At 31.8% G+C, this 56990-nt stretch overlaps 6 protein-coding genes and 1 long non-coding RNA gene across 10 annotated transcripts in view; 3 read left to right on the top strand and 4 right to left on the bottom strand.

The window, feature by feature from the left end:
• The window catches only part of LOC102598279 (uncharacterized), a 4649-nt gene extending 2661 nt beyond the window's left edge, over positions 1-1988 (top strand). Inside the window, exon 5 of the mRNA XM_006348883.2 lies at positions 1644-1988. Within this exon, the coding sequence (XP_006348945.1) occupies positions 1644-1757 (114 nt within the window). The 3' untranslated portion in view covers positions 1758-1988. The remainder of the gene's footprint in view (positions 1-1643) is intronic.
• A 643-nt stretch (positions 1989-2631) lies between these two features.
• LOC102588032 (taxadiene 5-alpha hydroxylase) lies at positions 2632-4329 on the bottom strand. The gene is made up of 3 exons (XM_006348926.1): positions 3330-4329; positions 3064-3251; positions 2632-2925 (listed from the first exon to the last, which is right to left on the bottom strand). Exons 1-3 carry the CDS (start codon positions 4327-4329, stop codon positions 2632-2634), a joined length of 1482 nt encoding a protein of 493 aa, XP_006348988.1.
• A 2707-nt stretch (positions 4330-7036) lies between these two features.
• LOC107060890 (uncharacterized) lies at positions 7037-10796 on the bottom strand. Its single transcript, XR_001473598.1, has 2 exons — positions 10457-10796; positions 7037-7086 (listed from the first exon to the last, which is right to left on the bottom strand). It is a non-coding gene; the product is annotated as an uncharacterized lncRNA (long non-coding RNA).
• Positions 10797-11228: 432 nt separating this feature from the next.
• LOC102597956 (protodermal factor 1) lies at positions 11229-13160 on the top strand. Its single transcript, XM_006348882.2, has 3 exons — positions 11229-11525; positions 11923-12193; positions 12621-13160. Exons 1-3 carry the CDS (start codon positions 11366-11368, stop codon positions 12949-12951), a joined length of 762 nt encoding a protein of 253 aa, XP_006348944.1. The 5' UTR covers positions 11229-11365; the 3' UTR covers positions 12952-13160.
• Positions 13161-17059: 3899 nt separating this feature from the next.
• LOC102597637 (uncharacterized) lies at positions 17060-19029 on the bottom strand. Its single transcript, XM_006348881.2, has 2 exons — positions 18851-19029; positions 17060-18523 (listed from the first exon to the last, which is right to left on the bottom strand). Exon 2 carries the CDS (start codon positions 18519-18521, stop codon positions 17475-17477), a length of 1047 nt encoding a protein of 348 aa, XP_006348943.1. The 5' UTR covers positions 18522-18523; positions 18851-19029; the 3' UTR covers positions 17060-17474.
• Positions 19030-24835: 5806 nt separating this feature from the next.
• On the top strand, positions 24836-31747 carry LOC102597313 (probable galacturonosyltransferase 15). 3 transcript variants are annotated; one of them, XM_015309413.1, is made up of 7 exons: positions 24836-25025; positions 25374-25754; positions 25864-25907; positions 27545-27709; positions 29586-30167; positions 30271-30573; positions 30671-31072. In XM_015309413.1, exons 2-7 carry the CDS (start codon positions 25496-25498, stop codon positions 30791-30793), a joined length of 1476 nt encoding a protein of 491 aa, XP_015164899.1. In that variant the 5' UTR covers positions 24836-25025; positions 25374-25495; the 3' UTR covers positions 30794-31072. The 3 variants fall into 3 exon arrangements, with proteins under 3 accessions (XP_015164899.1, XP_006348942.1, XP_015164900.1); XM_006348880.2 differs by lacking the exon at positions 30671-31072 and adding an exon at positions 31173-31747 and having other exon boundaries at positions 24839-25025; XM_015309414.1 differs by lacking the exons at positions 24836-25025; positions 30671-31072 and adding an exon at positions 31173-31747 and having other exon boundaries at positions 25724-25754; positions 27550-27709.
• A 652-nt stretch (positions 31748-32399) lies between these two features.
• Positions 32400-43468, bottom strand: LOC102596767 (floral homeotic protein AGAMOUS-like). 2 transcript variants are annotated; one of them, XM_006348879.2, is made up of 9 exons: positions 43403-43468; positions 42904-43178; positions 37950-38031; positions 36425-36486; positions 36128-36227; positions 35995-36036; positions 35582-35623; positions 34463-34662; positions 32400-32654 (listed from the first exon to the last, which is right to left on the bottom strand). In XM_006348879.2, exons 2-9 carry the CDS (start codon positions 43158-43160, stop codon positions 32651-32653), a joined length of 789 nt encoding a protein of 262 aa, XP_006348941.1. In that variant the 5' UTR covers positions 43161-43178; positions 43403-43468; the 3' UTR covers positions 32400-32650. The 2 variants fall into 2 exon arrangements, with proteins under 2 accessions (XP_006348941.1, XP_006348940.1); XM_006348878.1 differs by lacking the exon at positions 43403-43468 and having other exon boundaries at positions 42904-43231.
• Between the last annotated feature and the right edge of the window lie 13522 nt (positions 43469-56990).

The raw sequence follows: 56990 nt of genomic DNA, 5'->3' as shown, positions 1-56990 counted from the left end.
CAAAATCTAATTTTAAAAATTGAAAGGCGGCGTTTTTGTTGGGGTTTTTTTTTTTTTTTTTTGATGGGTTACTCTACTCAAATTCTTAGTGCAGAGATAAGTAATAACTTCTTCAATTGACAAGTTGTCTCTCATCACGATTGATCTTATATGGATGCTGAAAGAAGTAAATGGCTAAATGGCATCTTGACACTTTCTTTGTATACCATGTGTTTTGTTAGGCGATGTTGAGTATGTAGGGTGCTGACTGACAGTAAAAAAGTTAGGCTGAATACATAGACACACACTTGAGCTTGTCCGAATTTTTCATTTAGCCATTTAAACTAAGCCTATGACCTATTAACACCTGACCTATATTCATAGAGATGTTGACCTTTGATGAAGATAAATTGATATACTGGCGTTTTCTTCCAACTCTGTATCCTAACTATGGACAAACTATCTCTAGACGGCCAAGTAAAAAGTAGTATTGATACTTAAATTGTGCCTATTAGGCACATGCTGCTGAGGTGGCATATAGCATGGGTATCTCATGTATTGAGCGTGTGAATATCAGAATATGTTGAAAATGAGATTGCATGTAACTTCTCTTCCTCATTTAATGGTTTCTCATCTCTCTTCTCTCTCAATGAAACAAGACCCATCTCTTTACATTTTCCCCTAAAACTCCACCAATGAACGACCACAACAACCCCCTTTTCCATGACAAAAACCAAAAACACTCATGCAAGCGATCTACTTCTTTAGATAAATATTGTCCATTGTTTCCATTGCAACACCCTGAAATGACGAAGTCAAATCAGCTACCACGAACCAGATTTTTTTTTTAATACATGGCTGAGTATTACAACAAAAAAAACACCTCAATTGACTTCAAAATTAGATTAGCTTAAATCTCAAGTTAGTGCACCAAAATGCAGCAAAAGAAATGAAAGAGTGTGCAAAGTGAAAGACAATCCAAGCTATGTAGCAATGACCATGAGAACTGTAGTGACGGACACAACACCTCATCGATCCCTCTCTCTAAACTCTTTAACAACCTATCAACATGTGAGTGATGGTTGATAAGAAAGAATTCATTGGTAACCATTAGGTCTTTCCAGGAAGTTCCTCTTTTCGTTGAAGGTTGGCCTTCTACAGCGATAATGGAGAAAAGATCGAGAGCAAAGATGGGAGGAAGATGAATGTTTGAGTGTTTTTTATTAGCTTTCGAATCTTAGTTTGGTTTCAATGGTGGAAAGAGTTGTTTTTCTGGGGGAGAAGAAGGAACGGCAGGAAGTTGAGTGCCACGTGTCTTTCTTTCATCAGCTTCTTTGCCAAGTCAGCTGCATGACTCACATCTCATATCCTTTACTGTTTCGGTTGCATGTCTAATATATACATTTTGAACATAAATTTGTTGTATAAACGTCATGAGCGTAGTTTAGGTAGCTAAATGAAAATTCGGACAAGTTCATGGTGTTTGTCTATGTATTCAACCAAAAAGTAAATATCTGTGAAGTTTAGGATAAGAAATATTTGGATATCGCATATGGATATTTAAGTAACTTGTTTTGGATGAAATATCTCCCTCCTTCCAATTTATCTTGCAATTTACCTAGTTTCATTGGAATGTTTTGATTGTAAGAACAAAATATCTGCAGGTCAGGGTACTTGAGGTGGCCCTTGTGAACAGATGGTCTAGGCAGGGGATGAAGCCAACCACTCACACACTTCTTCCTGATTGCCAGCAGTGTGTAAAAGACGATCCACTTTAGTTTTTTTTCTTTAGATGAAGAAGTGAGAAAAAGTCATCTCCTCCCCACCCCCACCCTCTCAAGGAAAAGAAAACAGCCCCACCATGAACAACAATTTTTGTTACAGACACAAATAATTATACAGGAATATTTCCATGGGTTTGCTTCTTGTGTCTGGAATCTAATAACAATGCTATATCAATCATTTCGTCATTTGTTTGACTGAATTATAGAAGAACTTTCCCTCTTGAACTGAGGATGTTTGTGCTTGAATCTGAAAGGCATAATACATAAATATACATTCAAACTTGGCCACAGTTGTCAAGTAAGCACTCCAACTTTGAGAGTGCACATCTAGACACCTCAACCTGGTCTCAGTTGACAACTGAACACTTCAACTCATCCCCACTATGTCTTGTGGACACGCAATGCTTACATGACACATAAATATTGGAGGTGTCTAGATGATCATTTTGTAAAATTGGAGTGTTTGCTTGATAGTTGCGGCCAAGTTAAATTGTCTATTTATGTATTATGCCAATCTGAATAGCTAATCGAAGAGATGATGACACAATCATTGGTTGTCAACGAGTTCATTCTGGTAGTAATAATTTGGTTGATTTAAACGCAACTGTCACTTTATTTCCAATTGTTGCAAGCCATTAGCCATATAGAATTGTGTTCTATGACTCTGGGCTAATCATAATGACATTCTCTTGTCAGATTGTCCAAATTGTTCTAAACTCCAACAACTTGATGGATAGAAAATTAATGGTGAAATCTTATGTGCACCTGTGAATTGGTATAAACACTCGATGCAGGTGATAAGTACCGCGTAACATTCAAGAGAGCCAAGACTAAAGTGACAACAAAGTTGCAAAAGTTATATATTTCATTAAAATTTGGAAGAAATTTTAATGGGCATCCCTTTGGAAGGGAAAGGAAGGGGATCCATGACAATTGGTTCATCATGATCTACCAAAGACCAGTTATATTTTGTCACAACATAATGAACAAATATAAGAATATTTAACTTTGCCAATTGGTACCCAGCACACAATCTTGGACCTCCTCCAAATGGTATAAATGCATATGGTTGAACAGGCTCTTCAAATCTACTTGGATCAAAATTTTGAGGCTCTTTAAAATACTCTGCACTATTATGTGTACCATATGTTGTCCACAATACCTGCATAAAACAACAAAAATTAACATCCTTTTTCGTACTGAGTCTGATATATCCCGTCTTGTTTGGGATTGAGGCATAGTAATTGTTGTTCTAGTGATCGTGAGTCGTAACAATAGTAACTTTATAGAATATTCTTACCTTCCAACCTTTTGGAATAGTGAATCCATCAAATTCAATGTCAGCAATTGCTTTTCTAAATGAACCAAATATAGGAGGAAAAAGCCTCATACTTTCCCTAGCAACTTGCCATGTATATTTCATTTTTTTTGTGTCTTCCAAAGTTAGTCCCTCATCTGGTCCTTTGTTGCTCATTATATTAGCATGTTCTGTCACAAGTCCAAAATTTTCACATTAGAAAATTTCGATATAATTATGAAAATAATAACTAGTTTCTGTACACGTACCTTGAAGGAGGAGAGAATAGCAAGTCGGATGTTGAGCTAACATCCTAAATGTCATAGCAATAGCAAAAGAAGTTGTATCATGTGCAGCAAACACTAACAAAACTACATTATCAACAACTTCATCTTCACTAACTTCACCACGAATCATTGCTTTCACTAATCGCGAAAGCAATGACTCATCTAATTTCCCTTCTTCATTTTGAACCCGCCCAAATTCAATCTCATTTCTCTTCTCCCTAATAACCTCAACAAGAAATTTTTGTACTTTCATCCTTGCACTTGTAGCCCTCGAAAATTTTGACCCTGGAAACTTAAAAGGAGGCGAAAAAGCCCCTTCCAAGACTCCTTCAAACATTTCAAGTAATCCTGGTTTCACCACGATCCCTAAAAAACACTCGAATACTATTTTAAACGTCAAAGATTTAGTAAGATGATAAAGCTTAATCGTCCGGTCTACTTGACCTTGACTAGTACAATTTATGTACAAATGTGATTGAATTGTGTTACAAATTTTGGGTACCATTGTATCTAGACTAGTAGATGTAAGACTAGATGAAATTATGCCACGTAGGAATCGATGTATATCACCTTTTTTCTCCATAATTGAATTTTTTCCCATAAGTTCAACTGATGAAGTAGGCCAAGAACTTATTACCAATTTGAATTCATTAGACATGAAGAACATATTGGCTTTTGCTCCACATACAACTACAGTTGGTTCACCCATAAGTCTTGTTTTGAATGTTTTTCCATATTTTTCGATACGCGGTTCGACGAATTCTTCGAATAATTTGTTCTTTTTTTGAGATTTGTAAAATTCTATGGTTTCACCTAGCCATGGTAGCCCCATTTCTCCTGGTGGAAGTGTTTTTTTGGTAATATGATTTTTGTGGACATTTTTGTAATATTGTTTTAAGAAAAGGGAAAAGAAAATTATGAAAAAGATTGATGATAATAATAAGGTGAAATTAGAAAGAGGAAAGTTCATATCTATAGCCATTAACAATGAAAGGGAAACTAAAACAAAGCTAATTTTGGGTTTGTTAATAATTAGCTTTTAAGAACTATATGCTAAATTTATAGTACTCATTTGCATGGGAAAGATTACTTGTTTTAGAATAAAATGAAACACTTTAAAAAGTCAAAAGGTATTTGGTCGATTGAAAAGTCAACCAATTATGCAAAACCTAGCTAATTAATCACTCCTTTAACAATATTCCGTCATTGATTTAATTTATATACACTGACAGTATATATTAACTTATCATATGTTGTTTTTCTTATTTTTTTTCAAATTACTACATCACAAACGATTTTTTGATAGTTATTCTTAAAGTGATATAATATTATATAGTGTCAAAATTACACTATTATTAGTATATAGACGTTAGATCTATATATAATCATCCTTTTTCTTCAGATTTAATTATCGTAGGTAATGCATGTGAGGTTGGCGGTCCAAAAGCTAAGTTCTTCACCCTAGAAATTGAAAACCTTTGAATCATCAACAATTCATCATAATATATCTGGAAGATTTATATGGAAAGAAAAAGAAAATAAAAACTTACCGGCCACCACGATTCTATTAATATTTGTTAATTGATTTTTGAAATATTTAATAACCTTAGTATCCCTAGATATCTGGTGTGTCTAATATTTTAATTAAATATGGTTTAATTAATAGCTTCTAGTTGACGTGAAACTTGCAGAAGCATCTTCTCCACTTTCATCGTGTTGAAAAAAATAAAAATAATCACCAAAGAATGTGGTGTAAATAAAATTTCGCATTCGAATCCTTGGTATGAAAAAAATCCTTAGTGAATTAATCTCCTTTAATACGAATATCGAACCTGATAAAGAAATCCTTAACAGAAAGCATTTCCCCCCGAATGAAACCCTATACGATGCAAGTTTGGAAATATATACGTCATACCGCACCTTATAGGAAAGGTAAATATAATAGTGAATAATGAATTGATTTGCGGATCAGGTTCGCACTATGATTAACAATTATAATAAAGATAATACCCTTTTTATTTTTGAACAAGGAGCAAGTGCATAAATGATATTTGGTATAAAGTAAAAGTGGTTCTCATGGACAAGCTGAAGGAACGAGACTGAAATAGTTCAGACATGTGAAGATGAAATGTAGGTGCTCTAATGAGGAGGTGTAAGAAGGCGAGAAATACAGGTAGATCAAAGAAAATATTGATAAAAGATTATTAAACAGAACCTAACATATCTATAGCTTATCGAAAACGTAGCCTAAATTTAATTCTCAAAATTTATACTCGAATGATTAAAGAGGAATCTCATCTATTCCGCCACGTTCTTAAAGTAGGCGGTATTAATTATTTGGCCAACAGATTCGTTTTGGGCGGTCATTTTAAACTTGAATCTTACTGCACCTACATGGCGTGGTTTTTAATTTATTCTGCTAACTCTGTTTAGTACAGAATATGCTGTAACCACAATTTAAAAAACCAAAATATGTTGTAAGAACCTAAATAGATATGTTAAACCTCTACCATATTTTCTTTAAAGATGAGTCAAGATATGTAATATTGGATAAGGAATTCTCTCTTTTTCAATTGAATTTGTCGTACCGAGTTTACCTAATATATTCGTCTATGTATCTTAAGTGATTTGTAAGTTATTGCACTGGGTAATTAAACTTATTACTCTTGTCTTCTTTTATTTGTCTAGTTTATATTTTGTAATCTCGATACACAAATATTATTTAAGTGTTTATTTTATTTAGAAATATCATTACATGTGATTGCTGATAGATTAGTCATCTTCGTGATGATCAGTATTAGTAGTTAGAAATAATATTGGGAATTAGATACTAATCATTTCTTGCTAATTAATTGCTGGTGGTTGTAAATTAGTATACTTTATATATATATTCTGTTTCCCTGTACAAACACAGTATCTTCAGAATCAAAGAAATTTTAAAAGGATACACTAAAATTTTGTTCTTGATACACTTGACCAGTAAAAGATTTTGTTTTTTAGACCATTTAATTTTGGATTTGTCAGCACCGGGCTTGCCTAGTGCAGGTTATCTTTCTTGTGTAGTTTGTCACCTACCCGCATAAAAGCGGGGGTTTATAAAAAGTAATGCACTATATGCTCCTTCCGTTTTGTTTTTCTTTTATTTGATTCAGTATATTAGAAATAGATATTTTTTTTGTTCATTTTAAAAATATCCAACAGTTAATTAGTTACTTTTTTTAAAAAAAAAATATCCTTATGAGTAACCATTTGACAAACCTATTGTTGTACTAGTAGTTAAATTAAAAAGTTTCAAAGGATAGTTAATAAGGATAATATATCAATAAAATAAGGGAAAAGGGTCAAAAATACCCCTCAACTTTGGTTTATAGTTTGACCTTACCCTTGCCGTTAAAATGAAGTTAATTTTACCCCTCCCGTTACTAATTTCACCAAAATTACCTCTCATTTGACGGAATCCCCAAAATTGACCCAAATTAAAAAAAAAAAACCCTATTCCCTATTTTTAACCCAATTCCCCGACCTGCCCCGACCCCTCTAGAGGATAACCCGGTTCACTAGCATCTTTGTAAAATTTAAATTTAATCAAAAAGAACATTGAAGTAGAACCATTTTGAGATAGCCACCATGGAGTATTAGTTAGAGCTGAAATATGTTGTAGCATCTATGTGAACTTTGCTTTCTGTGTGCCTGCTAGCTCCAGTGAGAAATCAAATTTGTTAACTCAAATGGTTGTCCCCTACAAATTGAGCAGTTTAGGAATTAAATAAGACAATTCAGAAAAGCACATTGCCTCTTTTCATCAACTAGATAAATTAATTAACTTGAATCCAAATAAACAAAAATATTTACGAATTTCACTACTTGAATTACAGAGTTACCACAGAAAGACCAATATGGATCAGAGTTATTTTCCAGAAGATCAACCAAAATGTACCAAATAATTCGTATGGACTCTAATAAGCCACCAAATTCCTCGTAAATAAACTCATACACCAAATGAAACTACGAGACCAAATTTTAGAGCTAAGACAGTTTTGTACAAAATCGTCAGCTAGAGGGGTCGGGGCATTGGGTTAAAAATAGAGAATAGGGCTTTTTTTTAAAATTCGGATAATTTGGGTCAATTTTGGGGATTCTATCAAATGAGGGGTAATTTTGATGAAATTAGTAACGGGAGGGGTAAAATTAACTTCATTTTAACGGCAAGGGTAAGGTCAAACTATAAACCAAAGTTGAGGGGTATTTTTGACCCTTTTCCCTTATTTTATTGATATATTATCCTTATTAACTATCCTTTGAAACTTTTTAATTTAACTACTAGTACAACAATAGGTTTGTCAAATGGTTACTCATAAGGATATTTTTTTTTTAAAAAAAGTAACTAATTAACTGTTGGATATTTTTAAAATGAACAAAAAAAATATCTATTTCTAATATACTGAATCAAATAAAAGAAAAACAAAACGGAAGGAGCATATAGTGCATTACTTTTTATAAACCCCCGCTTTTATGCGGGTAGGTGACAAACTACACAAGAAAGATAACCTGCACTAGGCAAGCCCGGTGCTGACAAATCCAAAATTAAATGGTCTAAAAAACAAAATCTTTTACTGGTCAAGTGTATCAAGAACAAAATTTTAGTGTATCCTTTTAAAATTTCTTTGATTCTGAAGATACTGTGTTTGTACAGGGAAACAGAATATATATATAAAGTATACTAATTTACAACCACCAGCAATTAATTAGCAAGAAATGATTAGTATCTAATTCCCAATATTATTTCTAACTACTAATACTGATCATCACGAAGATGACTAATCTATCAGCAATCACATGTAATGATATTTCTAAATATATTAATTATATATGCATGATCTATTGGTCCATTTGTTATGATATATTTCTAGTTTACAATATACTACTATCCTTTCTATACCAAATAAATAAATAATTGCTCGAGTAGTAGACCACGAAGAAACTCTTAAAAGTTGTTACTTTATCTACCAAAAGGATATTGAATTGACCTTTCCCTAATTTCGATCCGAGAATATTACTGTTGATATTCTGACCAAAAAATTAGACATCTGATGCCCTCGATAGATCGTGTATACAAAATTCCAAGCATCTTCGAAAAGATAATAGTTGTGCACACTATTGGTGGAAAGGTATGAAGAGGGATGTCGCTGAGTATGTGGCTAAGTGCGTAGTGTACCAGGTGGTTAAGGCTGAGCACCAGAGACAATAATTTATGTAATGATATTCTAAAACATCAAGATGAAGAGCTAATATTGTATGGACCAATGATCCACGTATCAATACTTTAATTTAGTTGAGAAGTAATTTAATACTTAAAATCTTACTTCAAAATTATTGTTGTTGTTTTAATTTTGAGAATAAACTCCATCTACTACACTAGCTAGTTGGTACTGAGGATTATATATAGCCCCATTTACTTTTCTTCTGACTTACGTACCCTATAGTAGTAGCATTATAGACTTATAGTGCACCCCTATGAACCTTTTGCATTTGTGGACTTCACTCCCTCACACCAAACATTACATTTACTCAATAACGACAAATCTAGTGTAATCCCACGAGTGGAGTCTGAGGGGAATAAAGTGTAGGCAAACGATACTATTTCCGAGGGACCCTTAGTTCAAAGACATTGTAGCCTCTCCTCTTTTTTTTTACCACCAAAGAGTTTGAAATTGTAAGTTGTCCAAATGGAAAAGATAATCAAATGACATAAATGTAGAAGATCAGTTAAGCAACCACAAGGCCACAAAAGCAGAAGAGTGTAAATATGTATCATAGATGAGAAAACCTACCTCATTTGGTTATTTTTCAAAATGACAGCTCATGCCAATGAAAATGGTTCTTCTTATTTTAATTTTTGGTCTCATCTCTCTCTACATTTACTCCTAGAGGACATTGATGAGTACAGATAGATACCCATTACATAAATTAGTATTCAAAGGTGCATCCAATGGTATCACTCAACAGTCGATGAAATGAGTGAAAATCGCGAGAGATTAGAGTTCAAATCCCACCAGAAACAAAAAGCTAAGTGATTTCCTCTCATATGTCAAAACTCAAAACCTTGGTAGACAGAATTATCAAATATCTATGTTAAGTAAGAGATAACAAGTACTCGAAAGATTAGTTAAGGTACGCGTAAACTAGCTCAGTCACCCCTATTATCCAAAAAAATATAGTCAAAGTGACTTTAACACAGAGAACAGACATACACAACCTACCAATCCTCAAAGGAGGGACAATGCTTTTGCTGTCTCATTTATTGCTGCAATTCAATGTCCTGCCATCACCTACTTGTCTGTCAGGACCATTAAGGTTTCATATATTTTGTTTAATAGGTCATTAAGTTTCATATTTATGGCACCTCTAATCTTATTTAGTCATTGTTTTTTCAAGTATCTTTTTGTAATCTATCTCTATCATTGGACATAATCTTCTGTTAACAATCAAATCATAGTTAGGATGGCCTAGTTGAGTGTAATAAACTGGCATAATTCAAGAAAGGGTCCCTACCTGGATTCAGCTGGACCTTGCTGCTGTTTCTACAGTACTAAATTAAGAGGAAAGGGTCAGAAAATACCCTTCTACTTTCGTTTATTAGTTAAGTTTGTCCCTCGTTATACTACAGGGTCAATTTTACCCTTTCCGTTAGTAAACTTAACAAACATGCCCCTCAATTGGACAGATTCCCCAAGTCGACTAAAATTACACGATTTCCCTTAAATAACCTGGACCCCTCTTTTAACCCAACCCAACCCACCTAATTAATACCTCGTTGGCCCGATAGTATAACGATTAACGAGAGACAAATTTAACTCACAAATAAAAGTAGAGGAGTATTTTTTACCCAATGAAAGTAGGCTTATTATTGTTATAGTCCCAATCAAATAACATATGTGAAATTCTTTAGATGTCCAAATAGAGTCTTTAGAAAGAGCATAAATGCTTACTAGTTTCTTGGTTTAATGTGAATACAAATGAAATGAAATCTTTTACATCACTTTTCACAGTAGGGAGCAAATAAAAAAACCTTAGGAAATAAGATGCAGCAGCCATGAACTGACACTGACCTCTTACGAACCAAACATTCTCTGATGATCAATTCCTCTTGTAAGTCTGGTCTCCCTTCAAGGGTTTCTTCGTCCAAGACATATCTAGGATTTGAAGTTTATTGGTTCCTACGATGAGTACCTCAAGTTAATATAGATAATAATTACTGCTTTTACAGTCAAATATTTATAAATATTTAAAGTAGTTGATTTGTTAATACATATACATGGTATTGACAAAAGATTTACGTGAACCCATAACTTATAAGCTAGGTCCGCTTCTGTCTTCATCTGTTCCGTTTACCCAATGAATTAATTGAACAAAGTTTAACAGAGAAGAAAATAGTAATGTAGACATCCTGACCTCTCTCACCATTTTTCAAGTGACTGTTTAACCAACTAGCCTCTCTCATATAATTGGAAAAAAGTTAACCTGATTCCGTCTCTACAACATTCCAACCTGCAAAATTTAGAAATATAAAATGTACTCAAGAAACAGAATGATCCTACCCCCTACAAGAAGATGATTTTTTTTTTGCATTGTGCACGCTATAATTTACAATTAAGCAGATATAGCGCAATTAACTTGTGCAATAATCCAGGCAATCTAAGATAAACGAACTTTTCTGCCCGAAAGTGTTTATACAGGATTCAATAACTAGGGCCATGGAACATATTTTTAAATATTTTGTTAAGTTTAGAGCGATGGTCTTTCTCAACATTTTGTAACATGAATTGAAGTGACTTTAAATGCGCCTGCAACATACACAGCTAACCACAAACATCTTCATCTGTTTATATTAATTTCTGTATCTCATCACTCTTTATATACTGCTACTCACTTGTATCACTTCCCATCACTGAGTTCTCCATCTCTCCCTTCATTCGTTCTCTTTTATCTCTGTCAGTCTCCCTGAGAAGCAAACCATCATGGCGAAACAGAGAAGCAACCAGAGTTCTCGAATTCTGTGGGCCGCATTTGCTGCACTGCTCTTGCAGAATTTGGTCATTCCCGTCGTGTCTTTTGCTTCTTTTGAAGAACAGAAGAACTACTACACTCCTGATCCACATACCGGAAGTCCACCAACAGGTCTCCTTACCCTCTCTCTATATATATATATATATTTTGCTATTTGCACTTCAAAAAAACAACTTAAGTGGCCATTTTTATAGATTACCTTAACAATTTCCTAAGCATTGTATTTGCTAATATACGGAAAGCACTATAGATTATAAAATCGTAAAGTATCAAAGACCTTGCCACCTTATATTGGTGTTCCTGTTGTTTTTTATAAATTTTGGAGGCAGCATTCACCCCCACATTATTTGTTAGGTTGGTTTCATAATGGGGTTGTTCAGTACAAACACCTTTCATTTTGCTAGTTACTAGTTTTCGCCTTTAGGTGGAAGCATTTAGTCCTAGACTATTTGGAAAGTGTCTCAAGTTATACTGACTTCACTCTTACAATTCATTATGTGGATAACAGGTTCAAGCACACCACCTTATCATGCAACTCCATCTCATGGCAGCAAACCACCAGCAAACTGTGGTAACCCTCCAAAAGGAGGGCAGCATCATGACCCTACCCCAGCTTCTCCTTCAGGTGGCTACTATCCCCACCCTCCAAGTACACCTACACCTACACCTAGTACCCCCTCCACACCCACTATTGTAACCCCACCAACTACTCCTATCATTGACCCTGGCACTCCAAGCACTCCTGCTACCCCAACACCATCACCTCCTTTTACATGCGAGTAAGTTTACAGCTTTTTTTTTTCTTTTTTCTGTAAGTACGAGTAATTTTACTAACATCGTCAACTTTATAACCTGTTTGGCCAACCTTTCTAAATCTGCTTATTTTAAAAAGTACTTTTGCAGAGTAGTAGTTTGCGTTTGGAAAATCAATTTGAGAAGTACTTTTGCAATATTAGAGTAGTAGTGTGTGCTTGGCCAATGTTCAAAAGTGTTTTTGGGGAAAAAACTATTTTTTTTAGCTTCTGAAAAACAGTGTTTGGTACTACTCAAAAGCACTTATTTTTTCCTAAAAGCTTGGCTAAACACGTCAACTTTCTAAATATAACCACTTTTGGCTTCCCAGAAGAGCTTGGTCAAAAAGGCTATTAGTTTGCATTCTTAACTTCAATATGCAGCGTCTTATAACACGTCATGATATGATTGCAGTTACTGGAGGACTCACCCGGGACTGATATGGGGTTTGTTTGGTTGGTGGGGAACTGTTGGTGGTGCATTTGGCGTGGCTAGTGCTCCAGGGCTCGGCTCAAACATGAACTTGTTGCAAGCACTTTCAAACCAACATACCGATGGACTTGGGCAACTCTACAGGGAAGGCACAGCTTCTTTGCTGAACTCCATGGTTAGCAAGAGGTTCAGTTACAGCACCACACAAGTCAAGAACAATTTTGCTACAGCACTCAGTTCAGACGAGGCTGCAGCATCTCAGGCTCAGTTGTTCAAGTTAGCCAACGAGGGTCAGCTCAAGCCCAGAGCTTGAAAAGTCATTTTCACAATTATCGTCAATATCTTGTTATTTCTAGTTCTTTATGATATTCAGTGTGTTTACTTTAGGATTAAGGATTAATGTTTTTCCGCTTGTCGTTATCAAAATTAATGTTTTTTCTGTTTGCTTTTGAATCTTACAAAATCAAGAGGATACCAACCTTCATTGTTTAATCAGTTATCAGTAAAACATTTCTTGTTGTATTACAAGTGTGAATGACTGTTCCCAATTTCAGATTATTCTTTTTTTTTTCTTCTTTAAGGTAAAGAAGGTATCTTTCCAAATAAAAATAAAGTGCTCTACTTTTGTTTATAAAACAAACTAACCTCAGTAATCAAGAACAAAAAGAGAAACACACACCCATTGTCCTACCTCCTTATTAGTTGAAATGCAACAGATGTGTCAAGGCTAATTGAGCTTCTTCAACAAACTTTACCGCAGCTTCAATTTCTCATGAGGGTGTTGATGACAAAGTGTGATTATTATTCAGCGCTGAGCAATTGATCTGAAAATAAAAGAAGGCATTCTTGTAAAGTATGAACACCATTCAATACAGAAAACATGACATGTTTATGAAGAAGTTCATGCCAAACATCAATGCTGCACCATACACTTAGCAGCTTCCCTGTCATGGATAATATCAGTGAGTTGACATAACTAAAACAAAATTGTTCCATCCATACAACTATTTGGAAAGTAGAAGGAAAGCACAATTACAAATACAGCTAGGAAAACATTGGTCTTATCAATCTTGATTCAGGCAATGCAGATAACAGGACTCATCAGCTGATATGTCCAGTTTGTTCTATTTCATTACTTTTTATATGGCAATATATTTTTATTAAATTGTGTGAACATCTCATCCAAAAATTTAAACTATTAGAGAGTGCAAATGGAAATCACTTTCGATAAAAAGTGATAATGAAACTCAAAGTCAAGACCTCTACTTTTCTACATGCTCCAATAACATACTATATTGTATGACTGCCTCATCTAAAAGTTATATTGTTAGAGATAATACACTTTTATTTAAATTAATAATCATGTCTTTAACACTCTCATTTCTTCCAAGAGATTCTTTCCTTCTTAACTGGAGAGATGTTCAGGTAGATAAGACATAGAAACAAATATCATAAAAGATATCTATATAATATAAAACACTATAATAAAATATTCCATTAATTGACTGATGGGCATCACAATTTTCATGTTGTCTGTATTTGATAGTTAGACATCATTTCCTATTGAACCTCCTGATAAAACAATATACCAGCTAAGATGCAAGGAAATACGTGCACCAGAGCCTTCAGGTGAAACAATTAATGCATCAGCCATCTTAGAGTAATTTAATGAATGGATTCAAAATTAACTCCATTTGATACAATGAGCTGCATCTTTCACTATTGGACCCATAAAACTGCAGTTAATGGCTAAAATACACTAGAGGTAACAGGTTTGAGCTTACAGCAGCAATACAAATAATACAACATGAAGAAACACATATCTAACTACAGCAGAAGTAACAGGTCCGTAACTACGCTCAACAATAAAATAAATATAACATGAAAGAAAAGCATATCCCGCTCAGAATTTCGTGTATACTGACAAGATTGCTAAATTAAAGACTTGTAACTGATTTCTCTTATCAGAATCTCTTCGACAAAACATACTAAAGATTTTCTTCTAGGATGTCACATTCCATGTATGTTTACTAATGATTACCCAAGAAAATCCCCTTTAGATAAGCTGTTAAAACTCGTTGAGAAACCCCAGATAGAGTTAAGAAATAAAAATTATTTGAGATAGGAGAATAACAGACATGCTCTCCCACTATCCTCTATAAAGTTACATTTCAGATTTCAGAGAAATCTAACAATTTGAACTACCAAAGTTCCTGAAAAGTCATTGGTCTGCATCTATCTAGTCAATGAGGAGTATTTACACGAAAAGTTCCCTCATAAGTCATAACGGACTTGCACGATAAATTAATACATCTACAAGCATGTGTATCTCCCAAAAGAACAAGGAATGGAAATTATTGATAAAGAATGCATATTAACTTCATATTACTTTTCGAATGTAAACTTCATAGTTAGGATGTTAATTTTGTTTGTTCAAGTGCATCTATGGCTTAAAACAGAATAATAAAATAAAATGTAAAGGTTCTGAAGGAACAACATATTCAGTAGTGTACCTACAGAAGAAAAAAAAAGACAGCTCAATGACAGAGAGGTGGATGGTTTTGGTTATGCACAGCTGGGCAATAAGCAGTAACACTGTCAGACCTTTGGCTCACAGCATAGTATGCTTTAAAAGAGCAGGTGTATTTATGTACCACCACAATGAATGCAAACCAACCCAACAGCATATCTTCACAGCACAAATTAGATGCATCATAGTAAAAAAATACTAAATGGAGTCTTGGTATGCACCTGAGTTACTTCTCCCTGCTTCAGACTGGCTCAAGTTGTTGGATTATCACTAAGCCAGAAAGGAGAACACAAATAAACTGAACTCACACCAAATTTGGTTGGTGTAAATATTCTTTAACCATTAAAGGTTTATGAATGTCTTAACACAGATATCTATCTTTAAATAGCACAAGTTTTCTTTGACAATGCAATGCAAGTATATACTCTTTACAATAACTTATGAATGTTCTACGAACTCTCTAGCTGACAATTCATAACAATTCTTCATCTGAGTGAAGATCTTCAGCATAAAAGTTGTGTTCCCATCAGAATTTAGGCACAAGTAGTGGATGCATGCTTGCATCTTAAAGAAGCACATATTAAGAGAACTTATATTTTCTAGCTTACAAGGAGTAGGATGCTTGAGTTGATTTGAAATATCCCACACATGACAGATAAAGAGAGAGAGAATATAAAATAGTATTAAGATGCTTCGAGTGCTGGCGCATAGCTAGAGAAGCTGTTGTCAGAGTTACTTCCCTATAACCTCACATCAGTAATACAAAGGATGTCTCCTTGAGGGAAATTGCAAGACTGACCAGAAACTGTCCATAGATATACTCTGTAGAAAGAGACAATTAAAGGGAAGCAGATGAAAATTACAAAGAGTATAATGAGAGTCACATGCAACAAACAATATTTGATATGCATCACGGTTGCAGAGCTTTTACCCCATTAATTTCCAAGTGCTGACCCTATCGGCTTGTATGAAGGGAATCCAACCATTCCAAGTGAACTTTGTACCTTAGCACTAGCCTGAATAACTAGGAAAATCTATTGTAGTAATGTTACAACTTAGATATCTGGACTGTTACACAACTCTTGAGAGCTCACTCTGATAAATAGTTGACGTAGTCTCTTTACCTTATTGAAGGATCATACATTGTACAGATTTCCTTTTTTCATGGAAACCATCACATAACCTGATCCCCTCCCTCAACATGAGCAAATCATATATCCTACTCATGCTGAAGGATCCTCAAAACTCAATCACTCATAAAGCTTATACAAGTTCAGTGAATCCGATATCAGTTGAAGCTAATACAACAAAATTCCCCACATGAGTGAATCCAATATCTATAACAAAATTCTCCACAATTGGTTATTTTATCCAGAATCCTATCTTCCAGCTTTTTTTTTTTCCATAACCGTGGTGTTCGGACCAGCTCGACATGATATGTTGGAATTCAAAAATATTAAGTTTACACACCGACAAAATCTAATTCTAATAGATAACTAAATAGTCTTTGTTTTTCCACCATAATGCACTAGAGCAAGAATTGAATCATAAGATGATCATGAATTAATGGTGTCACCAGTAGCCTAGGAAGGTAAGATAATGCAAATGTCTCAGAGTCATTAGGTCTGGAAGACGCACCCAATTGATACCGTTGGATTATACATCTACCAGATGAACTTCACTTCATTACTTCCAACAGATGAAGTTCATTCTCATACAAAATTCTCACTCAATTTCTTCTTGAGACTACATTATTATAATTTATACAGGAAAGAATTTTAAAGACACATGAAAAAGGTAGTAGCAATAAACAATCACCCATGCTGAAGCATAATTAACACAGGAATTAGAATAACAGAGATAGATAGTTTGATTTCATTTTTCCAATCTCTTCAAGAACAGAAAGGTTGTGTTTCCTTTAATGTTGAGATAACAAGAAATTATAGGAACTTACACTTGAAAAGTTCCATCCCTAAGCACAAGAAAATAGACCTAGTTTCAATTACTTTCCTCTCAAAAAAGAATGCAGACCTAGTTCCTAAGTGTGCACTATACATTCTTTTCTGGATATAAAAAAAGGACAATCCAAATGATAACAGTAGACAGCCCTTTTCACATGTAGGAAGTTTGAATGCTGATACAATATTTTTCATCACAATGTGACCACAGTTATTCCCACTTGGACTTCAACCTCGTGAAATAACATACACAACAGTATTGAGATCTGTTGTCACCCAGTCCAAAGCCATGGCAACGATATTCCATCCTTGATGACTCAAGGAAGATTACACAGCATAAGAATCTGATCAGCTCATATGAGTTTCAAACCAGTTAAAGATTTGCTCAGACTGCAAACTGGTCATTTCATGATAAGCAAACGCAAGGTTCATTTCTTCTTGAATGTGATTTGCTATGGACTTGTCTGGGAGAATAATCCCACTCTCCTTGAGAGCTGCCTTCCATTGTATTGCACGCCCGTCATTTCTCATGAAACCTTTTGTATCAACAAAATCCTTTTCCTGGAACAGACTATACAACTTCACAGAGGTAGCTAGATCAAGACCGGGAATCCTATCAGATAATAGATTTGGTGACAATGTAAATTCCATGCATTTGACCTCTGCAACATCAATGCCTTTACCCTGCAGGAGTGTCAAGTATCTGGCTATTCTCACACTTCTCCTTTTATCTTTGGGCATGTGCACAAAAAGGGTAGGAGGATAACTCTTCGAAATGTCCATTCGATCAAACAATCCCTCAGCAATCATTATTGTTATGCTACTGAATCTTAAATCAGTTGCAAGGACTGAAACAAAATATCCACCAGACGAAGCACCCAAAGCTACAATAGGCAAGCTTTGAACCTTTTGTTTAACAACCCACCATTCGATAATATCTTTAACAATCACCCTTTCCTCTTCCATCGACCAGCACCTCCCAGCACTAGACACCGCAAGAACTGCAAATCTCCTAGCTAAGGCATGAAGAACGATAAGCCTTTCTTCAGGTAAACCCACACAATTTGGGCACTTAGGTGATCTGTCCCAAAAGTTCGCTGCTTTACCATTACAACCATGTGCCAGAAAAAGAATTGCCTTGGGTGAGTCCGGTATTTGCCATATTAAATCTGTTCCATTTCTGAACTCCACAGTCGGGTCTAACTTAACCGAAAAGCTAAAACTACTCAAATTTTCCTTAATTAAACCAGACAATGAATCAGATTTTTCTCCAGTTTCCCTACAGAAAACCCAAACTAGAACACAAATCAAAACAAAAAACATAGTAATAACAGGCATTCGTATACATTGGCCATTATTTCGTAGCTTCAGCATCCTGTTTTCGCGTTTGAACATTCCTAGAAAACAATCAATACAATAGGATCATTACTCTATAACAGCAGTGCACATTTTAAAAATAGGCCAAAATTACAGTTTTGAGTACACAAGAGAACAATAATCCCAATAAAAAAACCCTAAAAATTTTACAGCATAATTTCCTCGATTCAGGTTTTCTGTTCAATTAAATAGAATCATATGCTAAATATACGATTTAATTCAAGTTATAACATCTTTTATTGAAATACAGAGGATCAAAAATACTTTAAAAAAAGCCCAACAACTACGATTATGAACACCAAATTACAACGTGAATCAATACTATGAAGCGAGTTATTGCAAATTACCTTAAGGCGTTTGCCTTTTGATGTCTCAAAACACCTAATAGATCAAAATCAATTGTATTCCAGGAGGTTTTAGTGCTTTGACTGTTCATATCAGTGATGATGAAGAAGGAAGAGGGAAGAAAGATTAATTGCACGCGCTACGATGCGAGTACGGGTGCATTTCGCCAACTACAGTTTCGGGTTTGGGCTCGGGTCATATTTTATGGATTAGACCTTGGGCCCAAATATATAAAAAATCTTAAAGAACTTAATGGGGTAGCCACTTTCTCCATCCTTCTATTTGTTGTAGGGAAAATTAAGGAGAATAACCCTTTGTTATTAAACTAACCCTTTAGTTTAACTATCAATTTCTTACTTGATTTAGCATTCCAAGGCTATAAAACTAGTAATTTTATAATTTCTCTTTATTATCACTATTCAACGTTTCTTTATTAACATAAGTATGACGTTCTCTTATGTTGATCCCAATAGTAACGTTACGAAACAATGCTCATTGATTTTGAAAGAGACACCTAAGGATACTATATGTCGATGTGAAAAGATTTAAAAGATAGGGGTGTGCACTATTCGGATTAAACCGAATAACCAAATCAAATCAAACCGAATTTTTATTTGGATTGGTTTTTTGGTTTTTCGAATTGGTTTTGGATTAATAAATTCCTTTGTTTGGTTTGGTTTCAGGTTTTAAAATATAAGAATCGAAAAAAACCAAATTATATATATATATAATATTAAGGTTTAGAATTAAGTTGGAGTTAACCACTTTTGTCCCTTTTTGGTTATTGCATTTCATGATGATTACGTTTATATTTTATGTTTGAGTTACATCTATAATAGGTATACTTATAAGTGTTGTGTTTTAAGTTTTACTTATGATTTATATTAGAAAGTATACTTGAGGGATTAAATATTATTACTTTGGTTATGTTATTAATTATTGACATAACCGAATAACCAAACCGAAAAAAGCCGAACCGAATAGAGAAAAACCAAATCAAACCAAATTTACTTTGAATCGGATTGGATTACACTTTTACAAAACCAAAAACCAAAAAATCCAAACCGAATAGTGTAAAACCAAACCGAAAAATCGAATGCACACCCTACTTAAAGATTATAAATTTTGGTGGTACGTAGATGAGAGTTGGCAAGGGCATGTCGGTGTAAAAGCTAAGGTGTAGCCTGTATGCAAGTGACTTAAATTAAGGAAGACAAAACACAGAAATTTGGTTTGTTGGTGTATATTAGGAGGTCAATTAAGTCACTTCAGAAGTTTCTCAACAGGTATATTACGTGCTCAACATTATATATACATTTTATATGTTTGATATTAATCATATAATAATGAGTTCAACCATATTATATTGTGGACTTCATAACTGACTTCCTTCTTCACTGTTCTTAATTGGCTACTCTATATTTTAGTGTGCCCATAAATTAAGCAAGTGGTTGAGTTACCATATTTTAAAAGAAATATATGTAATTTCTTTCATATTCTACAAATTCGGTCATAGTATAAACCACAAATGGTATTAGGATATCGATTAATTCAAATTCATGCGAAAGACTCGTTTAAAAAGAAAGTGCTTTCTAACAAAATTATTCCATATTTAAGGCTCGAATTCAAAACTTCTAATCAAAGATCGATCAAAATACTCAATCTATCCTATCGCACCTCTTATTGGTCGTACGTAAATTATTGGAGTGACACATAAATTGGTTTTGTGGATATCATAGGTAGTAGTGGGTCAGATAAGAAGTCCTTAGAACATGCATTGCTACATCATGCACAACCTTTTGGTTTCACTTTCACATCATATTCATACATGTTAAAATAGTTCCCTTACAACATTGGGCATGATCAAACGGACCCCAACCATGTGGATTTGTGCTTTGTTTGGCTGTAGCCATGTTACCCAACTTCCCATTTCATTCATTAATTTCACTTTTTGACTTATATTACTTCATGTCTCCATACATATATGACCTCAACTCCCACTTTGTCCTCTCTACACCCTTAGTAACGTCGTGGTAAAGTAATAAATATTTTTTTATTCTTGATCGAAAATTTTTAATTTAAAACTTTGGGTAGGAAATTGTCTTTGATAAGAAATATTTTACACCCGGACCCCCGATCCAAGTGAGACTTTCCTCCAGCGCAAATTTGAATTAATCCGAATCTAAATGAAGTATCGGACACCAAGTAAAAAAAATTTAAAAAAATCTTTTTTTGAAGATGCAAAGAATTTCCATTTCCTCTTTGTGCAGACGGCCTAGTCGTCATATCTTGGTGGGAAAAAAATCGTCTATTTTCCAATACTCTTAAGTGTATTTATATGCTATAAATAAGATGTAGGGAGAGGAGAAACGATAAGTTAATCGAGAGCGATGATTTGAAGCTTATGAATTCAAGTTTTAAGATTTTCAAAGTTAATTATCGGAGTTGATATTAATAATTTGTATATATACTAAAAAAATGAATTTCCTCAGATAAATATAGTATTTGAACTAAAATTACTGAGTTTGATCGTATTCATACTTATTTTAAATTTCGCCTCAAGACTACTTGAATGAACACGATCCAATAACAATATTTGAACATTAAAAAATGAATAATGAATTAATTTGGAATGATTGGAGTACTTATTTGTATCGTTTTTCTTACACGGTCATAATCGTCAAGAATTCGATCATGTCAAAATGGAAAATGATAGTAACATACTATTCCTAGAGATGATTTTTGTATAGTACTAATAATAATACTATATTGGATTGTTTAGCTACCTTTTGACTCATTGGTGAAAATGGTGAGCCAAAATTGAGTAAATTTTCTGATGAATTAAGCAAGCGTAGGCCATATTAATCATAAATACTGTTTAAACGTCAATTCTTGTCTATCCTTATCTTCATTGTCGTATCATATCCTTCGTCTCAATTTGTTTATTTTACCTTTTTTTTAATTTGTTTAAAAATTAAAATAAATAAACAAATTAAAACGAAGGAAATATTTATGTAGGCATTTGTCCAAAGAAACAAAAAAAAAATCAGTAATTTTTTTAAGGAGTTTGTATTTAGTTATTGTTTTTGCAAATACAGTATTATTTTAATTGTTGAAAGTCAAAACAGGATTTTGAATGTTTTCTTAATTCTAAATACAATTTCAAGTTCTATATTGAAATTGTCATGACATAATGCTAGTTTTCAAATAAATTTGGTAAAAGTTTGACAAGTAAGATTATGATCCATTATTTAGCCCATTTTGATCCAACTCATCTCAATCTAATAATCTTTGAACGAATTAATGAACCACTTATTTATTAACTCATTCATAGTGAGTTTCAAAAACTCATCCACTCTAGCCGATGTTTTTTTTTTTTGGTTACTTCAAAAGTAGTTGCTTCAGCTTCAACTATTTGAATTTTCAATATTCTTTTTTATTTCTCATCAAACAAAGAGCATCTTCTCACTTCAAAAACAAGGGCTATTGCGACGTTTCCAATTTATAATGAAGAAATGATAGTAGCTCTATGTTTTATAGGCTTCATACGTAATACAACGATTTGAACCGTCACAATGAACTATAACGGTGTTGTGTGAAAATAACGTAATCTTATCAAATCACAAAGCGTATCACGACGATTTTTCAGAAATCATTGTAATATATATTGAAAATCCTAATATCATTGCTATTAATTACTCAAACAAGCATGAACCACTATGGATGTGAGCCATTCAAAAACTTAAAAGGTCAAGACTATCTTCCAAAAGTGTCCTAACTTATTGTGGATGAGACATTGTTAATTTTCTATTCTACATGCGTAGTACTAAAAAATGTACTAGCTAGTAGCCAAAACATATAGTAGCACAAAAGGCAAATAGCAAATTGTAGATAAACTTTCCTTTTTCTATTTCACCTTTATAAGCAATAAGAACTCTCTATCCTCTTTTTTATTTATTTTTGGTCTTAAGCTTTGTGTCCCTTTTTTTGTGGGAAACAAAAACAGGCAATAGCATCTAAACAAGATGGTCCATCACACACACACACACACACAGTAGAGTAAGAAGAAGGAGAATAATAGAGCAATAAATCCAAACAACGTAACATCCTTTTTATCCAATAACGCGTACCATTCACCTTTTCCAACGCACAATTCACTCTGCTTTCACATGTCAATGTTTCGATTATGATTCCGTCGTCTCCTTCCTAAATAAGTGATATTTTTAGCATGGACATGCTTTTTGACAGTGACGTAGCCACCTATAGCCCATGATGATCAATCAGACACCCTTCGTCGATAAATTGTACTAGGTTAAAATTTCTGACTTCGTCACTATTTTAAGAAATTACCTATTCATAAATGATGGACTACAGCTGATGTAAGAAGTGTTGCTTAATTATTACATGAAACTTAACCGCGCATACTAATTCAAAAATTTTGAAGTAGTGGAAAGTGTAACTCTATCTAAAAGATGTTTATAGTGGCAAAAGTCAAAAAAGGAGAAAAGTTTATCAGATGGACAGCAAAAGAAAAGCCTGAAATTATGTTAATTACTAATTATTAGTAGTAAAACCCACTAAGTTAAGCAAAACTAGCACTTAAAAGTTATAACATTTCTTTTAATGTCAACAGTACATGCAGGAGACAAGAGTAATTAGCCACAATTTTCCTCCTCTTTTTATTTTTCATTCTGAAGATATAAATAAAGGAGCAAGAACAAGGATTGTGTACTTTATAGTTGCAATGGATATAATTAAATTATAAGGAGCAAGAACAAGAACAAGGATTGTGTACTTTATAGTTGCAACGGAAACTGTTGATCGATCTTATTAATAAAGAATCAACCCAAACTCTACTTCGAATCACTAGAAAATAAACAATTTTTCCAAAAACTAGATGTGTTTTTGTTTTTCTTTTGTGTTGGGAGAAATCTATTTTTCACGCTCTCTCTTTCTCTGCAGAAAGATCATTGTTCCTTAGCTGCTACACTTGTTTTTCAAATCCTCTAGGAAACCTCCTCCTATTTTATCTCATCTTAATGGTCGGCTCAATCCACATAAGTGATTCGCAACGCCAAATTAATTATCCAACATATAGCTACATGAGTTCAATTGTCAATATATATCACCTTTGCGATATATGAGATGGTGGTTCAATTTTTGAGCGAAAACGATAATTAAAATAGAACGGAGAGAGTATTAAAACTAACGCAGAAAGAGAATACATTGAAAACAGAACTAAATATAAAAACTTATTCAGAGCGTTTCATGTCATGTCACGTAACTAAACTAACATTTCTTAGATTGAAATGCAAATTACAAAGCTTAAAAACAGCATATGAGTTGAAATTCTTCAGATTTCGATTTGTTATCGGGAATTGTAATATTTCCCCTTCTATTTCAGCAAATATTAATGACTTGTCTGTTCCATAAACATGCTCTTTAATCTACTCTTTATATTACTAATTACTTATTCATTTTTTAATTGACACACCTATTAAAAAAATATTTTTTGACATAGTGAGTTTATCATTTTACCCCTATTAATTATGAAGTGGATGAATTAAAAACTTAAGGTTTTCAAGAAGTTTCATTTTTTTCAAAGTAATTAATTGAGGGTATAATAGGTAAAAAAATTGTTTTTTCTTGATTTGTCAAATTAACAAGTAATTAGGGACAATTAAAAAAAAAAAGTGGACAAGTAATTAGGAACAAGGGGAGTACTAAATTAACGGCTAATTCCATTCAGTTAATTATTTGTATATGTGTCAAAATTTGATTGGTTTAATTACTGTTTGCTTAGAGGAAAGCTGGTACCGTCGGGTATTTGTCGACAAATGGCAGACGAGAGAGGAAAAAATTACTGGCATTGTTATTTGTCGGTGATTTGAAGGGCAAATTCGTAAAGTGACAGAAAGATCTAAAGGGCAAAAAAGGAATAAAGAATAATTTATCTCCTGTACGTAGTAGAATTTTTGTAGCTGCTCTGTAGTCCATCTAATTTCCCTTAAGCATTTAACGCGGCTATCAGTTTTGGCTTTTCGGCTTTGTCGTCCCCACTTTCATCTCTACACAGCCAAAAGAGTGTGATCTATAGTGAAACTAAATATAGAAACTGAACAATCTTCATTATTAAGCTCCTGAAGATTTCAACGAGCTATTAGATTCTGTTCGAAGGTAAATTTTCTGCTTCAATTCAATGTTCTTTCGATTATCACACTGATACGATTGAAACTATAAGTTTTTGATTTATTAGGATCTATAAAACTGATACTAACTAGTTTGCAATTGACGTTCGTAGTTTTTGTGGCTTTTGGATCATTTTTTCGGATCAATCACTGATTTGAACAATTATTCGAATTTTTTTGATATTGAATTGGCGAGAATGTTGTTGATGAATGATTTATGGAGTAAGAGTTACTTAGCGTTCAATTTGAAATTTCTCCATACCTGGGATTGAGTCAGTGATTTTCGCTGTTTCGAATTGTTTGTGTGCGGGCTAACGATGTGTATTTGCTGAAGCAGAGGATGAGTATGAGTGCGGAATGAATGAGCACTCGAGGAAGCGGATCTGAAGCTGGAACCGAGAAGAAATGAGATTATTTGTTTGGAAGAAGAAGAGGAAACTGAAGTTCAGTATTGATTAGATGATGAAGTTTTACATATCGGCGACGGGGATTAAAAAACTGACTATATCGAGTTCCGCCGCTGTTTCGAGCGGCAGAGGTGGCGTAGGATTGCCGATTGGTATGAAAGGGAAAGGATTACCGCCGGTGACTCGCCGGATATCTCACCGGACGTTGTTATTGCCGGCCGTTTTGGTTCTCGGTTTACTTTTAACCTTACTGTTTTTCAGAATTACCTTTATCATGCTCGAATCTGCCGCTTTTTGCTCTTCCCCTATCGGTAAACTTTTTTCTGATTGTATCTAAAAAAAAATTGTTTTTCATTTTTTTGGTCTTTTTATTGGTTGATAATATTAATCTTTTTATTGGTTATTGTTTTTAAATTACAGGTTGTCTAGGATGGAGAATTTTCGGCGGGAGTGACTCAACTCGGGTAAATCATTTTTCATCTTTTTAATAAATTAACGCAAATTTTACTCATTGACATATATCCTTGTGGTGATTAAATATTCAAAACATTAGGTGTAACAATTTTTTTCTTTTTTCTTTTTACCATTTTGCAATCTATCCACGTGGGAGCACCTTCACAATTTGGACCAAAATTGTTTTTTACCTTTTTATTACAGTTAAAATTGTACCCACACTTTGGAATATAAGTTTTTTACTCATCCATATTGACGGAAAAATTCAACCATCAAAAAGTAAATTTTTGTCTTCATTTTATTTTCATCATAGGTACATTAAGGTATTTGGTCATGAAATATTTTCACTTTTTTTTTAAATTGAACTCTAAAAAATACATTTGATCATAAAATTTTAAAATTTAACTTAAAATTGATTTTCCAAATTACTCTAAAAAAAAGTAAAAATAACTCTAATTTGAAAAGAAAAACTACTTTTCTTTAAATTTCACAATAAAAAATGGTCAAACGCTTAGAATTAAGAAAGTTTCAATATGATAACCACTTAGATTCTCAAAATTGCATAGGATGAATATTTGTATATTACTTTTTTTTTGGGTTGGATTCCGCCCAGATAAGACTTGTTCAATCTATTTTCAAAGCTTAATTTGAGATTTCTAGTTAGTAATGATGAAATTTTATCCATTTCATCGCAACATATGGTCGCTTCCTATAAACCCATACTTTTCTAGGATATTAGTGAATCGTAGTAGCTGCTGCCTTGGTTATTTCAGGCAAAAAAATTTAAATAAGAAACCAGGTACTTTCCCCATACCTACTAAATATATTACGTACAACTCAAGCATATTCTCTACTTATAGTTCCAAGGGTAACGCATTAAAGGAATTGTCGGTAATTGACATCCACTTGTTGGTTTTTGTATACATGGTCACTAGTAAACCACAATATGATTCGTATGTAATACTATCATTCTGACTAGGACTAAGTAATGTTGTTTTCATTTCCATTCTAGACTTTACTAGTCCCACTTGTTATATATTATTTTTAATACTAGAGCTAGACCATAATGTAGCAAAGATAATAAAGTGGTACACATTACTTCCGTATAAGTCAAAATTGCTCTTGGAAAAATGGGACTTTCATCTGGATATTTGCCCACTTGACTTTATTATTTAAGAGATTGGTTGGCCTTTATTATATATCGTTGCATGTCCACATCGATAATATTGAGTATTGATAGACTTAGACGAACAATAACTATACATGATATGTATACATTATTAGTATTACTTAACAACGATTAATTAATACACTAAAAGAGCCACCCAAAAGCCAATGAATCAGTCAGATAATTTGTTCATTGGGAGCTCTATGTTAATTTTATACAAATACCTCTCAATTTTTGCAAAGACATATATATTTCGAGACGAGGTTAATGGGTGCTCGAATACCCGGCGAATTCCATGTGGGTCCGCCCTTGACGGAAGATTTTTTTTTAAAATTTGTGGTCTAAAATAAACATAGATGTAAATATCATACATGGTTTAAGTTTTTCCTAATATGAAGTTTTGATTAACAGATTCTCAGTATTTATTGTTACTATTTCTGATGCTAACTTTTCTTCCTTTTTAACCATACGGTGAAAAAGCTCAGAGAAGAGTTGATGCGGGCATTGTTGGAGGCAACAAATGATGGTGACAATGGAATAGAGAGGAGCTCAACTTCATTACCATCCTCATTCAATGATCTTGTGAAGGACATGACTTCAAATGGACAAGACATCAAGGCTTTCGCTTTCAAAACTAAAGCTATGGTAACAAGCAACCCCTTTACTTCACTGTACTGTGCTTTTCATTTTATCATTCTTGCAGAGATCTTCACACAAATAGTCTGACTGTTTATTTTTTTTTATTTAGTATACAATAATTATACACAATCAATCATACACGCCAGCTATTTAGGTTCTCTTATTTATGAGTTGCAGTTATATTATAAATTATCATATACCTAACTTGTCTTTTAGTTTCTACTATTATTTAGCTGAGAATAATTTTTTCAAATTTTATCACTTCCTCTTTGGTTTGAGAATCTTGAATTAGAAAAAGCACAACTAGGCCACTTAGTCACATGAATAATCAGACAGCTGGTCTGTGATGCTCCATCACTCAAGCATTGGTGCGTATTTCTGTTTTGGAATGCGTAATGGACCCACTTGTTGGTGCTCCGTGTAAAAGAAATTATTTTACCTACCTATAATAAGTGGGAATGTCAATCATTTATTGCAAATGCTCAGTAGTTATAACTTTGTAAGACAGCTATATTAAGCAATTAAATTATTTCTAACAGTAATGTAAAATTCTCAAATTACTAACAGGAGTAGATATTATCTTTCAAGCCACGAAAAGTAAGCAGATTATTATGAGATTGAAAGAAGATTAACATTAGAATCTCTTAGTCATGACTAGGCAATACCTAAGGCGGTGTTTTAATGGTCAATGAAATGGGAGGAGAACCATGATGTTTCAGGTTTAAATCCTAGTGAAAGGCAAAAAATACTACTCCGAGTTCTTCCTATTGGCCTATGTTTTGATGGAATAGTTGAGGTGTGTGTAAGCTAGCACAAGCACCTTCATAAAATATTTTTATGGTTACACAATGAAGACGCTGCTTATTTTCTTTTATGTAGTGATTTGTTCTTTTACTATAGCTAGTTCTATTTGTCTAAAGAATTTTAAAAGTTGATTAGATTCTGCAACGAAAATATTTCACATAGATGAGAACTTCACACATAGATACTGCTTTCCACCATCCTGGAAGGGGAATTTAACTTCACATAGATACTGCTTTCCATCTTCAATTAAAGCCAAATTTCAAGATTTCATTGTTTATGTAGATTCAGCTACATGTTACCACAGTAACTTAATTTAATCAAATTACATATATTCAAGGCCTGGTTACCCCGAGTATATATCTTGAAGCTGAATTTGAAATGAGAATTCCAAGGCTTTCTTTACCTGTGAAAGAATAGGAATCTTTCTAGAAGATTGCCGGCTGTTTGGACCCAAAACTGTCTGAGCCTGTTTTTTTGTAATGGATTAAGTATATTGAACCAGAAATAGAGTCAATTTCTGATGGACAGATGGAGTCCGCACCATGATGCCTTGCAAGCAATATTCACTGATTTATAGGACTAATAGAGGAAATCAAAGAGACGAATTTGTCATCAACCTGAAATCAAATTGCGTTTAGGCTCCTCTCTAATACCATTTGAACGATTCCATTATTTTAAGATGTTAGAAAAACTCCATTCTGGTGCTGCAGTTGCAGTATCGAAACTTATTTCTAACAGCATAATACCAAGGGAAACCTACACCATATGATCATCAGCCATAACATACCAACCTGAGGGAGGATCTCCAAAATTCCCTGCATGGCATAGTCTCATGTGCCAACAGGGCATGTTTGTCGACAGTTAGATTGCATATTTTTGGTTTCAATATCAGGTGTACATTTCAAGAATTACTCTATACTGAACTTTAAAGTGACATTTTGGAAATAACAGTAAGTTTATTAACTTTAAGTGACATGACTTCTTTTTTTAACTCCTTGCATATTTATTGACTACAGAGTACATCTGTTTTATTGTTATTAACTTTTGAATTAAGTTTATGGTTCTTTCCTTTGTTTAGATAATGAAGATGGAGCAAATGGTAGAATCAGCAAGGCAAAGTGAGTCTATTTTTTGGCACTTAGCTTCTCACGGTGTACCAAAGGGCATACATTGCCTATCCCTCAAGTTAGCTGAAGAATATGCTGAAAATGCTGCTGCACGTTCTCGCTTGCCTTCACCCCAATATATTTCCCACCTCATTGACCCTTCCTTCCATCATGTAGTTCTTTTAACGGACAATGTCATTGCTGCATCTGTTGTAGTTTCCTCGACCATTAAAAGCTCAAGTATCCCAGAAAGATTGGTGTTTCATATAGTTACTGATAAGAAGACATACACTGCAATGCATGCATGGTTTGCTGTAAACTCTGTTAATTCGGCTTTCCTGGAAGTAAGAGGATTGCATCAGTATGATTGGTCTCATGAGGTGAATATTGGGATTAAGGAGATGATAGAGATTCATCGATTGATCTGTAGCCACAAGCTTGACAGCATGAAAATGGAAAATATTCCAAACAAGTATGAACATGAAAAAGATTTGCAGCATCTACGGCCTAGCTGTACATCCCTCTTGAATCATCTGCGCATCTATATCCCCGAGGTAATAACTTTATTTAACATTGTTTTCACTGACAAAAGGATGATCTTGAGCATGGACATTTAATGAATAATTGATTTTTTTATATAATTTCATGGGTTCACAGCTTTTCCCAGACCTGAACAAGATTGTATTTTTGGACGATGATACTGTAGTACAGCATGATTTATCGTCTCTGTGGGAACTTGATCTCAATGGGAAAGTTGTTGGTGCAGCTTTTGACTCGAGCTGTGGAGATGACTGTTGCCCTGGAAGAAAGTACAAGGATTACTTTAATTTTACGAGTCCTATTATATCATCTAAGTTGGATTATGATCGTTGCGGATGGCTTTATGGAATGAATGTCTTTGATCTCCAGGCTTGGAGGAAGACTAACATCACTGCAACTTACCATCACTGGCTTAAACTTGTAAGTATAGTTCAACCAGAATTAGTTATAGATCAAAACTATAAACTGCATTGTTATTCGTTCTAAATGCCTATTTGTTACTTGATCTCATCAATAGTCGAGCAATGCTTTATGCGTAGCTGCTGCTGCAGAATATATCAAGTTGAGCATTCTTTCCTCTGATGCCCCAACATTTCAGTATTACACCCTAGCATGCTCCATTTTAGTCCCACCATATTAAGAAAGAGTTGTCATAGCTGGTCAGTGAGATGACAGTTCAGAAATAAATGATTGATACGCTCAGGCTTGTCTCCACATAGATAACATCTAGAGCACAACTGGAATCCTCTTTTGTGGAATCCTGCATAATGTTTCAAGTTGCGCATTTTGTGGCTATTATCATGTGAAATTACACGATTGTTAGCTTAAATCTTTTCAGACAGGTTTTCATGCTATTGGAAACATTTATCAATAAGGTGTTAGCTTTTCTTCTCAAACAAAAGAGGAACAATCGATCTAATGGAATTCTAGCTCTTTTTGTCGTTCTTATTTGTTTAAGTAGCTTCTTTCAATGTCTGCAGAATGCCCCGACATTGACCTCTCTTAATTCTATCTTACAGAACCTGAACTCTGGTTTTGAATTGTGGAATCCTGGAGCACTTCCACCTTCTCTAATTGCTTTTGAGGGTCATGTGCACCGGATTGATCCTTCATGGCACATTGCTGGTTTAGGTTATCGATCCATTATTAATGTTACACAATCTGTACTGGAAGATGGAGCAGTTGTACATTTCAGTGGACCAGCCAAGCCATGGCTTGAGATTGGGGCCCCTGAGATACGAAGCTTGTGGAGCCGCCATGTAAATATGTCAAATGAATTCATTAGGAAATGTGGAATCATGGAGTGAACAATTAAGGGGACAAAGTCTCACTCTCAACGTGAAATGTATCAGAATTTATCATCGATATATATTCTGAGTTGGAGGGAAGAAGGTACAGCCTTCAGTCTCCAATCAGACCACACAGTAGTCTCCCTGTATAGACGAGAAGCTAGCATGCCATATACCACTCAGACTAGATAATGTTTGACAACCTTCGAGATGCAATAGGTTTATATAGGTATAGGTATTGTAAAAGTATTTTTCCACGTACGTTTCCTTAAATATATATATAACAATATCTTAGTTCTACTCTTTGAAAACTCTATTCTTCTCTATATTGAGGTCATATGTAGCTTAATTTCATCTATGATAGAAAGTAATCTTAAATAATGACACCATGGGCAGATGATCGTCAACAACTCAAGACAGGAAGTGTTTCTAACGAAGGTCAAGTGAAATCTGATAGTGGCTATATATTCCTTGTCAATATCTTGTATGTTTATAGGAACTTATTCCGAAATTTCTACTAGTTCTTCTTGTAGGATGAACTAAATCAATGCTCTAAAGATTTGCAGAATACTGTTTTTTTTTTGTTTTGATTTGGGGGATGACATTCACTGACTTATATATCTGCTGTTTGTATATCCTTCTAGTGAGTGAAACAACGCGTAATGAGACTTAGGAGCTGCAGAATAACCAAACAAACAGATCAAAGTTCCCTAAATATTTATCCAAGATATTTCATAGTTCTTCAAGAATTTCTGAAGAATATTTCAAACATATGCAACTTTACTTATTCCTACTACTTTTATGAAGTAACAAACACACTGTAAAGTTTTCAAAAGCTTTAATAAGTATGTCAATTATTCTCATAAATGTTTCAACATCATTCTTATTTTCTAAACATTATATTCTTTGATATAAAGATAAATAAATTAACAAAATAGCTTGCTAAAGATTATTGTATAGTTCAATAGTTTTTTTATTTATAGAAGCCTGTAAAAGTATATAGAAGTAGTCATAATATAACAAACAAGATTTTTCATTCCTTAATTAACAGAATACTGAATAATATTGCTTGAAAATAAACAGTTTAAATCTCAGTGGCAATAATTATGATTGATTTACAACACTATAGGTTAAAAATTGTAGTACACATTTCTGAAGATGAAGGAAGAGCTTTGACCCCAAATTTCAGAAAACCTGCTCCATGATTATCAGCTGCAGAGATAACACCAGCCAAGACAAAAAATGGGGAAATAATCAGTTAAAGATTATTGAAGTAATTAAGCACTACTAAAAATCAGTATTCAGTAGCTATTTCCACAAATATTTTGATTGAATCGGTGAGAAAATAAAAAACACTAGTGTTTTCAAAAGAAAAAAATTAGGAAGTTCCATAGTATTTCAGTGACAATCTGTTTCCCCATCATGTGTTTTCACAATGAACTGGTTTGGTGGGAAAATCATAATTTATAACACAAATTTTTGATTGATTCGCAATGAAAAAAGTATTTATTTCTAGTAGTGAAGTTACTTGTATCTTGCATACGTACAAGTGCTCAACTTCAACATTGTTTCTAAAGTAAAAGCTAAGAGGATGGTATGTTGTTGGCTAGCTATACATGAGAGATACAAGCTTCTCAATTTTTTGCAAACTTCATAAAACTTTCCACCATAGCTAGATCTAGAATTTTATGCGAGTGAATTTGATCCAAAATCTATAGTCAAACGCTAGCTAAGGTAATGGATTTTGGATCACAATGTTCTAGATAAGATTCTTTGTCTATTAAGTGAATTTCTTAACACAAATACGAAATTCACGCTCTTCTAATTGTGTTCTGGCAAACCCCCATCAGTTCATCTTCCCCTGACCATAGCCTTAGTTCTTCTAGATTAGACAAAGTTTCTTGTCTTTCTTTAAGATTTGGACAATCTCTTTAGTTACAACACATATAAATGAAGACAAAAAGTAAGAAAGTCTTGAGCCTTGGACACAAAACATTAAGACAATGGGTGGAGCGACTGAAAATATTTACAAGTAATCTTTTGTTGTTGCACCTCTATGACAAAAGAAGTTCCGCTCCGCCCACCCGTCGAGTCAATGCTAAAGGTTCACTAGACTTGAAGTACACTCATTTATAATTAGTTATTGGTATGAAAAACGTAAAAAGTAGTAACCAACGTTTATTGAAAATAACAACTATAAAGATTTGACACCAAAAGTGGTTAGTGGTGACTATTGAACAAATTTTTTTGGCTTGAGTTAGGTTAAAAACACAGAATGAATCACCGTCTTCAAATAAAGTATTTTCTAGTATAGCACCATGAATGATGCATACTATGTTGTTTATTGGGTTCTCGACAAATCATTCAATACATTTTAGGTAAACTTTTAAACAGAAATATATGATTTGAGCCAAAATTATTAGATTCTACCAATTCCTTGGGCAAAGTTGTAGCTTTGACCCTGGTTTTGGTAAGTAGACCAAAAACAATTCTATATACCTAAAATGAAGTTCCAGATTCTTTGGACTATCAAAGCTACAATGGGATTAGTTTATCCCAGCTGTGACAAAGCCTCCACAAGGTAGGTGCAAATTCATAACTAATTGAAGTTTCAGAGTAAATAGTCAAAAACATATTTGAACTATCATTTTTTCGTGAGTTTCACATCCTAATCTGACTAAAAGGTAAAGATTCTATTTTTTTCTACCCTCAATAGAGAGCTTCCACCCGTTTTGCTCTCTTGATAACTCAACTCTCAACCTTAAGATTAGAAATATGGAGTGCTCAGTGCTCACACTTTAGAATTGAAAGTAAGTAATGTTTACCATCTGAACAACTCCCTCTTGTCGGGAGGTAAACGCTCACACCTTCCTCCATAACAAGTTTTTGTTTCATGGTATAAAATCTCAATCCACACTTAAAACCATAATAAGTTTTAGTAAAATTTATCACTCATGTGAGTCTAACTAATGATTATAAATAAATTGCAAAATTATAGTTAAGAAGGAAGAGAAGCATACACAAGCTGGAGAGGAGTTTGGTCACCATCGTCGCGACGAGAGTAATGGGGATTTGGTTCCAGGAGATTTACAGGCAGGAAGTTATTGCGAGCATCTTCATAATTTGGCTGATGATGGTATTGATCAGATCCTCCTCCTCCACCTCCGCCGCCTCCAGGCATCAAGTTCATTTGCTCTTGTGCTCTCTCTACCTCTGCTATCTGCTACATATGTACATTTCAAGGATTAATTTTTAAGTTAAAACAAGAATTACCTTATTGATTAAGGAGGCGTTTGATCATGAAATTTTTTCACTTTTTCGGAGTTGAACTCTGGAAAAGCACGTTTTGTCATAGTTGAAATCCAGAATTTGAAAAACAACGAAAATGTGTTTCCACTATTCACTCCAAATTACTCACAGAAAGAAGAAAACAACTTTAATTTGAATTCATGGTCAAACACAATTCCAATTTTTAAATATTATTTTCCATTTTAAAGACAAACTATTTTTTTTAATTTAAATTTCACAATGTAACATGGTCAAACGTCCATACTAGTAGAGTCCTATCATAAGGAGTGCGTATATAAAAGGAATTCGGAGCCAAAAGGGCAACTTTTTTCTTTCAAAAAACTAAAACGGCACATCAAAAAAAAATTAACCAAAAGGGCAAAATCGCTCCGTCAGGAACAATTTATTATTATTTATGATATATAATTCAATTTTCCTCATGCTTCAACAATTTTATTGAGTATACTGTCCGTCTTGTTTATCATTTTTATATTATTAATAATTAACAATAGTCATGAATATAATAGCACTAGGCATGAAAAACGCTGCCCCTGCAGCAGCGATGTGTAAGGAAAAAAAAATTCTGACTTAAAATCACTGCCACAGCAGCGATTTTTAATAAATAAAAAAAAAAAAAATTACAAAATCGCGATTTTGAATAAAAAAAATTCAAAATCGTTGCTAGGTCAGCGATTTTTAATAAAAAAGAAAAAAGAAAAAAGTTTTTAGACAAAATCGCTGCCAGAGCAGTGATTTTTCGTCATTGTGTCAGAGGGAAATCGCTTCGTTAGGAGCGATTTTGCCCTTTTGGCTCCGGACTTTATATAAAAGCATAGAGAAAAGAATAGGACCTTTGCTCGTAGATACATGTTGGCGTTCTGCAGCTCAATCTCCTGTCAAGTGATAAGATTAGTTCATGAAAATAAAATTTGGATAAGTTAATTAATGATCTATTTATTTATTAGCTCAATTTATCTTGACTCATCTAAACGTTAGGTTGATTTAAGTATGCCGTCTATATTCTGCATTTTCAAGGGTGTGGTTTACTACTGGTCAATGAAATGGATTTTGAGTTCATGATGTCTCACGGAATACAGTCGAGACAAAACTACTAGATAACCTATTGCTTGTAAAATTAGTTAAAGTGCGCGCAAGCTGGCCTGAACACCATAGTTATAAAAAAAAAGTATGTAGTCTTTATGGACCCATTAGAAAACTTGTCAAAGTATGTAAATAAGGAAAGCACATAAATTAGCAGTTTTACCCTCTTTTGCATGAGCTCTATTTCAGAGAAAAGCAATTCATTCTGGAAAATGAAAAAATAAATATGTCAGTTTTTTGCCTTGTAATAATAATAAAAAAATTGAAATTAGCCAACAAAAAGTTGAATTATTTACCTTCTTGGAACGGACTCTACCAATGGCCTTTTCAAGTTTCCCTTCCAAATTCTTGAGGTCCCTAGGGCTTAAACTGCTCAAAGCCTCTCCAACTATTTGCCTAAACAAAACAAAAAAAAAAATCATAATTAGTCATCATCATTATTTATTACTACTCCAACTTTTGTCACTATCAGAAAATCGCTAATTTTCAATGTTCCATTTTGTTAAATTCCAACAAAAAAAAATTCATTGAAAATTAGCGATTTTCTGATAGTGAACAATGATTTATATTAGAGAAGTCCGATTTAGACTCACCTGTTATAAGTCTGGATATCTCGGATTTGTCGTCGCAGTTTGGATGCTTCTTGCTGGTAGTACTGAGGAATATACAAAAGTTGTTCAATTCAATTAATTTTATGATGATCAGAAAATATCTAGTTCTCTGTACAATTGGTACTAAAACAAAATGTAAGTGTAACGGTTCAAGTCAACTAGTAAAGTATTGTGTGTTTTTAGTTAAGACTTTTGGACCTCACCATTTTGTCTAAGGTTTAAATGAAAAGACGTCTCAACAGTTGAGTTTAGCGAATACCCTTTTGAGTTCAACAATTAGTAATTATTTGTAGGTTGTAACACTCCCCTCCCCATCCTCCCTAGAGCCGTCAAAATGGGCTTAGCCCATGGGGCCGGCCCAACCCTACCCGTTATTGGACAAGGGTTGGGATAGAATTTTTCAAGCCTATTTAAAACTAGGGCTTATAAGCCCGGCCCATATAAACCCTTGGCCCTTGAGGCTTGATCGGGGCTGGGTCGGGGTTGGCCCATGGGCCAAAACTTTTTATGTAAGAGTAATTTACAATAATCTTACTAGTATATAATCTAATTATTTGAATACACGCTATATTGTAATATTATAAATCTTCGTACCCAGATAGTATCTCGAAATATATGGACTCAAAATTGGGTTAATTTGTTCTAGATACACTCTATCCAAGTAGATTCACATGTATCTAGGATACATATACAAATCTTGCGCCCTCGCCTCTCTCCTATCTTGCTTGTCTCACTCGCATATCCAATATGCGAGATACATGCTAATTACACTAGATTTTTGTTAGTGTTATTGAAACAACATCATTGTTTGTCTTATTTGATTTGAAAATCTTCTCATTTTTTGATGTTATAGAATTATAAGTTTGAAAAGAAAAAAAAAATTAAAAAGAGAAACAGAAGGGCTAGCCCACCCCAGCCCTCGGCCCTTCTAGGGTTGGGTTGAGCATTTTCAGGCCCTACTAAATGAAGGGCCGTCCCGCCCTAGCCCTTCAAATTCCTTGGCCCTCGAGGCTTGGGCTTGGTGGGGCTGGGCCGGCCCTTTTTGACAGCTCTAATCCTCCCTTTTAGAGACGTAACGTCTTTGTTGAGGTTTACCCCCTCATAGTACCACCAAGGAAGGTACAAACTTTATTACCATTTTTAACATCCAAGCCCCCAATTTTCATGTTATTGTCTGTTTTGACTCAACCTATCAACCTCACCCTTGGCCTCTATCCCCATTAAGAAGGGAAGCCACGAGCCCACGACCTATTGTATTGCATCTTAAGTAGTTGATTCTACTACTTGAACCTTGAGCTAGCCTTACTCAACAAAACCGCGAGGTTAAAAATCCTTGAAGTGGTCTAGAGGATATCAGGCCAAAACGGACAATATATTGATAGTGCTAAGATATTTTTGTTTATACTTGTGCTTTGATGCACGAGAGGTGAAACCCTAGGTGGATGATTCCATTAAAAATTAAAAAAATTACATCGAAAAACATAGTGGTTTATATAAACAAGTTTACCTGAGTGTTAGCTTCAGAAACAGATCCAGTACTTGTGGAATCAGCATGGTGTTTCTTGTACCTATCGATAGTTGCCCTAACACTGCAAATTAAATACACACAAATCACAAAACAAATCATTTATTAGATCAAACAATAGCATACTTTTATTTATTTAATGCAACCAAATATATAGAAATTTCATTTGAGTATAGATGGCAGCAAGACTAAAACTTAGTACTCTCTCTTTGATAGTACTATGTTTGTTGAGAAAAAAAAATGTATTAAATTCCAGAACTAAATATGTCTTGTAAGACTAAACAACTAAACAAAATGTCTTTGTCAATCTTTTAGATGTAGACGCCTAGAACAAAATGCATGTTGCAGGATGAAGTGATGTTTTCTTTGTATGATAAGTTAGGAAATGACTATTAACTAAGTTGCTCGGACTCTCCAAAATTGTTGCCTTATCTGTGTCAGATTCTCCAAAAATGCACTACTTTTGGAGAATCTTACACGTATCCGTCCACATTTTTGATGAATCCAAGCAACATAGACTATTACAATTACAAGAACTAACCTTTAAAAAAAATTGGATAGCCTGAAACTGATTTTGACCTAGGTAAAAAGTAAAGGAGAAGTGTTTTTTTAACTTTTTAATATTCGTTTAAAAGAATGTTATATTTCCATATTTTTAAAACTATAAAATTCAAAGAGTATTTTTGACGGTTCTACATTCCTCTTAAAAAGTCAAAATCAAAAGTTAAATTCTTCACAGAAGTAGGGAGTAATTAGCTTTCTGCCTAAAGATTATACTCTCTTCGTTCCATGTTTCATTTTATGTGGCATCATTTTTTATTAAGTCTGTCCCTAAAAAATATCACCTTACTAACTAAAAATAATTTTAATTTCAAAATTCTTCTTTCACTCTTTGACAAAATAATTTACAACTACACAAATGTCGAAGAAATATTTTTAAACCATAAATTTTTTTCAAAAAAAAAAAAAAATTCCCTTAAATATCATGTTAAGTCGAACGATGCCACATCAAATGAGATGGAGGAGGAGTTTTGGAAATTGTGATTTGTGAGTCTTCTTTTATCCTCTGGGTTAAAAGGATGAACAAGTAATCCTTCCTGCACTTTAGGTAAGAGGAATTAAGGCAGCTGTAACCTTAATTTCGTCGAGCTAGTGATTGGTTGTTCCCTGCCACGTTGGCTCAAGATCCAACAACATGATTGGCTACAATGTTTCTTCATTTTACCCATTGAATAATACCCTAAGGAAAACCCTTTTATCCACCTCGAGATCTCTCCCCCAATTTTTTTTACCTTTTCGTAATATTCCGTCTTTACAATTTATTTGTCTGATTTTGACATGTCATGTGAAAAGTTAAAATTAAAGACTTGTCAAAAGAAGGAAAGAGACATTCTTTAAGAAACAGAAAAAAGAAAAAAAAAGAAAAAAAAAAAGAAGCAAAACAGACAAATTGAAACGGAAGAAGTATATAATAGTAACCGAGTTCAAAATATGATTTTGGATGAATTTTTTTTAATAGATATATACAGGATTTGTGCAAGAGGTATTCGATTTTCATAAACCTGCTTGTGCCCTAAATCCACTCTTATAATAACAGAGTCCGAAATTTATATAAAAATTATAATAATACCTAAAATATAACCCTACCCTAAACTTCTTAAGGTAGGATTGGATCTACAATACAAATTAGGTGTTTGATAGCATTAGCCTAAATCATGTATTTATGTTAACATAGGTACATAATCTATTTATTATCTACTAAATAAAATGTTACTATATTATTCTAAAATTCAAAACCCAGTAACTTAAAAATTCTAGATCTAGCTAGCTCCTTCCTAAAACATTCTTTGCCACTAAATTAGAATCTTCCTCGATGTCAAGAGATTCAATAATTTATGTATAGTTATAAGAAATTATTTTTAATCTATTTATACAGTATAATTTTCGTTGAAGGAATTCAATTGATCCCACTCACCCACTGTGTGTGTGATTGCAGGCAGTCAGCAGCCATTCTTCCCCATGTAACTCTCTACTCAAATTCACCAACAAATGGTGAAAAAATAGAATACCAAAAATTAATCAAAAAGTTTTTAGTTTAAGTAGGTCTTCATAAATATTGTAATTCCTTACTGCTATCACTTAATTTCTCGTATGATCACTCAATTAATAATAATAATAATTTTTTAATTTATTTTATACTTTTAATGTCTCTTAAGAAACAATGATTAATATGAGTATTGTGGAAATGAATTTGTTTCCACAATACTCATATTAATTGATATATGTATAGCCTATTAGTCTTTAGTCTTGAGAAACAATTTTGAAGAATAGTAAGTAACTAATATTGAGGATAAAATAGGAAAATAAGAGTTATTTTTTCTTAGTAGGTTAAAAGTAAAACTCTATTTGTGGTACATTTGACATATCTTTAATTTAAAACCATAAGATTTAAAATGTCTTTTACTTTCTTAAACTCCGTAGCAAGTTTCAATAAGACAAACCAATTGAAAGGGAGAAAGTATCACAAAAAGTCACTTGATTATTTAAAGGATATTGGAATAAAAAGGAGAGGTGATTTTTAAGATAATAATTATTAATTTAATAACCATTTGAAAAATCAACTCTTCCGATTCTAATTAACTAGTAAAATTTATCCCACTAGATTAGGTAATAAGCATTAGATTCAAGTCAAAGTTGAGCTAGAACGCAAGAGATATGTAACTAAGAAGGAAATACCAAATACTTAAAAGAATTTTTATTTTAGTTTATGTGACACTATATCGTAATTGCGTGAAGTGTAGATTTCCAATTGAATTTTTTGACAAAATCCGTTGAAAGTTGGCTAGTTGGAAACCCCGATGAAAATTTGATATTTTTGAACCGTCGAAAAAAAATATATGACAAAATATTGTGACGTGACCAAATATGCGTGTCTAACTCCCTATTATATGATGTCTTATGCTCATAATCACATGAAACCCTAACCCCTATATTTCAACCCCACATTTCAAGAAATTATAAAAAAATTATTTTAGAAATAAATAAATATTTTTTGACTACCATGAAATTGGAAGTTAAATAAATTCTATATCATGCCCTTTTAAATTATAACTTTTGACTATGATATGTTTTATTTACTGAGGTTGTAATTAATTATTTGTATTTATTTAATATTTTCTTCATCCCATTTTATATCGAGGAGTTACTGGTTGGAGAGTTAAACAATTTTTTCTTTTAAATTTTCTCAAACTAATTGTTAAATATTTTGAATATTTAATATGTTGATTTATATTTTGTATACTTTTTCAAATATATACTTTAATTCATAATAAAAAATAAATGTTTTAACTATTGTATTTTGAACCTCTTTACGTAAATTGAGCCAAAGGGGGATAATTTTTTAACAAATATATAAGGCTCAATTCAAATAAACTTATACCCTTTCTTTATAAAAATAAATAAATTATCATATGATGGAGAGACCTTCGATATCACCAAAACAAAGAGAAGGGGAATATTTGTCCTTACTTCAATTACAAAGCAAGGAGGGATTAGCGGGGAGATACAATTTGCTCGTGGGTTCGGTAGAATTTAGTAATTTTTTACTTAAGCTTTGTTTTTGTGTTTAAAATTTTGGTTTTATATATATATAATTAATTTAAATACTTTGTAAAGTATTTTTAAGAAAAATAAAATCAGAACTCATAAACATAAAACCGATCTCTGTTATTGAAGGGCTATAATGGTAAAAACAAAGGCAGAATGAATTGCTTTTTTTTATCTCTATCTAGAACTTCCACCTTTTTCATTTCCTTGGTGATTCGAACGAACTCACAATCTTAAGATTGAAAATGAGAAGTACTTACAATTCGAGCAACTCCCACTAGTTAGTTTGAAATTGTCTTGTTTGTCAAAATTATCCTAATTCAATTTTGACGAGCTGAAAAAGGTCCCTTTTTTTCCAAAAATTTTAGTAACTCAATTGATTGAATATCTTAACTTTCACCTTATTGGTGAGAGTTCGATCCCCTCGCTCCACCCAAAAATAAAAAAGCAACTTGACTCTTTTGGTGTACCTGAAACCCTAATCTGTAATCTGATAGGCTATTGGTTCTGTGATCTCTGAAATGACATGTTATATTAAGGAAGCATCAATTGGAAGAGTTGATGGAAAACAAATCAGAACTTGACAGCTTACAGAAAACAGAAAAAATTGGGAAGAGAGAGAAAAAATTACTAGTAGCAAAGATGCCCAAAAAAATACAGAGATAGAGAGAAAAGGGGAATAAATTTTGTAAGCTTAAGAATTTCTCTATCTATCTTAACCCTACTTGTAAATTTATCTTATAAAAATCTATATCTAGATAGTCCGACACACAAAATATTTTTGTTTACTCAAATTCTAGAAAGAATCGTACTCTCAAGAAGTTTAAAATAAAAGAATCCACATCAATTACTAATTTCACGGCTCGAATCAACAGATCTATTTGTAAATTCAAAGAAGTAACAAAGGAAAGTTTAGTGTTTTTGAAGCTCAAAAAGGAAATGAAACAAAAAAACAAAGAAAATTAAGGATTAGACAAGCAAATCTTTGTGATGGAAGAAACTCAATCTTTTAACTAAACACCATAGTCACCCTCTTATGTCAAAAAGAAAAAAAAAATCACACAAATTATCTAGTCTGACATAGATCAACCCATCTGAAAAAAAAAAATCCTCTCGCTACGAGCTCCCATCTTTTTAGGTCTCATAGTGACTTGAACCGATAATCTTAGAATTGAAGACAGAGAGTGCTTACCATCTAAGCAACCCTCTATTATCGATTTAAAAAAAAAAACCCAAATCAAAAAACACACACACAAAAGGCAAAGATCTGTCACATTTCTTCTTCATTAGGGTTAAAAGCAGATCTTGTTGAAAAATAAAATAAACAAACCTGTTATTGGCATATTCATAGAGACGGCCGCGGCTGGAAAATACAATAAGTGAAACTTCAGCATCACAAAGAACAGAAAGTTCATAAGCTTTTTTCAATAGCCCATTTCTACGTTTGCAGAACGTAACTTGTCGATTTGTCGTATTTTCGATCCTTTTAATCTCAATCTTCCCTCGTCCTCCTCCGCCTGCACCTGTTTTCCTCAACTGAGAAGACGACTCATCAACGAGTAATTCCTGATTATTAGGAAAAACCATCGTCTTCTATCTAAAAAGCTGAAAAAAGCAAAACAAATATCGCGATCTCGTTAGCTAAATTACACACTCAATCAGGGAAATTATAGTCTAAAGAAAAAATTAATAATATTTTTGTGTATGTGTTTGTAGCATCCAAAAGAAGCAAAACAACAATTTCTTTCCGACTATTTTTCTTGTTACTTGATTTATTAAAAATAATGGTGATATAGCAAAGATAGGGTAAAGAAAGAAAGAAAATCTACCTAGAGATTTTTATTTTATTTTTTTCTCTTCAAATTTGTTCCTATTTTGTATAGGTTTGAACAGGAGAGCTTGCAGAAAATGGAAGTGAGTTGAACAAGCAGAAGGGTAGTTATAGAAAGGAAAAAATTGGACCGTCCAACTAAAATATACTACTTTTTGAGTGTATGTCTATACACTACTAAATTATTCTTCATCTCAAATTAGTTGTCGTGATAATGTAAAGGGTAAAATAGTTTAATATTTCTTCCAATTAATGTTTCTTTAGAGACGTGTAAATGAGAATCAACAACAAAATACTTGGTTACTATTAGAAAATCGTCATTTTTACACTAAATTTCTCATTGAAAAATATGTAGTGATTATTTTTATAGATATTTTAATTGAATCAATGAGAAAGGAAAAAATAATAATCATTTCATATGGAAGTATTAAGAAGTTTTTCACTATTTCAGTGAGAATCTAATTTTCATTATGTATTTACCCAGTAAAGCTAGTTTTGTGGGAAATCATGTTCTACAAATTTCTCACTGATTTGTGGTAGAAAAATATTTGTTTCTAGTAGTACTTAGTGTAGTCTGTAGATCCACTACCAAATGATGAGGTGCAGCGGATAGGGTTGTTCCTCCCTTAATTAGAGGTCTCGAATTTTAGCCATAGGTATGAAAAAATTCTTGGTAGGGAGCCCTTCTCCCCGAAATGGGGCCTACGCGTCATGAATCCGAAATAATTGAGCTCTAATGCGGATACCGAAAAGTCTATAGATCCACAAGTAAATTTGAACATGTAAAAAAAATTACGACAAATTATTTAAGACAGAGTATAATTTTTATTTTTTTTATTTTTTATGGAGGTGTAGGTAAGTGGTACTCAAGGGAAGTAGCAAAAGGAGGGTGTAAAACTTTAGGTGTATAGTTTGATCAAACTCCATTTAATTATGCATTTTTCTAAAAGTTATGGGGAAAAGGGACAATGAGAGTCTCTTTTGAAAAGTGACAACTAATGGAAATTGAGTAAGATTGTTGTAAGTGCAGTCAACCTTCAGTTTAAATAGAGTAGAGAAATACAAAACTAGCAAAACCCTTTTTATGTATAATTTTTTTTTACTTTCAATTTTGCAGTCATTTTTGAGTTTTATTTTAAATCTTTTAAAAAAAAATGGAGTTAGGAGAAGGGATTACGAGACGAGAATTGAATTCTAATAAATAACGTGAAAGTTGAGGTGGTCAACCAACTAATCGACTAAGATTTCTCTATTTTTGAGTTACTCAATTCTAAATTAAGAATTTGTACATGTTAAATGAGCCTTTTCAAATAAACCATGTTTGAACTAAAGTTATTGTACATGTTCTACCAATCGAATCCCATTAGAAGCGTTGATCCAAAATTTAATGTTCTTTTGGGTTCACTATAAAAAAATATTCTAATACACATATAAGGTATGAACAAAAGCTATTTGGTTCACATGAACACGTAGTTAAGACATTGAATCCACCACTGACCCCCACCTTCTACTCTACCTCCGTCGTTGATCTCCGAGAGAGAGACTATTAACTATTGCTCAGACTTTTCAAAATTGCGACAGAATGCATCTTTGAATCCTCCAATAGTATTAATGCATTATTAGAGGATCTGACACGTGTATCCCATATTTTATTTCAGAAAGTATGAGCGAGATAGGCATGAGATGATCAAACGAGATCTCTCCCTACTCTTTATTAGCGATCTTGTGCGACAAACCTTTCGGTAATTGAATATTCTACTCATAGTGTAAATCCTGATTAATCAAATTCAGTTGATTTCAAATATCAGATGGTCAAATCAAGAAAAAGGAAAAAAAGTCTCCCCATACCTAAAAGTACTTCTCTCTCTTAAATTATTAGATTATTTTTTTCCTTCCATGATCTCTTGAAGTTGTGATTCATAGGAACAAGACTCCCATGTGATGTCCTATTCACCATCACCCATTACTCAATTCTTTTATGGTAAAGGGTAGGGGAAACCTCATGATACACTTTGCTATATTTGGTTACTATCTATCACTCTAGGGCCATATGTTGTGTGAGACTTTTTCTTCTTGTGTAGCCAAAATTTACTCCCCACTAACTACATTGCATTAACAAATTTCAATTAAAATACAAGACAATTTTGATTAAAAATTAAAATCCCTCTTTGTGGTGGGGGTTTAATTAGGTTGTGACTTGTGACCCCTACCTGTAATTAGCTAGCTAGGTGAGCCCTTTTCACAAGGTGAAAATAAAAAAAAATTATTTGCATCCGATATTTATAATAAATCAATAGATAAAAGATAGTATTTGTATATGGACTTTTCTCACCTAATTATGGTTTAAAATGTATTTTCTTTTATTATATCACTTAACTATAGTAGGTTAATATAATTAGTGTAAACGTTGAGTACATATAAGAATTTGCTCCTTGTCAAAAACTACTTCTTCTCTATATTAAAAATCACACTTTTTTTTCTGAGGAATTAAGATTTCTTGGGCAACTACAAAATAAATAGAAGAAAAATGAGCCTTTTCCGATCTGTTATACGTATAAATGAAGATTTCTAGTAAAAATGTCAAAATTTTATTTATTCTTTTTGTAAAAAGCCTACAAAACAACTATTTTATTTTTACTATGTCTAATTAGTAGCTCCTTTTTATTGCTACCAATTTTGGATTCAGTAAAATGAAGGAAGTTTGTGTAACATCTTTAATTAGACAAACTTGGAGCATATATATATAACAATTTTAGTCTAAGATTTAACTTATAAGAAACAAAATATGTGGTATAAGAAATTAGGGTTACATGTTTTCAGGTAGATGGTGGCATTAAATTATTTGGGTTGCATTTATCCTAGTGGATACCTATCTATGTCAAGGTCACTTTCTCTAATTAAAGGACATATCACACACATCGACCAACTTCAGGTATACTCTATTTGTAAGTAGTACGATTGAACTCCAATTTCCGGGCCATCAAAACGTATCAGATAACTCTATCAATCAAGATTATGACAGATCGAAAGAATCACCTAATGTTTTTTGTCTCTATTGAGTTTTGAACCGAAGACCTTGGGGTTCTTAGTCACTACATTGACTAATAGGCCACACTCTTGAGTGCGGATGGCTCAAATTTCTTCTTTCTTAATTAAAGATTTTGAGTTTAACCTTCTATAAATGAAACAAATTTATTGGGACCACAATACGTAAATCCAAATATAACAAATTAAAATATAAATATCGACTACCAAATTAGAAAAAAAATATTGAACTACCAACTACATCAATCCTAGTATGTATTTTTTCTCTCTTTATTTTATAAGAATAACGTAAGGCCTTAATTATTTAATTTCATAATAATAAAAGGACAATCGAAACAATGGTGAAAAAAATAAGCATAGTCATACCTGTTCAATTTTGTATACTTAAAGCATATTTTGCTCTTTTTCACGTACATATTTGTGCTAAACTACTAACCACGGATATATAAACTTAATTTCACATAATTTAAAAGTATATTTTACATTTTCCTATGAAAATAATAGTCCATAGTATATAGTCCTGAATATATAAAGCAAATTAGAGTTCGAATCCTAAAGAACTATAGTTTAAATCAAAAATTTAATAGGAAATAGATCACTTATTAATTTCAGAGTTAACTAAAATGAACAAATCATCCAACATTAATGGCCCACCCCAAATGGTTGTTTGATGAGTGGGCCCTTTTTTGGAAATCGCCCAACGTTTAAAGAGGTGTCATTAAATTGTTATTGTTATTGTTATTGTTAAATCGTGCAATCTCAAACAAAACTATAATTATATAATATAATAAATGAGACTAGATAAGAAAACAAAACTTTGGAAAGTTACCTCATCAAGATTTAAAACCCCATAAAAAGATCATTTCGTCTCTAAAAAGTCGACGGAGAGCTTAACATTGTTCACCAAGATTTAACAATTGGAGCGTAAATAAATATGATATGATCAGGGCATAGTTACATGCAAATCAAAATTGAGATGGACCGACTCTAATATCATAACAAGAAACCTTTTTTTTTTTAAAATGATTACTAATGTGTACAAGTTGACTTGTATATATGTGAAATTTTAGTAGGTTTCGTAATTGATTTTTTTGGCTATACACATGACGATCTCCACAACAAAACTATGAAAGCAAACGGTCGAGTTAAATAAATTATTAAAACTGTTTTTTTTATTTTATTATGACTATACATTATGATATATTTTAATAAAATTTCTCATAGAATAATTTGAACTCCATAGTAGCCTAACTTTTAGATGAGATGAAATGAGTTGAGTTAAAATAAGCTTAACTAATAAATGAAATAATTAAATTGCACTAATCATATTTTTAAGGACTAATTTTACCATTCTTAAATATTATATTATCCTAAGTGTAAGAATGATTTTCCATAAAACTAATCGATAAACATTAAGTGCTAAAAATATAGCTATAGAATGGACAGTGCATAATTAATTAAAAACGGGTTATTTTTAATCAATTAACCCAAACAGACTCTTAATGAAATCAATTATAGTATTATTTGTTTTAAACAAGTTAATAGATTAACAAACAATTTTTTTCTTCCCTTCACTTCTCCTCGATTGCAACAAAATCATTGTGTAACTTGAATCTGAACAAAACTTTTTTTTTTGGGTACACCGAAAATGATCTAAAATACATAGTTTTAATCCAAATTTTCTGGCCAAAAAGATTTTTCCTTATAAAATTATATACTTTGATACAATTTTCAGTATTTTGATAATTATTTATAAACATTGAAGACCACACTAAATAGCAAAAAAAAAATGTATATCATATCATAATATCAAAATTATGGTATTAAGAATTTTAATTTAATATAATAATTTGATAACTACCTCATGTGCACTCGTAATGAACACATCATGTGCTCGCACCTTTCAAATTAACATTATGGCTGCAAACAAATACTCCTAAGTAATAACATGATGTGTCGTACCAACATGGGTTGTGGTGCATTGGTGGGAGTACTTCACCCTTAACTACAGGTCTCGGGTTCGAGCCCTGGATATGGAGAAAATCTTGTTGAGAGCGCCACCGCCGAATGGACCCTGCAGAAACCAAAAAAACATGTGTTTGTACTTGCTCTTTCCTAATCTTCTTTCGAATATGAAGAATTATTAATTAAAACAATCATTATTCTAATTAATTCTTGGTTCAATTAATAGTCAAAAAGTTATAAATAAATAAATAAACTATATGTGATGTAGATATATGTAGAAAAATGAGATTATATAATTAATTCAAAAAGAAAAATGCTTTCAATTACTTCCAGGTGATCCTTAAGATTCCAAAATCATTCAAATGGAAATTATTATTTCTGAAACAACATCATGAAAGTCATTTTAATTAATAGTATTATAGAATTTGAAAGAAATAATAAAACAAAATCAGTCGCCACTAAGAAGGGTCCTCATATAGTGGAGACAAAAATTATTAGATTATTCTTCCAATCTATTTAAGCCACGCGTGATGAATAGAGTTATTCGATATCTATATTAGCCGACAAGTACGGCATCTTATAAGAACAATCTCCCAAAATTTATTGCGAGCATCATGCTTTGTTTGATCTCTCTCTTCTCTTTTTTTCGTCTCATTAGACCTGTTGACAATGATATTTTAAACAGTTAATATAAAAATTTGTTTGATTTAGAGAAGCGTAAACACATTTTTTAAGAGTATTAATTGAACTTTCGTGTTCTATGAACAATTGAAAGAATAATAATACTAATAATATTATCTTCCGAAATCAACTAAGCCACCAAAGGTAGCATTCAAGAAATTTGCAATTTTATTATGCTTTGTCATTAATAAAAATCTATTGAATCCATGAAATTGAAATATCAAAATGTATCTGTCAAAATCCAAAATGAACTTAACTAGGATATATATCACGACAAAAAATTAAGAAATCCAATACTTAATTAAACACATCAAGAAATTAATTTCTCATCAAATTCATTAACTCATGAGAAAATAAATGAATTAATTGCTACTATGTCACTAATTAGATGCAAATTGAAATTTGCAGTCAGCTTACCTTATTCTTAAATGAATAATAGAATGTTTTAAAATGAACAATATTTTTTTAAAAAAAAAATAACATAAAAAGTTTTAGTAGGCATGGTCATCGATTTTTTGGGGATTCGGTTTCCCTCCATTACCCTTTCCTCCATTTCGTCAAGCGCATCTCTAGATGAAAAGACATGTATATTATTTAAAGTTTAAAAGATCAAGATTATATATATTATATTAACAAATATCATAATCATAGTTAAGTCAATTAATTTTAGAAAACTACTCTCCAAATTTGGTAAGAATTACAATATATTCCATACAAATTTTATATTTATTAATATCATTAATTTCATCTTATATTTTTATACTTAAATATTAAATTGTATGATATTTAAGGTGAGAATCAACTAAACAATTTTCTGTACTACTAAACTTTATTCTTGAAATATTATACTATGTTGTGAAACAAAAAACAGAAGTGAAGAATTATCAATGTTGAAAAAAAAAACCATATAATAAAAGAAAACGAAACAAAAGTAAAAAATAAAAAGACAAAAGTTTTTTAGAATTAAACGATACCAGAATTATTCCAAGGAGAAAATGTGACTATTTGAAGATAAATTTTAAAAATTTATGTCCATACAAATTTGATATTTATTAATATCATTAATTTCATCTTATATTTTTATACTTAAATATTAAATTGTATGATATTTAAGGTGAGAATCAACTAAACAATTTTCTGTACTACTAAACTTTATTCTTGAAATATTATACTATGTTGTGAAACAAAAAACAGAAGTGAAGAATTATCAATGTTGAAAAAAAAAACCATATAATAAAAGAAAACGAAACAAAAGTAAAAAATAAAAAGACAAAAGTTTTTTAGAATTAAACGATACCAGAATTATTCCAAGGAGAAAATGTGACTATTTGAAGATAAATTTTAAAAATTTATGGTTCAAACCTAGCAAAAAAATTTCCACCTTTTAATGAAATTTTTTAAGTTGGAGTTGACAATGAAAGTTATATTTTGTTATACTTTTTGTGAATACTACTGGAGATAATACAGTAAGAACTCACTAAATTAATACTCGGTTAATTAATAAACTCTCTAAGATAATAATTTCCTCCGGTCCTGACTTGGGCCAATGGAAAAAATCACTTATTTTGATAATATAATAAGATAATATATTTTTAGAAGACCCCTATATAAATATATGATCTCATTAATATTAAAAATTAATAATTCTTTAAAAGTATAAATATATCTAAGAAAATTTAGTGAAATATGATTCTATTATGTTCTGTTTTTTATTAAAATTTAAATCTAGTTGAACTCATCTCTAACTTTTCTTATTGCATCCAAAAGTTTTGGTGTTGTCTTTTATAATTGCACCATAAAATTGTGAAGAGTTCTAGATGCAAGTGTTTCCTTACGCGTAATTAGTTCCAAAGGTATTGTATCATCTTCAGCTTCATCATCAACATTGTTTTTCCAATCATATCCACAATTTGTTCTAAGCTTTGGACCTTTGGACATGTATCATTTTCACTCATCCAATAGGTTATTAACGTCTATTTTATTGCGGTAACTGAGATCATTAATCATGACCTCAAGTTCATGAATGACGTTTTCACAAGTGGATTCTTTGAAATTCTTTGAGATTTCATCCTGAACAATTTTCGGTGTCGAACACTCTTTGAATTAATAAATATTAATTTATTGATTAAATAATATCTCTATAAAATAATAATATTTCATGGTCCTGCCTATATTAATTAATGTTAATGTACTTTTAAAATTTGAAATGCTACTTCAAAACTGAAATCTAAGTTGGAAAACTAGTGACAAGTTATTTTTGAAATTTGAAATATAACTTTAAGTTGGATTTAATATTTTTATGGTTAAATTAAACATTGGTTTTTAAATAAAAGTAAAAAATTGTTCTTAAAAAAAGTGAATATTTTTTAGGTTTTGGTACAATACAAAACTTTCTGAAATTTCAAAATCATTTTTGGAATAATTTTCAGGTTTTGGTCAATCCCGTTTTGAAAATCTTGGGAGAATGTATGTTTGTCTATATATAAACTTAATTAATAGGAAAATCTAGCAATTAATCATCAATTTGGAATTTAAATATTTTTCTTAAACGAGCTTTAACCTTCTTTTTTTACTTTATGAGTTTCTCATTTTAAATAGAGAAACTTTCACATATAACAAACAAAAAAATACATATTTGTATGCTATAGCAAAGTTTGCATAATTGCGCTCCATAGCAAACATATATATGTATAATTCGCTATACATATATACAAAAAGAAGCAATTGTATAATTCGTTGGATCCTCTTCAGAATTGTATAATTTCGTTGGCAGGCCATTTGTATAAATTGTTGTTAGCCTCTCGTTTGTATAAATCGTTGACAAACATAAATTATACATTATACAAGCATAAAACTGGGCAGGGGAATATTTTTATTGTATAAATTATAAGTGTATAGGACGAATATATATGTATTTGCATGTGTATATACAATTTTCTCTCATTTTATACAAACAGAAACGCAATTTATACACTTCTGTGTATAAAAGCGAGAGAGGCGAGCACAGAGAGAGTGAGCGAGAGAGGAGAGTGGCGAGCGAGAATTTGGAGGGAGAGAGGCGACTGGCAAACGTTTGCTACGGGGTGCAATTAAATCAAACAGTAGCTACTCTATTTATTTTAGATTATAAGTTTGTCATTCTATACAATTATCCCTTTTAAATAAGTTTACATACTGAAGCTAATTAGCATAAGTAAATATTCTTGCCACTAATTAACATGGCCCAGGAGGTTTTATCATAAGAATAGTGATTAATGCTTGTGGTCCTCCCATTAATAGCTTGATTAGAGAAATTCATTAATTTGACAACAACTTACAACTTCTCCGTCCCAAAATATTTATCAAGTTTCTCTTCTACAACCGTGACAATGATAGTGATAGTGACGAAAATAAACATCCTGCTAAAGATATTTAAAATTTAATCTATATTTATAAAAAATAATATTTGACTAATATAGATAGTTTTATATTTTTATTTCTTTGCCTCAGAAGACTTCTTAGTTTTTCCTTGTGGCCTTAAAACATAAATGACTCATTACCAAGTAAAGTGAAATTGAAGTGTGTTTGGTATAAAGAAAAATATATCTTTCCATTCTCAAAAAAATAAATGACATTCTTACTTATTTTTTTGTATTTAATATGTAAGTAAAAATATTTTTATAAAATTTGGAGAAATACTATGAGAGGTGAGGTGGAAGAGTCGTGGCTTGGTGTGAGTGGTAAGGATGGAGCCAAGGATAAGGATGAAGATGAAATGTGTAGGAAGAAGGAAAAGACACAGTCAAGTTAAAGCAGCATGTCACTTATCAAACTTGTTTTTCTTACTTTGAAAGTCATTTTTCTCATTTTAACGGACTTGTTTTTCTAGAAAAAAAGTTTTTAAATTAGTTTGATCCCGATTAGAAAACCATACATAATTTACTTGCTTTATTCCATTATCGCAAAGACTACAATAAAACTACATCTATTATTAGTTCTTCTTATAAGTTAATATGCCATTTCTTAATTTTCATTTTTTGTTTTAAATAAAATCACATTTATGTCGGGCAAAAAAAAATATGTAAAAATTCATATGAAGTACATGATTTTTGGGCTGTCATTTACATTAGGGCGGTGGCCCAAATAGTCTTCACGTTTCAACATTGTAGATTTTTTTGGGAAACTTACGGTAACGGTATTATTTGACCAACTAGTTTATCGATACGGTTAAAGTATATAGAATTTATATACTTTCACATATATATCGTGTATATATATGATAAAATTGAACGTAACAAATAAGGTTTGGGAAGGATAAAGTATACATAATCTTACTCTCGTCTTGTGAAATTAGAAATGCTATTTTCGATTGACAATTGATTTAAATAAAATTAGTTAACTACTATATTGTGCTAAAATCATATAAGTTGATAGAAACATTTGTTTGAATCGTAATAAATCGTAATTTGATTGTTTAAATAAAATTTATCGAACATAACGCGTTGCTTTTTCATAGTGACATTAATCTCTTTGTATTTTGGTCATCAAATAATTCGTGGCATCATGTGTTTTCAGATGTGGTCCCCATCTTGCTTTGGAATATATATGTCCAATAATACGACAAGGTGAGCCCTACTAACAATAATGAAGCATGGATGACTTTTTATCGATTCTTGTTGATAGAGATGAATAAGATTTTTTTATCATTAATATCAAATTAAAATAATTTGAATTTCAAATTAAATATCAAATATGTGAGGATAACAAATAAAAAGCTCTTAATTAAAAGTTTGGAGTAGTATTTCATTAACTCTCTTACTCTCATTAGTATTTTGATCTAATGTTTTAGTTAAAATCATATTTTCTTTGTTTCAATTTGTTTGATACACTTTTTATAGTCTATTTCACAAAGAATGACTCTTTCATGTTTTAATAACTCTTTAATTTCAACTTTTCACATGATATGTTTAAAACCATAAAATTAAATGACATTTTGATACATTTGAATAGCTTTACTTTAAGATCATAAGATTCAGTTTTCTTTATTTTCTTAAATTTTGTGTCTAAGTCAAAATAAGTCAAACAAATTGAAACAAAAGAAATATATGCATTTTCATTATCATTTTATTTTTCTTGAAACAAAAGGAATATATATTTTAAAAATTGTGGACAAATAAAATTAAACAAAAGTTGTAATATAGTAATTTCAACAATAAATAAGAAGAAACAGAATTTTACTCATAAATCGCATTCAGTGAATGCGTTTTATGCCTTTCATTCTCAGCTCTTTCTATTTTGGTATCTGAGAAGCTGAGTTTTTCAAGTTTTCAATGACATGACCTTTTTTTAAAAGATAAAATATTTATCTTTTCTTGATACTATAAAGGTAATAAAGTAAATAAATATATTATAAAAATAGTGGACAAATAAAATTAAATGGAAGGGGTAATATAGTAATTTCAACAATAAATAAAAAAGACACAGAAGTTTACTCATAAATCGCATTCACTGAGTGCGTTTTATGCCTTTCATTCTCAGGTCTTTCTATTTTGGTATCTAAGAAGGATTTTTCAAGTTTTCAACGACAAGACGTTTTTTTAAAAGTTAAAATATTTATCTTTTCTTGATACTATAAAAGTAATAAATGAAATAAATAAATAAATTATAAAAATAGTGGGGGGGAAAAATTAAACGGAAGGGTAATATAGTAATTTCAACAATAAATAAGAAGACATAGAATTTTACTCATAAATCGCATTCACTGATTGCATTTTATGTCTTTCATTCTCACTTCTTTCTATCTTGGTATCTGGGAAGGGTTTTTCAAGCTTTCAACGACATGACGTTTTTTTAAAAGATAAAATATTTATCTTTTCTTGATATTATAAAGGTAATAAATGAAATAAATAAATATATTATAAAAATAGTGGACAAATAAAATTAAACGGAAAGGGTAATATAATAATTTCAACAATAAATAAGAAGACAAAGAATTTTATTCATAAATCGCATTCACTAAATGCGTTTTATGCCTTTCATTATCACTTCTTTCTATTTTGGCATCTGAGAAGAGTTTTTCAAGTTTTCAATGACATGACTTTTTTTTAAAAGATAAAATGTTTATCTTTTCTTGATACTATAAAAGTAATAAATGAAATAAATAAATATATTATAAAAATAGTGGACAAATAAAATTAAACGGAAAGGCTAATATAGTAATTTCAATAATAAATAAGAAGACACAGGATTTGTATAATATAATTTGTATAACTGTTTACACTTCTGTTGTTTCTAATTGTATAAATTCGTTATTTCGAGTTTATACAAAAATAACTGAATTATACAAATGTACCTGCGAATTATACAAACCTGTTAATTGTACAAATCCGCGAATTATACAGACAAGGCAGCTTAATTGTAGCTATATCCCGTAAATATGCAAACTATAGCTATGGAGCATAATTAAGTTTAGTGAAAAATTTATAAATGACATTTATAAGACTAATATTTTAAAGTTATAGCAGTAGAATAAAACTTCCAAGCTGTAACAATAAAAAGTTTCAGGTTGTAACAATTTATAAAAAAAAAAAAGAATTTTTAATTAATTGTAGAAAATCAGTTTTGAAAAAAAGAAAGACAAAAAAGGAAAACAAATCGATTTTGAAAAGAAGAAGAAGATAAAAAATGGATAAAGGTGTATTAATTATTTTTTAATTCATTGATGATAATTGTTAATTAGCATAGATTTAGGAAATTCAGACTAATTAAGAATATTTATTTTCCTTATTTCACTCTAATCTGTTAACATTAATTAAAAAAATCATATTTTATTCATTTTGTTCAAAGTTTCTCTCTTCGTTTTTTTTTTCCAGAATTTTAGTTATAACATTTTACTAAAATAAAAAATGATGTAAAATAACAGTAAAAATCAATTAGTGTGAAAAATAAATAAGGTAAAAACGGATATTTTAGTAGTAAATAATTTGAAAATATTAATGATAATTAATAAGAGACATAAAAATAGAAGAGTTATAACAAAGGAATATTTATTTTAATTGTTTAGCTCAAAGCAATTATTGGCATTTTGGAATAAATTTCTTTTCTTTTCTTCAAACGTTTCTCTCTTCTCAATATTTTCACTAGTTAGTCGTCATTCTCTTCTAATTTCTATTCGTTTTTATTCAATAATCTTCATTTTCTTGTAATGGACAGTTTCTTATCAGCATTAATAAATCATGGTGGTAGATAGAATCCTTCAGGTTAATTAGTGTTCTTTCAGATATTTTATTTGTATTGGTAACAAAAATTATGAACATTTAAACCTGAATTTTTTTAAAGATTTCCTTTGTGTACAATAATTTTAATTAAGGTGTTTTTTTTTTGTTGTATATACTGTTAGATTTTGATATGAACATTCATTTTGTTTTTGTGTGTTTCTGATTTAAAATTACATAAAATTTGTTTGGAATTGATATACTGGTTATACCATGTTGGTACGATTCTGGTATTATTTATTCTGGTGGCGCGATTCTGGTATGAATAAGTAATGATTTATGGCATGAAATAGATATGATTTTGGCATCCAATAGATATGAAAAGTGTGCATAAAAATTGTTTGAAATTTGTATACTGATTTCTGATTTTTTGTTGTGTATAATAATTTTAATCATGACATTTTTTAAAAGTATAATGTTACATTTTGAACATTTAATTTGTTCATTATTTGTCTGAATCAGATATCATTTTTTTGGTATGTTTCTGGTTAAAAAAAATTACATAATATTTTTTTTTGGAATTTGTATACTACTTATAACAGACATGTATGGCAATTTATAATGTTTTTTGGTACGATTCTGGTATGATTGATTATTTTTTTTGGCATTATATTGGAATGAATTTGGGCATAATAATGTAAC

This window comes from Solanum tuberosum, unplaced genomic scaffold (genome assembly GCF_000226075.1).
Source record: "Solanum tuberosum cultivar DM 1-3 516 R44 unplaced genomic scaffold, SolTub_3.0 scf00102, whole genome shotgun sequence".
Lineage (NCBI taxonomy): Eukaryota > Viridiplantae > Streptophyta > Magnoliopsida > Solanales > Solanaceae > Solanum > Solanum tuberosum.
This window is presented reverse-complemented; position numbering and strand designations above follow the sequence as displayed.

What these genes read in the sequence shown, in the direction of transcription:
- LOC102596767 (XM_006348879.2), bottom strand. Translation starts at nt 43,160, where the DNA reads ATGGTTTTTCCTAATAATCAGGAATTACTCGTTGATGAGTCGTCTTCT. An exon ending in GTAGAGTCCGTTCCAAGAAG is followed by an intron (nt 36,037 to 36,127) that starts GTAAATAATTCA and finishes TTCATTTTCCAG; the next exon opens with AATGAATTGCTTTTCTCTGA. An exon ending in TAGAGCTCATGCAAAAGAGG is followed by an intron (nt 35,624 to 35,994) that starts GTAAAACTGCTA and finishes ATCACTTGACAG; the next exon opens with GAGATTGAGCTGCAGAACGC.
- LOC102597637 (XM_006348881.2), bottom strand. Translation starts at nt 18,521, where the DNA reads ATGTTCAAACGCGAAAACAGGATGCTGAAGCTACGAAATAATGGCCAA.
- LOC102597313 (XM_006348880.2), top strand. Translation starts at nt 25,496, where the DNA reads ATGATGAAGTTTTACATATCGGCGACGGGGATTAAAAAACTGACTATA. An exon ending in TTTTTGCTCTTCCCCTATCG is followed by an intron (nt 25,755 to 25,863) that starts GTAAACTTTTTT and finishes TTTAAATTACAG; the next exon opens with GTTGTCTAGGATGGAGAATT. An exon ending in ACCATCACTGGCTTAAACTT is followed by an intron (nt 30,574 to 31,172) that starts GTAAGTATAGTT and finishes TCTATCTTACAG; the next exon opens with AACCTGAACTCTGGTTTTGA.
- LOC102597956 (XM_006348882.2), top strand. Translation starts at nt 11,366, where the DNA reads ATGGCGAAACAGAGAAGCAACCAGAGTTCTCGAATTCTGTGGGCCGCA. An exon ending in TACCGGAAGTCCACCAACAG is followed by an intron (nt 11,526 to 11,922) that starts GTCTCCTTACCC and finishes TGTGGATAACAG; the next exon opens with GTTCAAGCACACCACCTTAT. An exon ending in TCACCTCCTTTTACATGCGA is followed by an intron (nt 12,194 to 12,620) that starts GTAAGTTTACAG and finishes ATATGATTGCAG; the next exon opens with TTACTGGAGGACTCACCCGG.
- LOC102588032 (XM_006348926.1), bottom strand. Translation starts at nt 4,329, where the DNA reads ATGGCTATAGATATGAACTTTCCTCTTTCTAATTTCACCTTATTATTA. An exon ending in CTATTCTCTCCTCCTTCAAG is followed by an intron (nt 3,252 to 3,329) that starts GTACGTGTACAG and finishes GACTTGTGACAG; the next exon opens with AACATGCTAATATAATGAGC. An exon ending in CTATTCCAAAAGGTTGGAAG is followed by an intron (nt 2,926 to 3,063) that starts GTAAGAATATTC and finishes TGTTTTATGCAG; the next exon opens with GTATTGTGGACAACATATGG.